A 51879-nucleotide genomic window follows, 5' to 3' on the forward strand; every position below is an offset into this window, starting at 1 on the left:
CCAGCCAGGGGGAGGGCCCATGAGTCAGAGAAAGAAGCACTGTGTCCTATCAGTAGGATTTGGCAACATTTATTCAATCAGTTTCCTAGGTAGCTTAAATGGTAAAGAATCTGCCCGCAGTGCAGGAGACCTGGGTTCGATCGCTGGGTCGGTAAGATCTCCTGGAGAAGAGCATGGCAACCCACTCTAGTATTCTTGCCTGGAGAATTCCATGAATAGAGGAGCCTGGTGGGCTACAGTCCACGGGGTCACAAAGAGTCAGACACTACTGAGTGACTTTCTTTCACTTTCATTCAATCAGCTATTCAGAAAATAATTATCACCTTTACTCTACTAGAGAGGATGACTAATGGAAGAGACATTAGACAACTTAGGCAACAGCAATATAATGTGATATGTGTTCTGAAAGTGTAAGCATGGTCCTTGGAAAACAGGAAAGTCCTTTTGAAGATGAGGCCCTCCAAACACAGTCCTGAAACAAAAGTGGGCATTACGTAGGTGAAGGGGGCAGAGGGGCAGTGGGTGCACATGTTCCAGGCTGGAGCACTGAACTGTGAGAGCACTGAGGAAGTCTGTGCATCTGAACATCAAGAAGGGATTACAGTGAGTATGATGGAGTGGCAAACAAGGACCAGAAAATGAGTATTTTTGCACGCTATGGTGAGGAGATGGGATTTCAGCTGAGGACAAAGAGGGGGCATGGCAATGATGGTAAGTGGAGGAACAAGTAGATGAGGTAATTCTGGGGTATACATTCCACACTCCTCTGTCTCAGCCTTAGCTCCTCTTTGGTGAACATTCTTTTTGCTTGAAGTTAATGATACTGCCTATCATTCACACGCTCTTCTGTTCCTTGATCTGCCAAATTATGCTTCTCAGTAGATAAGAGTTTCCATTCATCTAGAATACTAACCAGCCTGTGGGTGATTTATCTTATCAAGTAAACCAAAATGACTAATGACAATGCCACCTCTCCTTTTAGAAAAAAATTTAATAGTATTCAGTTTATCTCATAACTCTCTGGCATTAATCATCAGGAAAAAGCATTCTCCCATCACATCTCTGTGTTGTATTTCCCTTGCCTGACTGCATCATTCATCTTAGCAGACTACAGAAGAACATGGGAAAGACCAGAAACACATCCCTGGACACTGTGGTGACAGATTTCATTCTCCTGGGCTTATCTCACCCCCCGAGGCTGAGGACTCTCCTCTTCTTGCTCTTCTTCATCATTTACATCCTGACTCAGCTGGGCAACCTCCTCATTTTGCTCACTGTGTGGGCTGACCCAAAGCTCCACACTCGCCCCATGTACATTCTCCTGGGCGTGCTCTCATTCCTGGACATGTGGCTCTCCTCCGTCATCGTTCCTCGGATTATTCTAAACTTTACTCCCGCCAGCAAGAGAATCCCGTTTGGCGGCTGTGTGGCTCAACTGTATTTCTTTCATTTCCTGGGCAGCACTCAGTGCTTCCTCTACACCTTGATGGCCTATGACAGGTACCTGGCAATATGCCAGCCCCTGCGCTACCCCACGCTCATGAATGGGAGGTTATGCACCATCCTTGTGGCTGGAGCTTGGATGGCTGGCTCCGTTCATGGGTCCATCCAGGCCACCCTGACATTCCGCCTGCCCTACTGTGGGCCCAACCAGGTGGATTACTTTATCTGTGACATCCCTGCAGTATTGAGACTGGCCTGTGCAGACACGACTGTCAATGAGCTTGTGACTTTTGTGGACATTGGGGTAGTGGCCACCAGTTGCTTCATGCTAATTCTGCTCTCCTATGCCAACATAGTCCACGCCATCCTGCAGATTCACACTGCTGATGGGCGGCGCCGAGCCTTCTCCACCTGTGGCTCCCACCTAACCGTGGTCACAGTCTACTATGTCCCCTGTATTTTCATCTACCTTCGGGCTGGCTCCAAGAGTCCCCTGGATGGGGCAGTGGCTGTGTTTTACACTGTTGTCACTCCATTATTGAACCCCCTCATCTACACACTGAGGAACCAGGAAGTGAAGTCGGCTCTGAAGAGACTAGCCTCAGGTAGAGGGGCTGGGAGTGAAAATAAGTAACTAGAGGCTCAGGGGCTACCTACATCACCATTAATACCTTTCTTTTCAGAAGTTGCTGCGTATTGCAGATGTTCAAAAGCTGATCATGATCTAAACTGTACTGAATTTAGTTCTCTTTAGAAGAAACTTCTGAATTCTTTGGATTCATAATCTTTTCATTTCATTAAACTCGGCCAAATTGGCTTTACATTATTTGTTTGGAAATAAATGGATACACTCCTTCTACCACCTTTTGATTACCTTGTGAGATAAGAAAATGTCTTTCAAAGGTTAAATAGGATGTCAACTTCTTTGAGGTAAATTATGCCAGAAAATGTGAAAGGAAAAAAATAAGACATAATGCTACCATAGCCCCTTTTTCATCCTCTTTGCCCCTAAACCTAGACTTCTGTAAATTCTGTATTTCTTTGCTTATTCATGGCATTAGCATTCCCAAGCACTTCAACCCAGAAATACTGGATCATCTGTATTTCCTTCCTGTCCCTTACTCTCCCCATGTGCTAAGACATCAAATTCTGTCCATCTTTAGGAAGTCTCTCTTAATACCTAACTAGTCACATGTATATATGTATAACTTCTTTAAAGTGTAGGCATATATAGGATGAATTTCAACATTGTTTACATTAGGGATTGCAATGGGAAAGTGGAGTAAGGGGATTTTATTTCTTGTACATCTCTGTGCTACTCAACGTTAAAATGAACAAGTTTTGTTATTATATTTAAAAGAAACTAAAAGCAGATGAGACTTGAAAGAAGAGAGACACAAGAAGAAGAAAGAGATGGAAAAAAGAGGAAGGAAGAAAAGAACAAAAGAAAAAAGAGTAAAAAAGGAAAGCCTCAAACATATCTTAAACTATATATTAAGACATTCCAGAAAAGAGTTTCCTATGATCTCTGATATATATGTTTTAATACCCACCAGTCTCTGATTAATACAATTTACCATCAAAGGCAGCTACAATAAAAAAAGACAGACAATGACAAGTGTTGTCTATCTGTGAAGAAATTTGGCAATATAAAATGGCAGAGCCATTCAAAAAACAACTTGGCAATTGTTCAAAATGTTAAACATAGAATTTCCGTATTCTACTCCTAGGTATATTCCAAAAGAAATGAAACCATATGCTTACAAACACAAAAGAAAAACTTGCACATGAGTGTTCATAGCAGCACTAAAACAGCCTAAATATGTAACCAAATAAAATGTCCCTCAACTAATAAAAAGATAAACAAAATGTGGTATAGCTATAAAATGGAATAGCAATCAGCCAGAAAAAGGAATGGAGTTCCGATACATGCAACTACATGGATGAAACTTGGAAATGCTATGCCAAGTCAAAGTGACCAGACACAAAAGGTCACATATTACATGATTTCACTTATATGAAATGTTCAGAATAGGCAAATCCATAGAAACAGAAAGCAGATTAGTGTTCACCAGGAGTGGGGTGGAGGAGGGTTTTGGGACAAATAAAGTTATTCAAGAGTTAGACAGGAGTGATCAATCCACGACTTTGTAAATATACCAAGAACAACCGAACTGTACAGATTGAAAGGGTGAACTCTACAACATTTGTATTAACTTCAATAAAGCTATTCTTTTTTAACTTGTTTAAATCAATGTTGATACATACTGGAGAATTCACTATAGTTAAAATCAATACATTTTGGAAAAAAAAAAAAAACTATTTATTGAGCTTTGCTGTGGACACAGTCCTGTTTTGCAACCTGTTGTCTGACTGGGATTTTGAATCTTTATTGTTCATTTTTGTCATGCAAAGTCAGCATCATCTCCCCTCATGGAAGGCCTGTGGAATCAAGAATGTTGAAGCTACTCTGGGCCCATGGGAAAGTCAGGCTTTCCTTGGCTTTCATGAGTATGTATTAATTCCTCACTTACAGCTGAATCCACCCTCTTGTATACCAGCAGACTTGTCCAACAGTCAATGGATAACAAATGTGTTGGAAGCCATGTAACGAAGATTAGTTCAACCATTGAAAATTAAGTGCATTTTCAATGCATTTTTCGAGTAGAAAGTGGGTAAACGTGTGGTCCAACAACACTTCAAAAAAAAAAAGATCACAGAAATTAGAGATTATGTCTTTCATCCAACAGATAGTGTTGTTCTCCATAGTTCACTTTCTAGATAATGTAGAAATGATTTCTGCTTGCTGTCACAGCAAAAAAAAAAATAATGAGGATCAGGGGACTGCAGTTCTCTTGAGGGAAATGTTTTGGTTAGAATTCCCAAGAGGTAAATAATTTTCTACAAATCTCTTGACAGTGTTTTGTTAAAAAAAAAAAAAAAATACCTCAGTCAAAGGAGATCCAGCTAATAATTTAACCAACATAAAATCCAAGACATTTAAGTAGAGAAGTCACAATCTACAAAGAGCCTCCAAGAGCAGGAGGTCTCACAGATAATTAATAGAGTCAGGGTGTCAATTCCATTCCAAAGCAAAGATCCAGGGAGCCATCACCACAAGCCCAGAAGATGCTCTGGAGGAGGCTGTCCTCACCTGCAGGGCCGTTCTACCCAAGAAAGGCCAGCCTCCACCAAGATTTTGGTGCTGTGTTCATGTGAGTTCAAACCGGAAAGCCTTTCTAAAGTCAGGTCAGTTCACAATAGGAGCAAAGACATAGTTTAGAAATCACAAAAGTTTCAGGAACTTTGTCAAAAATCATATTTAGGTTGTCTCTTTTCCTTATCTTTTTTCCTTACTTCAACCTCTGCTCACAGAGTTCATACGATAAATGTATCAAGTCTGAACTAAATGAGCCTCTCTCCAGATTTGGGAACTTTCTTCTTTGAACATTTTAGCACTTATCTTTTATTTTCTCTATTTAGGGGAGAAAGGAAAGCAGCATAAATGATGCAACAGACTCAGTATTACAGAGCAAACACAGAACAAGTTCCCTAACCCTTCTTCCCCCAGGGATGAGTACACTGGGTGAACGTAATTGAAGTTTGGAAGGCCTTCCATTTCAAGTACCTTTCCTTTAAAAAAAAAGAAAAACTTTTTCTTTTGTATTGTGGTACAGCCAATTAACAATGTTGTGATAGTTTCAGGTGAACAGTAAAGGGATTCAGCCATACATATACATGTATCCATCCTTCCCCAAACTCCCCTCCCATTTAGACTGCTATATAATATTGAGCAGAGTTCCATATACTATACAGTAGGTCCATGTTTGTTATCCATTTTAAATATAGGAATGTGTACATGTCCATCCCAAACTCCCTAACTATCCCTTCTTCCATCATTCCCACCAGCAACCGTAAGTTCATTCTCTAAGTCTGTCTCTTTCTGTTTTGTAAGTTCATTTCTATCATTTCTTTTTAGATTCCACATATAAGAGATGTCGTATGATATTTCTCCTTAAAGCAACTTTTCTTAAGCAAGATTTTTTTAATGCGCGGAACAAAGACACTGACAGGATAATCGGAGCGATAAAATATGGATTCTGCCTCCCGACTGAATCCAAACACTGTTCACTGTCCTTGCTTTACCTCTCTGCTCATGCTGCCTCACAGCCTGAAAGGGCTGTGATCTGAGTCTTGTCCAAAAGATTAGCAAGATTAAAAGACCCAGTGACGGGTCCTTCCACATCCTTCAGTCCTAGTGATTTATATCATCTCTTGACAGGAAGAGTCCCAACCCAAAAAGTCCCACACAAAACCCCAGTTCGTTGTAGACATGCCAGAAAGAGGCCAATCCTTTGAGATAATCTGATTTCTTTCAAAGTGAAAGAGACATTGCTAGCAAAGGGCTCAAAGTGATTGAGCCTCTGGGCGAAGGGGAGCCAAGACAACAGTTTATCCTATGACTTCCTACCTGACCTAGTAAGAAGGTCTCATTTCTCCCTGACTTTGCTTTTTCATTGCCACCTTCTTACATTCCATGCCCAGTAGCCTCTCCCTTGAATGCCACGCCAAAAATACTTTCTATATAAAATGTAGATGTGTTCTGTTTACCTCCTAGACTCTGGTCATCAGACAAAAGTATTCTCCCATCACATCTCTGTGTTGTATTTCCCTTGCCTGACTGCATCATTCATCTTAGCAGACTACAGAAGAACATGGGAAAGACCAGAAACACATCCCTGGACACTGTGGTGACAGATTTCATTCTCCTGGGCTTATCTCACCCCCCGAGGCTGAGGACTCTCCTCTTCTTGCTCTTCTTCATCATTTACATCCTGACTCAGCTGGGCAACCTCCTCATTTTGCTCACTGTGTGGGCTGACCCAAAGCTCCACACTCGCCCCATGTACATTCTCCTGGGCGTGCTCTCATTCCTGGACATGTGGCTCTCCTCCGTCATCGTTCCTCGGATTATTCTAAACTTTACTCCCGCCAGCAAGAGAATCCCGTTTGGCGGCTGTGTGGCTCAACTGTATTTCTTTCATTTCCTGGGCAGCACTCAGTGCTTCCTCTACACCTTGATGGCCTATGACAGGTACCTGGCAATATGCCAGCCCCTGCGCTACCCCACGCTCATGAATGGGAGGTTATGCACCATCCTTGTGGCTGGAGCTTGGATGGCTGGCTCCGTTCATGGGTCCATCCAGGCCACCCTGACATTCCGCCTGCCCTACTGTGGGCCCAACCAGGTGGATTATTTTTTCTGTGACATCCCTGCAGTATTGAGACTGGCCTGTGCAGACACGACTGTCAATGAGCTTGTGACTTTTGTGGACATTGGGGTAGTGGCCACCAGTTGCTTCATGCTAATTCTGCTCTCCTATGCCAACATAGTCCACGCCATCCTGCAGATTCACACTGCTGATGGGCGGCGCCGAGCCTTCTCCACCTGTGGCTCCCACCTAACCGTGGTCACAGTCTACTATGTCCCCTGTATTTTCATCTACCTTCGGGCTGGCTCCAAGAGTCCCCTGGATGGGGCAGTGGCTGTGTTTTACACTGTTGTCACTCCATTATTGAACCCCCTCATCTACACACTGAGGAACCAGGAAGTGAAGTCGGCTCTGAAGAGACTAGCCTCAGGTAGAGGGGCTGGGAGTGAAAATAAGTAACTAGAGGCTCAGGGACTACCTACATCATCATTGCTACAGCTCTTTTCAGCAACTGCTGCATGTGGCAGATGTTCAAAAGTAGTTTTGGTTTAAGCTGAATAGAGTGTAATTCTATTAGGAAGAAGCTTCTAATGCTATGCTGTGTACATGCTCAGTTGTGTCTGACTCTTTGTGACTCAACGTACTGTAGCCTATCAGGCTCCTCCATCATGGGATTCTCCCCACAAGAATACTGGAATGAGTTGCCATTTCCTCCTTCAGGGGATCTTCTCAGTCCAGGCATGGAACCCACATCTCCTGCATTGGCAGGTGGATTCTTTACCACTGAGGCACCTGGGAAGCCCTGCTAGTGCTGTATTTAATCTCATTAAATTATTCATCACTTTTTTGCACTTTTCTGGGGAAAAGCATAGTCTACAAACAAAGGTTGAATACGAGGAATAAATGCTCTATGTAGAAAGGGGGATTACACAAGCCAAATTTGAGAAAATCCAGCATAATGCTGCCCATCTACTCTTCATCCCCTTTCTTCACTCCTGGTTTCCCAAGCCTCTGGGCATTGAGGATTGTTTTGCTCATCTCAAGGCAAATCCATCCATCCAAGCACTTGGTGCGATCTCTGCACAGACTGTCTCCTTCCTTCCAGCCCCTCTTCACCATACGGCAATTCACCTAATTCTGTTTGCTCTGCTTCAGGAATATCTCTCTGCCTTCCTAAGTGGTCTCTCTCCTTGTCATCCTCATCTTCATCCACACCACTAGAATAAGTTCTACTTTCTGAAACGTAGAACTAAATACGTCATTTCTTTCCTTGTAAACATTCACTAGCTCTCTAACATATATAGATAAAGCCAGACCTCAGCTTGGAATTTAGTCCCCTGCAATCTGATCCCAATATACCTCATCTCCCAAGGTCCCTCCACCTCCCCTTTCTCTCCTACTCCCATTAATTTCCCTGCTGCTAAGTCGCTTCAGTCGTGTCCGACTCTGTGCGACCCCATAGACGGCAGCCCACCAGGCTCCCCCGTCCCTGGGATTCTCCAGGCAAGAACACTGGAGTGGGTTGCCATTCCCTTCTCCAATGCATGAAAGTGAAAAGTAAAAGTGAAGTCGCTCAGTCGTGTCCGACCCTCAGCGACCCTATGGACTGCAGCCTTCCAGGCTCCTCCGTCCATGGGATTCTCCAGGCAGGAGTACTGGAATGGGGTGCCATTGCCTTCTCCTTAATTTCCCTGCTATTCCTTAAACATTCCCTATCCAGTTAGCCCTCCACATCCAAAGTTGATTGAATCTGAAAATGTGAAACCTGTGGCTATGGATGCCATCATATTCAGAGTACTACACCATCTTATATAGGGACTTGAGCATCAGGGGATTTGGTATAGGGGGACTCCTGGAACCAACCCCCTGCAGGTACCGGGGATGACTGTACTTTCCTGTTTCTGAGCTTTTACTTATTCCTGTGTGAGAAATACCTTTCTTCCCTCGCCACATTGATAAACTGATGTCTTATGCTTCCTACAAGGCATAGGAGGATGGGGAGGGTCTTTATTTCTACAGGAAGCTTTCTCTGATTTTCCCAGTGAAAACTTATATTCTCCTTGTATACAAGGACTTGTATTCCCATAGTCCTTTGTATTTTATAATAGCACTTATCAGGCTCCTCTGTCCATGGCATTTTCCAGGCAAGAATACTGGAGTGGGTAGCCATTCCCTTCTCCAGGAAATCTTCCCAACCCAGGAATTGAATCCGGGTCTCCTGCACTGCAGGCAGATTCTTTGAGCCAGCAGGGAAGCCTGAAACAATAATCACAGGCTGGCACGTGTTGTATTCAAATCGGAGTCTTTGGAGAAGAGAAAGGGCATTTCACTGGTGTTTGTGCCACAGCCCCCTTTTCCCTAATATCTACTAACTGGCACTGTGGTAGAGATAGCTACCTGCCCACCAGAATCCAGTCTCTCCTTCTTCCCTAGCCAGATAACTGTAGATGGAGCAGGGCTTCCAGGTATGGTCATATTTCAGAGTTCTCCCAAACTGAGTAAGAGAAGAGTTTATGTGTATGTGTAATCCTTCCAGGTCTGGCCCTCAAACCTGGCACAGGAACTTTCCCATGATTTTTCCTACTCTGAGCTGAAACTGGCATACAACAGGGACCCAGCTTCATCAGCAGAACCTTGTAACCAAGTGGAAATGAATCACCTGCCAACTTGGAGCGTTCACTTAAGAATTTTAAGTGAAAGGAAAATAGACCTCTAACTTCTTTAATCCACTGATTTCTTACTGAGTTACTTTGTTAGCAGTTTCATCTTATCCTAAGTAATACTTTATTCAATCAATAATTTTTAACTAAAAATTAAAACAGCACTGGGAAAGTCTTTTGAACTTCATTTAAATTATCCAAAGCGCCCAGAAAACTTTTTGGCCAATTACTATAATGCCCAATAGCCATAGATCTGGAGTCCACCTGTTCCATCATTCAGTGGGCCAGTCAGTTAATCAAGCAATGTCCTTCTGACCAGGTCAGGGTGATATAAATGACCTTGATTTATCCTTTATGATCTGTCCTGCTCTTATCTGGAGGAATAAGAAATACAGGGCAGTATATGAGCAGGTGTCAATAACTCCTTCCAGAAAATGAAGGACCAGATAAATATGTTCTTCCATTTGCTGACAGTTTTTTCACCCATTTAGATGTGTGAGGTCATAGTAAGCCAATTTGAGGGGAGATTTTTTATTTTGCTTCAGTGAGGTACATATTGTATAACCATTACCATCTTAATAATTTTTAAGTGTATGGTTCAGTGGCATGAAATACATTCACATCACTATGCAACCATCATGACCACCCATGTCCATAACTCTTTTCACTCTATAAAATGGAAACTCAACACCCATCAAACAATAACTCCTTTTCTCCCCTTCCACAAGCCCCTGGCGATCATCTTTACACATTCTGTCTCTATGATTTTGACTTTCCTAAATACCTCATACAGTGTTTGTCTTTTTGTGATTGGCTTATTTCATTTATTATAATGTCTTCCAGGCTCATCCATGCTGTGGCATATTGTGGAACTTTCTTCAATTTTAAGGCAAAATAATATTCTGTTGTGTGTATAGGCCATATTTGTATTCCCGTTGATGGACTCTGAAATTGTTTCCACACTGTAGCTATTGTGTATAATGCTACTCTGAATATGGGTCCTCAAATATCTCTTTGAGACTCTGCTTTCAGTTCTTTGGGGTATACGCCAGGAGTCAAATTGATGGATCATATGGTTATTGTATTTTTAATTTCTTGAGGAACCACCATGCTTTTTTCCACAAGGGTTGTACTATTTTTCATTTCCGCCTAACACTGCACAAGAGTTCCTATTTCTCCACATCCATACCAGCACCTGTTGTTTTCTGTTTTTCTGATAGTAGCCATCCTCATGAATGTGAAGTGATATCTCACTATAGTTTGGGTTTGCATTTCTCTAATTATTAGTGATGCTTAGCATATTTTCATGTGCTTTTTGGCCATTCGTATATCCTCTTTAGAGAATATTCTGTGTATCTCTGTTAGATTTAGTTGGTTTAGTGTGCTGAGTCCTCCATTTCATTATCTCCTCTCTGGCTGTTCTATACAAGTGGATTAAACTGCCAAGTCAAAGTCAGAAATTGACAGAATAGATTAAACACATTATCAAACGATATGCTATGGGCAAGAGACTCACTTGAGAGACAAAGACACAAACAAGTTGAAGGTGAAAGGGTGGCAAAAGATGCCAGAGACAAGGAAGACATCACATAGTAATAAAAGTTTCAGTACAGCAAGAACATATAACAGTTATAAACATTTACATGCCTGATAACAGATCATCAGAATATATGAAGCAAACCTAACAAAGCTGAAGGGAGAGATACTCTGTTCTACAATGATAGGTGGAGTCTCCAAGACCCCACTCATGATAATGGATAGAATAGCCAGTTAATAAAATAAATAAGTCATGGGGATGAAAAGCACAGAATAGGGAATATAACCAATAAATATTGTAATAATTTTAAAAGATGACAGATAGAAAATAGACAACATGGTAATTGCCTCCTGATTTATATAAATATTGAACAACTTTGAAACAAATGTAACATTATATGTCAATTATACATAAGTTTTCTAAAAAATCACTGCCCAGAGAGTATGACAAAGTATTAGAGATAACAACTAGATTGGATGACTTCTCATGTTCCTCTAACCCTGAGATTCTGTGCTTCTTCTATGTGGTTTTATCTGAGCACCTTAGTGTTTATGAAGTATGAGTTCACAAAATGTGAATGTACCACTATGAAAACATTTTTGACCTGTAACAACTACATTAGTTTTTCCTTCCTTTTTTTCAAATTTGTTTTTGGAAAAGAAAAGAAATCACAGATGTTAAGTTATCAACAAGCCCTGTTAAGCCCCATTGCCTTTGTTCCACCTGATGTTACAAAGCTGGAAAAAACTTTTAAAAACAAAAACAGGAAAAAGCTAGAAACTAAGGGAGTTCCCCAGGAAACAAACCATGGATACTGATTTTGTCTTATCACAGGGGTGCTATTACAATATTCCCTAAGCCAGAGGTCTCACACACATTAATTAACCCTGGGGAAAATAAAAGAAGTAACAGACACAATAGACCAACTTCAGCAATTACCTTCAGCGGGAGCAACAACTCTTCCCCAAGTTTATATGGAGACTGGAAGAGGATGTCTACATATTACCAGGCAAATAATAAATCAAGTTCAATAGTTTGATCCTTCATTTTGATCCAGCCAGAACTAACTAATTGGGTCTTCCACCATAAGCTCTTCACAATAACTCCTGCTGAACCTTGGATCCAAAGCCATTGAAATCTCTCTCGGAACAGATTTATATCTCTTCTTCCGGGTTGAAAAATAATTTTCTGTAGATGCTGACACCTCCAGGTAAAGGTGATTCTCTCTCCACCAAATAGCACCTGCCCTAGTCCTATCCAATTTCCCAGAGTTAAATGTCACCTACAAGACTTGATCACTGAAGTGCTAAAAAAAAAGAGGAAGCTATTTCCAAATACAAATGACTGCAAAGTAAGTTTCAGATATAGATAAATCCTTGGTCCAAACACTGTGTAAGGGGTTTCTCCATCTATGTCACTTTACTTCTTATTGTCTTTCCTTGCTTCATTAGTCAGTATTCTTCTCTTTCATCTCTCTTTTCTCTTTTAGAAATTTTCTTTACTGCCTGTTAAGTCTAACTGTGGGCTTCCTAGGTGACTCAGTGGTACAGAATCCGCCTGCCAATGCAGAAGACACAGATTTGATCCCTGAGTCAGGAATATCCCCTGGAGAAGGGAATGGCAACCTATTCCAGTATTCTTGCCTGGAAAATCCCATGGACAGAGGAGCCTGGCAGGCTTCAACCCATGGTGTCCAAAGAGTCAAACATGACTTAGTGACTAAACATGCGCGCGCGCACACACACACACACACACAAGTCTAACTATACAGTTACCACATAAGCCTTTTTATATCAGGATAAGTCTCCCCAAGCCTCTATTAGCTATGTCTTTCTCCAAAGCTACCCTTCAGAAGCTCATTCACTGCCTACACTCAATACCAACCAGAGAAGGTAAGAGTATCTTGGAGTTCTCTGGTGGTTCCATCTTTGCTCCTTGCTCTTTAGTCCTTGTCAAGTACCTTCTCCCACCCGTAAGATAGATACTTTACCTAAAATTTGAAGACTGAAAAATGGATGTTGAATAAAACTATAATCTGATTTCTGTGATAGTGACTATTTTAAACAGACATTTTAAATTCATTGCTCATACAAGTGTTATATTTTAGTTTCATTTCTCAGACGATAACTCAAATTTTCTCATCTCATTGTATATATGTATATATTCATTCCAATGTTATTCCTCTTTATATTATTTTCAGTTTTATATGTCTTATTGTAAAATTCAGAAAATGACAATAGATTATATGTTTTCCAAGTATTTGGAATGATTTTCATAGACTAAAAAATTTCCTTGAGTTGATTTTCAAAAAATGATGGGTTTTTGAATGGTCATTTCTTTGTGGCCATTTGAGACATGGTGACTGGACTTAAATATGTAATTTGGGACCATAATTAAGAAAAATTCATTTATTGAAATGGGGTCAAGCTTGTGCCTTTGCCTAATTTAAAAAGAAGTCTACCCTCTGGGCAAATCAGCCACTAACAATTTTTTTAAATGATCAATATTACAGATTTATAGTCAGTTTGTGGTCCCTAATGATTCCTATAATTTTTTCAAACATGTTTGTACTAGATGACATCTGCATTTCAACCAGGCCACAATTCAAAAATACATTGCATCAATATCTTCACAGTCTAGGTCTCTATGAAATGAAAATATTGCCAACCCCCGCAGGGAATGGTCTACTTTTTAAAGAATTGCTCAGTGTAATAGAATGCCAGACAATGAAAGAAGATGGACAAGAAGATGGATTCACGGATTCGGGTTAACAAAATTTGACTTGTTTAGTTTTAGAACTTGCACTTAATTCTACTACATCTAGTTTTAGAAACAGAGCAGTAACACCAGGTTAGAATCTTTGACAGAATGAACCTTCAAACTCTTAAAACTGTTATTTAGATCACAGACAAGTCTCTGGCTTCAGGACACTGAGGGTTGATGTTACAAATGAATTTTTTAAACTCTTAATGATTTAGCAATCTTAAATAACATGATTTACTAAAATATTTTGGCTTATTTGTGGGAAGGAATGTAAAGTAAAATGTAGAAATAAGTACTAGACTGAAAAGTATAAAATTTTCTTGGAGTACTTAGCACTATCCAACTATGGGGATCCTTTGTCATTTAACGCCTCAAAGGATCATGAGGACATCACAGAGATATAAAATACCATCACTATTCTGAGTTCATATCACCCTAATCCTCTGAGGTTTCATCAGTGCCATGTTTTTTCTGTTTGCACTGTATTCATCTCTCTGTCTCTTTCTCTATCTCTGTCTCTCTGGCTCTCTCCCCTTTCTCTCTCTCTCCCCTTTCCCTCTCTTTCTCCTACCCTTCCCCACCTTTTTCTCTCTCCCATCCTTCATCTCTCTCTTTCTCTCCAATTCTTCAAGTCTGAAAGACTTTAAGGCATCTTGGACCCCCATCTGGGATATTAATGAATCAGAATAAGTAGAGGGGTATTCACCCAATGGACACCAAGTTCATGCTTTGAGACCTATGATAACTGGCAGTGGCACAGGGAAGAAGGTCATGACATACCAGAGGCAAAAAGAAGCTTTTCTATTAATCTTTGTGACTAAATGCAAAAGAAAAAGTGTTAAAGAATCAAAGAGCAAAGCTTAGTTGCAACTGGAATGAAATCACATTTATTACAAACAAGGCTACATCCCTTCCCCTCATCCCTCCCATTGAAATGGCCCTAAAATCTAAGAGTAAGATTAGGAAATATGATTCTTTCTAGTTCAGTTAAACAAGAATCATCACAGTATATGTGGACTGGAATTCCCTATCTACAGGAAATCCCCAAAGAAATAACAGTTCCTAGAGAATAATTCAGAGAACAGATAATGGTCCCTAATGCAAACAGGAAAATGATATAGAAAACAAATGAGGAAAAAATGACTAGGGAACTCTAAGTTAGGAAAATGTGTTGAAAAGAAGGGAGCCATTGGAAATAATAAAGGCAATCTAAAAGAGATACAGACTCAGGAAGAGAATAATTAGAGTAAAACTTTCTTGATATATCTTCACTCTGCCCAGAAAAAAAAACTTCACTCTGCCCAGAAAAAAAAACTGTTGTGTCTGAAGAAAAGATTAAAGCATTCCCTTAAGTAAAGGGACTATGTAATTTACTAGGTGTAATTCAGTGAGACCTATTGCAGGATAAGTGTGCTCCATCAAATTCTTGCTCTGATTCAAAACTTAGAAATATACTGTACATTTGATTCCTAACTTGGTTTCCAGAGGCCTTGGTATTAGTAAGTAGTTACTCTGATTGGTAAGTAAACCATTTCAGTCATGGGAGTGAGATCTCCTGTTATAAACTAACAAACTTATTCTTTGATTTACAAGTCATTCTCTCAAGCATTTAAATAGCATCAACTGATTTCCCAATGCCGGATTCCTCTCAAAAGACCTGACCAAATCAGGTTTCTAAATCTGGAGAGTTTAACATCAAAATGTTGATGTCATATGCCAGGAAACTATAATATCCTATGACAACCAGACCAGAGCAGCTGCCCAAGCTTATTCAAACCAAGACTACTGTTGGGCACAGTCGTGAATTTTTCAAGGATGTCACTAGTAACTTAAACTTTCTGCACTTTCTGAAGTTGGGAATTGGGAAGAGGGGGCATACTTGTAACCTTGGCATCTAGAAGAGTTCTGTGGTTGACTTTTTGAAGTTCAACCTCACTGCTTTCCTGCAACTAAAATATTTAAAAAGTCACAACTACTATTCCAGTCACTTGGGAAAAATGGAGTAGAAGGATTTCCTGCTTCTTTTCTTAAATTCTATAAAGGAAAGTTAAATAATGAGGGTCAACCTTTGATAGAGCATAGATATGACAGGTTTAAGGTCAAACATTTCATTGAAAAGATTTTTGAGTGTAACTACCCATTATTTATCATTGTCAGAATTGGATCTTGAGTTTCACTCCCCATCTTAGTAGCTTCAGTAGAGAAATGAAAACAAAGAGGAGCAATCAAACATGCTCAAAACCAAGAGGCAAACTGATGACCCAGATGCATTATAATACTGTATTCACTTTCAGGGTTTTCTTTCAGCAGCAGGACTATCTGTCCATGATGTCTTATTCAAGGGTTGCCACTTCTCAGCTCTTTGTATTCACAGGAACTGGAGCACAGGTGTGAAGGTCAGGGGACTGTTAATCAGAGAACTCCTGACAATCCCTGTTAATCAAACTCCCTTTCTATTGCTCCAGATCAAAATCAACCAACTCATTTCCATTTCTTTCTTTTTTTTTTTTGGTTACCCTATGAGGCACGCAGGATCCTAATTCCTCGATCAGGGATTGAACCCGTGCCCCCTGCATTGGGAGTGCAATATTAACCACTGGACTGTCAGAAAAGTCCCTCACTTCAATTTGTTTGACACCTAACCTCAACCCATGAGTTTAGATTACAAGAGAATCATACAACTATGGAGAGGTTTTCTTTTAATTTTTAAAAATTTTTTAATTAGAGGGCATCACCGACTCAATGGACATGGGTTTGAGTGGACTCTGGGAGTTGATGATGGACAGGGAGGCCTGGTGTGCTGTGGTTCATGGGGTCTCAAAGAATCGGACAAGACTGAGTAACCGAACTGAACTGAACCGAGAGGATAATTGCTTTACAATGTTGTGTTGGTTTCCGCCATACAACAGCAGGAATCAGTCTTAAATATACATATGTCCCCTCCCTCTTGAAACTCCTTCCCACCCCCTACCCCATCCCACCCCTCTAGGCTGAGCTCCCTGTGTTATACAGCAACTTCCCACTGGCTGTCTATTTCACATATGGTAATGTATAAGTTTCAGTGCTCCTCTCTCAATTAGTCCCACCCTTTCCTTCCCCTGCTGTGTCCACAAATCTGTCCTCAAATTCTGTGTCTCTATTCCTGCCCTGCAAACTAAAACTTATTAATCCAACCCTTTTCTTCAGGTGGGGAAATGCCAATCAAGGGGTTGGACTGAAAACTTGAAATAACTCTTCCACAATGAGGATCATTTTCTCTGTTCTAGCCGTTATGCTCTCAGCCTGCTCCTCTCATTCTTGCTTGTCATCCTCACTTCTTCTTTAATCTGATATCTCACTACAGCCATGCCTCTTTGTTTCCTGCTCTCTTCTCTTCCTTTACCGCATGCCAAAGCAAAATTATAATATACAAGGAGACTGAAATACATAGGGCCAAGAACCAACCACACCTTTTCTTATATGCTTACAGCCTCATAAGCATTCTTTTCCTTTAATTGAAAACAACTTAGAGAGTAGACTTGTGTAATATCCAGCACTGTTACACTCAACTAGCCATTTAATCAATCTATTCTATTGTCTCTCCTACAAAGGGAAGAGACATTTCCTATTTGCATACTCCCCAGTCTATGTAAGTTTATGTCCTGGAAGAGATAAGAATGAATCCATGGCTTCTGGAAGTTTCTCAACTGGCAGACCATCTAACAAAACAAATATCCTTTCCCACATGCGTTGTTTTCAGTTAACCCTTAATCTTTGACCTAAGTGTTCCAGATGCAAGCACCTACAAGCAAACTCTTTCTGTAAAGATCCAGAGAGTAAATACTTTAGGCTTTGCAGTCCAAACACATCTACTCAACTCTGTCATCATAGCACCTAAGCAGCTACAGACAATAACGTAAGTAAATGAGCATGGCTGTGCTCCAAAGAAACTATTTACAAAACAGGCCAACCAGTGCCATAGAACTTCTCCCTATTTGTCATCTCTCCACGTGAGAGAAACTTCCCTGCCACTGTGCTGCATTTCTATCATTTCTTTCTCTTATTCCTCCTCACTTCTCTCTTACTTCCATGATAACTCCTGTTTTGTCCATTCTAACTCCTGTTTTGTCCATTCTAACTCCTGTTTTGTCCGTTCTCTAGGCAAGATCTCTGCAGAGGATGGAAAGAATCAATAGCACATTGTTGACTGAGTTCATTCTGACAGGAATTCCCTACCCACCTCAGCTAAGGACGTTTCTCTTTGGGTTCTTCCTGCTGATCTACATCCTGACTCAGCTGGGAAACCTGCTCATTCTAATCACTGTCTATGTAGACCCACAGCTCCATGCCCATCCCATGTACATCTTCCTTGGTGTTCTCTCCATCATTGACATGGGCATCTCCTCTATCATTGTCCCTCGCCTCATGATGAACTTCACTTTAGGCCTCAAACCTATCCCATTTGGTGGCTGCGTCACCCAACTCTATTTCTATCACTTTCTGGGCTCCACCCAGTGCTTCCTCTATACCTTGATGGCCTATGATCGGTATCTGGCAATATGCCGGCCCCTGCACTACCCCACGCTCATGAATGCTAAGCTTAGTACCTTGCTTTTGGCTGGAGCTTGGGCGGCAGGATCCATGCATGGGGCTCTCCAGGCCATCCTAACCTTCCGTCTGCCCTACTGTGGGCCCAACCAGGTAGATTACTTCTTCTGTGACATCCCTGCAGTTCTGAGACTGGCCTGTGCTGATACATCAGTCAATGAGCTTGTGACCTTTGTGGACATTGGGGTGGTAGTTGCCAGCTGCTTCTTGCTGATCCTCCTCTCCTACATACAGATCATTCAGGCCATCCTGAGAATCCGAACAGCTGATGGGCGGCGCCGCGCCTTTTCAACCTGTGGAGCCCATGTAACCATGGTAACTGTGTACTATGTGCCGTGTGCCTTCATCTACCTGAGGCCTGAAACCAACAGCCCCCTGGATGGGGCAGCTGCCCTCTTCCCCACAGCCATCACTCCTTTCCTCAACCCCCTCATCTACACTCTGCGGAACCAAGAGGTGAAGCTGGCCGTGAAGAGAATGATAGGCGGCCAAGGGGCTAAGAGTGAGGTTTGAAAGGATCGTTCCCCCACTGGAGGACCCTTCACATTTACAATTTATTCTAATGTTTAGATTTCAGTGAGTTTTTTTTTCCTTTTTCTCTTGTATGTAGCCATATAACACCAGTACAACAGGATTAAGTACAGTTAAAAGTAAAATACTTTGTAGCAGTTCCTCAGTGTCTTTCTTTCAGATAAACAACCTTCAGCTGCTCCAAGAGTGGGGAGTGAGGCTAAGGCTATTAGAAGGTAGCCTGGCACATTCAGACATCCAGAGGATTGGCATACCGAAAGCATCCAATGGGCCTTTTGACCCATAAGCACATTGCTTACCCCCTCACAAGATGAATCATAGTTCTTTTGTTAGGAGAATGTTCTTCAGTTCTGTTCCACCTGTATATATATCTTAGGAGCTAGTGCTAGGGAAAAAACTATAGGGATTTTGTGGTGGTCCGGTAGTTAAACAGGGGCTGTGGGTTTGATCCCTGGTCAGGGAACTAAGATCCCACACATGGCCACCAAAAAATAAAAAGAAGCTATAGATTCCGAGCCTTGTGCATCTTTACAGGCCTGACTTTGAGGACATCCTGACGCCCCTATGGGATGTGAAGAGGAACTAAACTATTTAGCCCTCCTTGCCTGCTGAAGAAATAAACCTTCTCTTAAACTGGTACTTTCACAATCCAAATCAAAGTAAAAATCAAAAAAAGAATACAATTAAGTCTGTCTAAATGACTCAATAATTCAGTTCAGTTCAGTCGCTCAGTCGTGTCCGACTCTTTGCGACCCCATGAATCGTAGCACACCAGGCCTCCCTGTCTATCACCAACTCCCAGAGTTCACCCAAAATCATGTGCATCGAATCAGTGATGTCATCCAGCCATCTCATCCTCTGTCATCCCCTTCTCCTCCTGCTCCCAATCCCTCCCAGCATCAGAGTCTTTTCCAATGAGTTAACTACTCGCATGAGGTGGACAAAGTATTGGAGTTTCAGCTTCAGCATTGTTCCTTCCAAAGAAATCCCAGGGCTGATCTCCTTCAGAATGGACTGGTTGGATCTCCTTGCAGTCCAAGGGACTCTCAAGAGTCTTCTCCAACACCACAGTTCAAAAGCATCAATTCTTCGGTGCTCAGCCTTCTTCACAGTCCAACTCTCACATCCATACATGACCACAGGAAAAACCATAGCCTTGACTAGACAACCTTTGTTGGCAAAGTAACGTCTCTGCTTTTGAATATGCTATCTAGGTTGGTCATAACTTTCCTTCCAAGGAGTAAGCGTCTTTTAATTTTATGGCTGCAGTCACCATCTGCAGTGATTTTGGAGCCCCCAAAAATAAAGTCTGACACTGTTTCCACTGTTTCCCCATCTATTTCCCATGAAGTGATGGGACCAAATGCCATGATCTTCGTTTTCTGAGTGTTGAGCTTTAAGCCAACTTTTTCACTCTCCACTTTCACTTTCATCAAGAGGCTTTTGAGTTCCTCTTCACTTTCTGCCATAAAGGTGGTGTCATCTTCATATCTGAGGTTATTGATATTTCTCCTGGCAATCTTGATTCCAGCTTGTGCTTCTCCCAGCCCAACGTTTCTCATGATGTACTCTGCATAGAAGTTAAGTAAGCAGGATGACTATATACAGCCTTGACGTACTCCTTTTCCTATTTGGAACCAGTCTGTTGTTCCATGTCCAGTTCTAACTGTTGCGTCCTGACCTGCATACAGATTTCTCAGGAGGCAGATCAGGTGGTCTGGTATTCCCATCTCTTTCAGAATTTTCCACAGTTTATTGTGATCCACACAGTCAAAGGCTTTGGCATAATCAATAAAGCAAAAGTAGATGTTTTTCTGGAACTCTCTTGCTTTTTCCATGATCTAGCAGATGTTGGCAATTTGATCTCTGGTTCCTCTGCCTTTTCTAAAACCAGCTTGAACATCTTGAAGTTCATGGTTCACATATTGCTGAAGCCTGGCTTGGAGAATTTTGAGCATTACTTTACTAGCATGTGAGATGAGTGCAATTGCGTGGTAGTTTGAGCATTCTTTGGCATTGCCTTTCTTTGGGATTGGAATGAAAACTGACCTTTTCCAGTCCTGTGGCCACTGCTGAGTTTTCCAAATTTGCTTATTACTCCACACCAAAAAATAAAGCTCAATATGAAATTTCCTTTTAAAAGAAAATAGGACAATTAATTAGGGCAGCAGGATAATTTATCCAAATCAGTATTTCATATCAAAATTAGATTCATGCAGTTGACAAGATTTCATGGAGCTGGCTAGAGCCTAAGCAGTGTGGGCAAACTGTGCACAGTATCTCTGGTTTCAATCACGTAGCATCTCCTTAACTTGTTATGCAATATGCCTTATTGTGCAGCTTTTTGTATTGAATGATTTCTTTATCCATGTGATGAAATCATGCTATCTATCAATATAAAGCAAACTCTCTTGGTCATAGCACAGAGTCAACAGTTTGGCTACGTTAATGTTTATCTCCGAAGGACTCACAAATTCATCTACATCATATAGGAGACAGAACACTAACTGTTATCTCTTAGATGAAGCTGATCCACACAATTTCCTAATATTCTGTTCTGAAAACAAATTCCTTTGAGGTCAATTCCCTCAAATTAGAATATTATTTGTGAAATATCTTAATCCTTCAAAATAATTAACAAATAAAGTGGTTGAATTGTGCATCACAAAAATAAGCTTAAATCTATAGCTCAGGAACTAAAAAAATTTCCCAAGGCTATTATACCCCTTGTTCCTGTTTTCCCAGGTGCTTACCACAATTGCTATCATAGCTGTTGTCTTAACAATTAACAAAATAACATTAAAGTGATCTGTAAATGTATAACAAAAATACTGATCAACATGAACTAATACTGAAGCAAACATTTGTTTAAAAAGTAGATTGGACACTGTTATGAATTTGTTAAAATAACACTTATTAAGTGGACCACAAGGTGCCAGATAAAAAACCATGGTTCAACAACAGACACACAGGGCTTGAAATAGAGAAGTTTATTATTACTCACAGGTCCTGGAGAAAGTACCCAGCAAGACTCAAGGGGCCATATGGGGAGGGCAAGGCAAAATGCAGATAGAGAACAACATGACCTAGGGCATATGCCTTTATTCAGATTGGTGTGTAGAGTGTTTGAGGTTCCAGGCTAAGGCCAGGCTAATAAATTCAAACCAACAGGGCAGAGTTTTGGGAAGGCACATATGGTTCTCTTTCATTTAAAGGGCGTGTAAGGGGAAAGTGCTAGAGGCAAGACCGATCATTAGGGTGTTGGGGGAATCATACCAGGAACTTCAATTTGCTTGTGACTCTGAGGGCTCCTATCTAGAATATGTAGTCATGGGAGGGGCCAAGAGTCAGTTTAAGGTTACTGTAGGCTACTTGGCCATTGTACATTGGAGTGTACAATGGGGCTTTGTAAAACAGTTTGGCAGTTACTAAAAACATTAAAACTAGAATTACCATATGATCCAGTGGTCCCATTTCTGGGTATATACCTAAACGAGTTGAAAGTAGGACCTCAAAGATATTTGTACACCCACGTTCATAACAATATTATTCACAATCACCAAACTGTGAAAACAACCCTTGTGTCCCTGAACAGATTTTGTTTGGATAAGCAAAATGTGATATATACACACAGTGGAATATTATTCAGCCTTTAAAAGAAAAAGGAAATTATGAAACCTGTTACAACATGGATGAATCTTTAAGGCATTATGCTAAGTAAAATAAGCCTGTGACAAGACTCTTATATGAGTCTATATAAATTCCTCTTATATGAGATCCCTAAAGTAGTGAAATTCATGTAGACAGAAGTAGAATGGTGGTTGCCAGGGCCTGAAGGTAGAGGGAATGGAGAGCTAACGGAATTTCAGTTTTGCAAGATGCAAGGAATTCTAGAGACTGGTTGTACAAGGTAAATATACTTAACACTACTGAACTAAACACTTAAAAATGGAAGCTGGTAAATTTTATATGTATTTTACAATTAAAAATAAAATGTAAAATCTTTTAAGGAGAGGGCAGGAGGAGACGGGAGGAGGAATATGGATGAGAAAGGCCATGTGTCCATTGAAGCTAGCTGAAGGTAGGAATTCATTCTATTTACTCATGTGTGTTTCAGTTCAGTCACTCAGTCATATCAGACTCTGAGACTCCATGGACTGCAGCACGCCAGGCTTCCCTGTCCATCACCAACTCCCGGAGCCTGCTCAAACTCAAGTCCATCAAGTCAGTGATGCCATCCAACAATCTCTTCCTCTGTCGTCCCCTTCTCCTCCCACCTTCAATCTTTCCCAGTATCAGGGTCTTTTCCAATGAGTCAGTTCTTTGCATCAGGTGGCCAAAGTATTGGAGTGTCAGCTTCAGCATCAGTCCTTCCAATGAATATTCAGGACTGATTTCCTTCAGGATTGACTGTTTGATCTCCTTGCATTCCAAGGGACTCTCAAGAGTCTTCTCCAACACCACTGTTCAAAAGCATCAGTTCTTCAGCTCTCAGCTTTATTTACAGTCCAACTCTCACATCCATACATGACTACTGAAAAAATCATAACTTTGACTAGACAGACCTTTGTTGGCAAAATAATGTCTCTGCTTTTTAATATGCCATCTAGGTTGGTCATGTGTGTTTGGAAATCCTCATAATAAAAGCTTTTTAAGCCATAGCCCTGAAAATCTCAGGAAGAAGGTTTCCAAACTGAGGGGAAAGCTAGTACAAGCCTCCAGGATAGAAAAGAGTTTGGCATGTTTGAAAGGAAAGCAAATGTTGTTGAACTGTAGTTTCTGTGGGGACAGAGTACATGATTACACAAGCGTCAGCTCATGTAAAGCCTTGGAAACTATGTAGGAAGTCTGGATTTAATTCAATTTTAGCAGCTTAAAACAAAGCCCATTTATTAGCTCATGGTTTTATAGGTCACAAATCCAAGCATAGAAGGACTTGGTTCTCTACTTAGGATGTCACAGGGCTAAAATCAAGGAGTTCCTGAGTGGAGTTCCTGGTTGTCATCCTAGCTCACATGGTTATAGCAGAACTCAGTTCATGGCAATTATAAGACTTGGGTCCCTGTCTCCTTGTTACCTGTCAGCTAAAGGACATTTTCAGCCTCTAGGGCATTCTCAGCCCCCAGCCTGAATCCCTTGCCACATGGCCCTCTCCATCTTCAAGGCCAGCAATGGAGACTCACCCTCACTTGGAATCCCTCTCATGCTTTGAGTCTCTCTCTCTCTCCATGAAGAATGCAGTCCTGATTGCCTGAAGGCTTACCTGATTAAGTCAGGTCCGAAGGGTATAATCTTCCTATTTTAAGATCAACTCATTTGGAGCCTTAATTGCATCTGCAAACTCCCTTCACATCAACATCTAGAAGAAATTTTGATTGTGTTTGATTGAATAACTGGGAGAGAGTATACATACCAGAGGGCAAAAATCTTGGAGGTCATCTTAGCCAGGTACTTAAAAGCTTCTCAACTTTCTCAATTTTCATACTGGATAAAATGGGTGATTTGCTAGAAATCAGCTGCAAGAGGCATAGTTACCCGCCTCCAGCTGTGGCATCTCTGGGGATACTGCAGCACTGGAAGGGCACTGTCCCCAGCCAGTGAAAGTGCAGTGAGGCCACCTAGAGTCAAGCTGCTTCTGCCCAACTCTACTTTAAGCAGCCTCTGCCCCACAGCTCTCACTGGGCTGCCTAAGACTTTCTCAGAACTGCATGGCAGTCTGACACTCTTCCTACCCAGCCTTGCTTCCTTATCCCTCTAGGTCTGCTATTCTGACTCACAACAGTCATCTTCCTAGAGAACCTGAATTAAAATACCTGACAATATAGAAAGATGGAAATAAATAATACCAAGTGGAAACCTCAATGTCATCTTCCCTCTCTTGAATGGTAAAGGTATATTTTCTCACTGGGACGTATATACTAGCTTATTTCTTTCTTGAAAGGAGATCCCAGTGACACCTCCATGACTGCCACACCCAGGATGTGTCCAATTCTGCAATTTTGGAATGTGTTGTGGAGCAATTTACCATCCATTGTTGACATAAACTATGGCTGCAACTATAACTCTTCTGTTGTCCACCTTGGTAAGTAGGCAGAGATCTGTATCTGTTTTGTTCACCACTGAATTTTTAATGGGAAGAAGAATGCTTAGAACATAGCAGATGCTCAATAAGTTTTTCTAATTAGTGAATAAATATAATTAGATCTCTTGCCCCTTCACTTTATAAAAGAATACTTATTACCTCTCCCATCCTTCCCTCCATCTCTCTATCTTCACCTCCAGACTTCTGGCATCTGTGTTTTTTAATTGTCAAAGTTGATAATATTTTTATTCCATTCCATAACCACCAGTAGACCTTCATTACTCTGTTTATGATAATTCCAAATATATAAAACCACTAAAAACAATTTACCTAAAGAGTATTACATTCAGTTCTGTTCAGTCGCTCAGTTATTTCTGACTCTTTGCGACCCCATGGACTTCAGCATGCCAGGCCTCCCTGTCCATCACCAACTCCCAGAGTTTACTCAAACTCACATCCATCGAGTCGGTGATGCCATCCAACCATCTCATCCTCTGTCGTCCCCTTCTCCTCCCGCCTTCAATCTTTCCCAGCATCAGGGTCTTTTCAAATGAGTCAGTTCTTCGCATCAGATGGCCAAAGTATTGGAGTTTCAGCTTCAGCATCAGTCCTTCCAATGAATATTCAGGACTGATTTCCTTTAGGATGGACTGGTTGGATCTCCTTGCTGACCAAGGGACTCTCAAGAGTCTTTTCCAACACCACTGTTCAAAAACATCAAGTCTTTGGTGCTCAGCTTTCTTTATAGTCCAAATCTCACATCCACATATGACTACTGGAAAAACCATAGCTTTGACTAGACAGACCTTTGTTGGCAATGTAATGTCTTTGCTTTTCAATATGCTGTCTAGGTTGGGCATAGCTTTTCTTCCACGGAGTAAGTGTCTTTTAATTTCATGGCTGCAGTCACCATCTGCAGTGATTTTGGAGCCCCAAAAAATAAAGTCTGTCACTATTTCCATTGTTTCCCCATCTATTTGCCATGAAGTGATGGGACCAGATGGCCTGCTGCAGGGTTGGGGGTATTGAGTGTAGCAGTGTGTGCTGGGACCTTTTGAAGGAGGTAGCATTATCTTCATTACCTCCACCATAGTTTGGCCCCAGATTAATAACAAGGAGGGAACACAGCCCCACCCATCAACAGAAAGTTGGATTGAAAATTTACTGAGCATGGCCTCACCCATCAGAATAAGACCCAGTTCCCCCCTCAATCTCTCCCATCAGGAAGCTTCCATAAGCCTCTTATCCTTCTCCATCAGAGGGCAGACAGACTGAAAACCACAGTCCCAAAAAACTAACCAATCTGATCACATGGACCACAGCCTTGTCTAACTCAATGCAACTATGAGCCACGCAGTGTAGGGCCACCCAAACCGGACAGGTCATGGTGGAGAGTTCTGACAAAATGCAGTCCACTGAGAAGGGAATGGCAAACCGCTTCAGTATTCTTGCCTTGAGGATCCCATGAACAGTATGAAAAGGGTATTACATTATGACTGTGTAAATATTGCTCATACGGCCAGTTAAGAATGCTGTGACTACACATCACAATTGGTTATCTTTCTTATTCTCTTGCTCATGCCTCTCTCCTTGAGTTTTTACAAATTTTCAGTCATTATATCGTCTAAAGGATTCTCTTTTTGTCCCCAGAGGACCTCTGCCCTCCATTTTGGCCTCACAGTTTAAAGGACCTTAGTACCCCAACCAGGAATTGAACCCATGCCCCCTAAAATGGACAGTTCTAACCACTGGGAAATGAGGCAATACCCTCTAGTGACTTTTATATTTTATATACATTATTATATACATTTTTCTACAATTTGCTATCTCCCCTCAACATTATAGGCTTCCCTGGTGGCTCAGACGGTAAAAAATCTGCCTGTAGTACAGGACCTCCAAGTTCAATCCCTGGGTTGGGAAGTCTCCTGGAGAAGGAAATGGCAACCCATTCCAGTATTCTTGCCAGAGAATTCCATGGACAGAGGAGCCTGGTGGGCTACAGTCCATGAGGTCTTGAAGAGTCAGACACGACCGAACAACTAACACTTCACTTCTTTGAGCAATCAACTGTTGAATGACAGCTCTCTTTCCTTTCCTCCACATTATAAAATATAATGTTCATTCCTTCAGGTCAGTACATATGGTTCTAACTCATTCTTACTGAATAGCTATACAATATTACTCAGGATGATTTTCATAACTTATTTAATCGTTCATCTTTGTGAATATTATAGAGTGTTTTGAGTTTTTGTCACTATGAACAAAGCTGAAATAAATATCTAAATGCATCTAAAAATACCTTTACATATTATTACTTTTAGTACTGACAGGTTTTATTTATTTTTGGCTAGACTGGGTCTTCCTCACTGCACAGGGTTTTCTTTAATAGCAGGGGTTACTCTCTAGTTGTGAGATGAATGCAATTGTGCAGTAGTTTGAGCATTCTTTGACATTGCCTTTCTTTGGGATTGGAATGAAAACTGACCTTTTCCAGTCCTGTGGCCACTGCTGAGTTTTCCAGATTTGCTGGCATATTAAGTGCAGCACTTTCACATCATCATCTTTTAGGATTTGAAAGAGCTCAACCGGAATTCCATCACTTCCACTAGCTTTGTTCATTGTGATGCTTCTTAAGGACCACTTGACTTCGCATTCCAGGATGTCTGGCTCTAGGTGAGTGATCATATCATGGTTATCTGGATCGTGAATATCTTTTTTGTATAGTTCTTCTGTGTATTCTTGCCACCTCTTCTTAAGATCTTCTGCTTCTGTTAAGTCCATAACATTTCTGTCCTTTATTGAGCCCATCTTTGCATGAAATGTTCCCTTAGTACCTCTGATTTTCTTGAAGAGATCTCTAGTCTTTCCCATTCTATCATTTTCCTCTATTTCTTTGCATTGATCACTGAGGAAGGCTTTCTTAGATCCTTGCTATTCTTTGGAACTCTGCATTCAAATGGGTATATCTTTCCTTTTCTCCTTCGCCTTTTGCTTTTCTTCTTTTCTCAGCTATTTGTAAGGCCTCGTCACACAACCATTTTACCTTTTTGCATTTCTTTTCCTTAGGGATGGTCTTGATCCCTGCCTCCTGTACAATGTCACAAACCTTCATCCATAGTTCTTCAGGCACTCTGTCTATCAGATCTAATCCCTTCAATCTATTTGTCACTTCCACTGTATAATGCAACCCGCTCCAGTACTCTTGCCTGGAAAATCCTATGGACAGAGGAGCCTGGTAGGCTACAGTCCGTGGGGTCACAAAGAATCGGACATGACTGAGTGACTTGACTTTCACGTTCACTTGAATGATCTAGTGGTTTTCCCTACTTTCTTCAATTTAAGTTAGAATTTGGCAATAAGGAGTTCATCATCTGAGCCACAGTCAGCTCTTGGTCTTGTTTTTGCTGACTGTATAGAACTTTTCTATCGTTGGCTGCAAAGAATATAATCAATCTGATTTCAGTATTGACCATCTAGTGATGTTCATGTGTAGAGTCTTCTCTTGTGTTGTTGGAAGAGGGTGTTTGCTATGACCAGTGCATTCTCTTGACCAAACTGTTAGCCTTTGACTAGCTTCATTTTGTACTCCAAGGCCAAATTTGCCTGTTACTCCAGGTAGCTCTTGACTTCCTACCTTTGCATTCTAGTCCCCTATAATGAAGAGGACTTCTTTTTTGGGTGTTAGTTCTAGAAGGTTTTGTAGGTCTTCATAGAACTTTTCATGTTCAGCTTCTTCAGATTACTGGTTGGAGCATAGACTTGGATCACTGTGATACTGAATGGTTTGCCTTGGAAACAAACAAAGATCCTTCTGTCATTTTTGAGATTACATCCAAGTACTGCATTTTGGACTCTTTTGTTGACTCTGATGTCTACTCCATTTCTTCTAAGGTATTCTTGCCCACAGTAGTAGATATAATGGTCATCTGAGTTAAATTCACTCTAGCAAAGTAATGCTCAAAATTCTCCAAGCCATCCTTCAACAATACATGAATCATGAAATTCCAGATGTTCAAGCTGGATTTAGAAAAGACAGAGGAACCAGAGACCAAATTACCAACATCCGCTGGATCATCAAAAAAGCAAGAGAGTTCCAGAAAAACATCTACTTTTGCTTTATTGACTACGCCAAAGCCTTTAACTGTGTGGATCACAACAAACTGTGGAAAATTTTTAAACAGATGGGAATATCAGATCACCTTACCTGCCTCCTGAGAAATCTGTATGCAGGTCAAGAAGCAACAGTTAGAACCGGACATGGAACAACAGACTGGTTCGAAATCAAGAAAGGAGTCCATTAAGGGTATATACAGTCACCCTGCTTTTTTAACTTTTATGCAGAGTACATCATGCAAAATGCTGGGCTGGATGAAGCACAAGCTGAAGGTAACACTGCCAGGAGAAATATCGATAACATCAGATAGGCAGATGACACTACACTTATGGCAGAAAGTGAAGAAGAACTAAAGAGTCTTTTGATGAAAGTGAAAGAGGAGAGTGAAAAAGTTGGCTTAAGCTCAACATTCAGAAAACTAAGATCATGGCATCCAGTCCCATCACTGCATGGCAAACAGACAGGAAAACAATGGAAACAGTGAGAGACTATTTTTTGGGAGGCTCCAAAATCACTGCAGATGGTGACTGCAGCCATGAAATTAAAAGATGCTTGCTCCTTGGAAGAAAAGCTATGACCAACCTAGACAGCATATTAAAAAGCAGAGACATTACTTTGCTAACAAAGGTCCATCCAGTCAAAGCTATGGTTTTTCCAGTAGTCATGTATAGATTTGAAAGTTGGATTATAAAGAAAGCTGAGCACTGAAGAATTGATGTTTTTGAACTGTGGTGTTGGAGAAGATTCTTGAGAGTCCCTTGGACTGCAAGGAGATCCAACCAGTCCATCCTAAAGGAAATCAGTCCTGAATAATCACTAGAAGGACTGATGCTGCAGGTGAAACTCTAATCCTTTGGCCACCTGATGCGAAGAACTGACTCATTGGAAAAGACCCTGATGCTGGGAGGGATTGGGGGCAGGTGAAGAAGGGGATGACAGAGGATGAGATGGTTGGATGGCATCACTGATTCGATGGACATGAGTTTGAGTAAGCTCCGGGAGTTGGTGATGGACAGGGAAGCCAGGCATGTTGCAGTCCATGGGGTTGCAAAGAGTCAGACACGACTGAGCGACTGAACTGAACTGACTCTCTAGTTGTAGTGTGTGGATTCTCATTGCATGCAAGCATGGGTTCTAGGATACACAGGCTTCAGTAGCTGCGGCACATGGGCTCATTATTTGCGGTTCCCAGGCTCTAGAGTGAGGGCTCAATAATTTGTGGTACACAGGCTTAGTTGCTCTGTGGTATGTGGGATCTTTCCGTACCAGGTATCCAACTCATGTCTCCTGCATTGGCAGGTGGATTATTAGCCACTGTGCCACCAGGGAAATTCAAGGATAGATTTTAAAGTTTTTTTTTTATATATCAAAGGGGATATATAGTTTTTATTTATTTATAAATATCTTTATTAAATGGTCTTTAAGTCCATTAGAGAAGAGCTATAATTAATATGTCCAGTCCCTAAAGGGACATTCTTATTAAAGTAAGTGCACAGAACACTCAAATAAGCATCCTTGATATGTATGAGGTTTTGTGAGTTTTTTGTTAAAGTGTTATTTGACACATAACATTTGTAAATTTAAGGTATACAATATGTTGATTTGATACATTTATATATTATAATATGATTGTCATGGTATTGATAATCTGCACCTCTTTCATGTCACATAATTATCCTTTCTTTTTAGTGGTTGAAATAATTAAGATATAGTCTCTTAGCAAGTTTGATGATTATAAAATATTGTTACATAGTTTTAATACTAATAGATAACTATTATGTTACATCCCCAAAAGTTTGTACCAAATCATGTTCCTAATTCATTGTGTTGAATATAATCATATATTATAATAGATAAGCCAGTTATACATAATATAATGTGTATATGTGTAAATGCATGCCCATTTTCACACTTTCACCTACCCACTGCTGGTGTTTAACACTTCTGGGATTTGTTTCTGCACAGGAGGGTTTCCCTCCAAACCCCTCTCTATCACCCACCCCCTTGGATGAGAGGGGACTGGAAACTCAAACACACAGAACCATTCATAGTCAGTGCCCTTGAGAGTTTTATTAAAGCAGCAGGTTTAGGGGCAAATGGGCTCAGCAGATCCCTGGGGCATAACTGCCCACAACTCGCTCTGACTTTCTCTTCCACCCTAGGGATTGAGGAACCAAGCCCCAGGAAAGAATTTAGCATCAGCTTTCTCTCCCTCTGCAGCCAGGACAAAGCAATTAAACAGGACAAGAACCAAAAGTCCCAAAGGGTGCTGATGACAAGTCCACCTGCCCTCTGCCTCCACCATCACTCTAACACAAATCCACAGGACTGACAGTGAAATAGCAGGCGTTGGGGCTAGGACTCAGGGAACAGTGGGGGCCCAGACTCTGCAGGAATCCACACCAGCTGGGGTTGAGCAGGACATCACAGAGGGGATGAGATGGGGTGAAGCAGAGCAGCAGACAGCCTTGATGAGAGACTACAGAGGCTATTCATCCAAATGAATTGGACGTTTGCCCGCACAGACTATTCTCACATCCATCTGGAAGGTGACACCTTTATAGTAACAGTGCGGGGGCACAGCCTCTGGGTAGAGATTACACTGAGTGACTTTGAAAATGATGAGGTGGCAGTTGTAAACCTCAGACATCTTCCTACACGTCACAGCTGGACCCTCACAAAGGCCACGAGTGCCGGGTGGCACACTGTGGACAAAGGTCTTGTTCTTCTTACAGCTCTGATCGGTGGCCAGCCCTCGAGCCTTCATCATCAAGTCACAGTAGTATTTGTGGTTGGCAGAGATCTTTGTTCTCGGCCTGTCAGTTTGGTGATGGAGGAGGTCTTGGGCCTCAGAGAAGGAAGGCTGGTCCATTAGGAGGAACAAGAGGAGAGTCCATGTCAGAAGCATGCTTTCTGTTAGAAAAATGGAGAAAGGAAGCAAAAAGGAGAATTCTTTCTCTTAGCTCAGAACACCAGATCTTTACGTGCTTGAAGTCCACCCCCCACCTCCCAGGATTACAAGTGCTCTCTACTTGTCTCCAATAACACTGCTTTCTTGAACTCCTTCCAGAAAACTTCTGTAGTCTTTCTTCCTTCCAACATCCATCTTCCCTTTCTTCTTTCCAAGTCCTCCTTCCTTCATTTCCTCTCATCCCACAGCCACAGCCCAGTATAGTCTCAATCATCTTCCTTAAGACTACACTCATTAAAGAAATTGGGCTAGAGGGATCCATCACTCAGAGAGGTGGGCACCTTACACCCCTTAATGGTCTTACATAAGAGAGCAAAACTGAAGCTCAGGTGATCCTTGATCTTAACATAAGCAGTACCACTAACTTACGAAGTTCTTTACAATGATGCTCTTCAAATTTTTATGTGCGTCGATTCTCGGCCTTTTGGCTAAGATCAAGTGTAAATTTTTTATGTGCAATTATCTGGGGACCTTGTTATATAGGTTCTGACTCAGTAGATTTGGGATGGAACCTGAGATTTTCATTTCTAACTAGCTGCCAGATGATTTTTATCCGTGGGTCATCCTTTAAATAACAAGGCTTTAGAATTTAGAGTTTACAAAGAACTCTCATATATATTAGTCATCACCCTCTCTGCAAGGTAAGATAGGTATTATAGTGACCCATTTTTATTAAATGACTTTCAGAACAGTTGAGTGAATTGCCCAAAGTCATACAACATCATGAAGCTGAACACGAATCTTAGAACTTCTAGGGCCAAGGAAAATTCTCTGTTCTGTTCTAATTTAGATCAATCCAGTAGACCACTGCATTACCTACAAATACAAAGTACTTCCACTGAAAACCTACTTCATACCTACATAAGAGAAAAGCTTCAACAACTTTGCTTGCTGAACAACCTTGAACAACAACATTGAACTTTGGTTGCTTCAACAACCTTGCTCTCATGCTCATTCTATCTACTTATAAGAACCTCACTTGGCCCCTTACACATTCCTATTTTCCCACTCCTCTCTCTAGGACCAAAGAAGGGTCACCACAACTACCTCAACCTCTTCAGTGAGACGCCTCACATACCCAGTCTCAAGCCTGTGTGCGCTCCTTTACTTGGTCCCGGTTGATGCTCCTAGAGAGTTAGGTACTGGAGGTTCCTTGGCTGGAAAGGTTTCTGAGCCTCTCTCCTCTTGGCTTCTGTTATTAGAGCACACAGCTGTAGGGGCTGGAGGCTGCAGGGGGTGAGGTTGAGTAACCCGGGTACTGACCCATCACTTTCTGACGCTGCAAGATGCTGAAACTTTCTGGCCTGATACCCAAATCATACCTCATTCTACGCTCCATTTAATGAGTCCAAACACTGGGAGCAGAGTTTCTCTGGGATTAGATGACCTCACACAGCCTGAAGTATGAAGAGAAGCAAAGGCAAGGAGCCTGGCCTCTTGCCTTCGTCTCCACTCTCTGGTCCTATCTTTGCCACAAGTTATACAGCAAATGGGTCCCTGTTCCCTCTGTGGAGAACTAGGCAGCTCTAAAGGCAAGAAACTACAACAATAGCAGAAGCTCCTCAGCCAATTTGGGCCCAGCACAGGCAACAAGCCAGCCTCCATCACCTCTCTCCCCCAAACCCTAAACCCCCTAAGTAGGCTCTCAGACTAGAGAATCTAGCAATCAAAGGTTTTAGGGATAATAATATTTACAGTTTTCCAGCTCTTTCCCAGCTGGAACCATGGAGGCTGCAGAAGAGAAGAAAAAGAAGGTTCCTGCTGTGCCAGAAACCCTTAAGACAAAGTGGAAGAATTTCGCAGAGCTTAAGATCAAGCGACAGAGAAAGAAGTTTGCCCAAAAGATGCTTCGAAAGGCAAGGAGGAAGCTTATCTATGAAAAAGCTAAGCATTACCACAAATACAGGCAGATGTACAGAACTGAAATTCGAATGGCTAGGACGGCACGAAAAGCCAGCAACTTCTACGTACCCGCAGAACCCAATTGAGGTTTGTCATCAGGATCAGAGGTATCAACAGTGTGAGCCCAAAGGTTCGAAAGGTGCTGCAGCTCCCTCGCCTCCGGCAGATCTTCAACGGCACCTTTGTGAAGCTCAACAAGGCATCAATGAACATGCTGAGAATTATGGAGCCAAACATTGCATAGGGGTACCCAAATCTGAAGTCTGTAAATGAATTGATCTACAAGCATGGTTATGGCAAAATCAACAAAAAGCGAATTGCCCTGACAGACAACGCATTGATTGCTCGATCTCTTGGGAAATATGGAATCATCTGCATGGAGGATCTGATTCATGAGATCTATACCGTTGGAAAACGTTTCAAAGAAGCAAACAACTTCCCGTGGCCCTTTAAATTGTCTTCTCCATGAGGTGGAATGAAGAAAAAGACCACCCATTTTGTAGAAGGTGGAGATACTGGCAACAGGGAAGACCAGATCAACAGGCTTATTAGAAGGATGAACTAAGGTATCTACCAGGATTATTTTTGTAATCTGGTTAATAAACAATTGAAACAAAATAATAATAATAATATTTACAGTTTTCCAGAGAGGAAAAGGCAGTAAGAAAAGAAGTAAGGAGGAGCTGACAAACTATTGAAGAGAATGGCAGGGCCTAAGGTCTGATGGAAGAAACAGGAAGCTGGCAAGTGCTCTCTTTAGCGCCCTCTTAGCTACTGTGGCTTAAGATCCAGACATCCAAAGACCTCTCCTCTCTCCACCCACAGCTAGAGCTCTGTTCTCCAAATATTTGCCCCAGAACCACACTAATCAGCTCTCCAGTGCCTTGGCAGCCTGATCTTTGCCTGACCTCTGCAGCCTTTGTCACCCTCCTGGGTAGCTCACTGTATTTGTTTCTCTGCCTGTTGATTCTTCCAGCCTGACCACTCAGTCCTTCTAGGCCTCCCTCTGTGCTCCAGAACTTTTCGTGTGATTTAGGCCTCACCTGACCTTCCACATGCTAATGCACAGGAACCATTATTCCCAGACCACAGGATATACAACACTGAAGTAAAGAGATATTTACCTAGCAGTGAAAAAGTATGTGGGTAGTAGAGTAGAATGAAGATTTGAAATATGTAGAATTGTATCATATAATTAGTATGCCTATTCTAGGTATGTCATATAAGTGGAATCCTACAATACTTGTTCTAAGTGCTTTCCATTTTAAAGAATGTCTTTAGGACACAGATGGCTGTGTTCTAGCATGTATCAGAATATTATGCCTTTTTTAAGACTGAATAATATTCCATTGTATTGCTATACCACATTTTCTTTATCCATTCATCATTTGATGATTACTTGGGTTGTTTGTAAATTTTGGCTATCATGAATAATGCAGCTATGAACACTCATGTACAAGTTTCTGTGAAAACATGGCTTTTAATCTGAGACTTGAAGAAAGTGAAAGAATTAGGCAAGAAGAGCACGGTTAATGAGAGTGATGGTCAGGAATATAAGAAAAGTAGGACAAATAGCGTGAGGCCAGATCATTTAGATCTTTGTAAGGACTATGGATTTCATTCTAATCATAATGCCAAAGCCTGAATCAGAGCTTTACACCAACATGATCCAACTTGTGTTTTAATACTGTCATTGCTGCTGCTACATAGTGAATGGATTGTAGAGGGCAAAACACAGTAACCAGTTAAGGGGTGATCAGTCAGTTCAGTCGCTCAGTCATGTCCAACTCTTTGCGACCCCATGGACTGCAGCACGCCAGGCCTCCCTGTCCACCACCAACTCCCGGAACTTATTCAAACTCATGTCCATTGAGTCGGTGATGCCATCCAATCATCTCATCCTCTGTCGTCCCCTTCTCCTCCTGCCTTCAATCTCTGGCAGCATCAGGGTCTTTTCCAATTAGTCAGTTCTTGGCATCAGGTGGCCAAAGTATTGGAGTTTCAGCTTCAACATCAGTACTTTCAGTGAATATTTGGGACTGATTTTCTTTAGGATGGACTGGTTGGATCTCCTTGCAGTCCAAGGGACTCTCAAGAGTCTTCTCCAACACCACTGTTCAAAAGTATCAATTCTTCGATGCTCAGCTTTCTTTATACTCCAACTCTCACATCCATACATAACCACTGGAAAACCATAGCTTTGACTAGACAGACCTTTGTTGGCAAAGTAATGTCTCTGCTTTTTAATATGCTATCTAGGTTGGTCATAGCTTTTCTTCCAAGGAGCAAGCATCTTTTAATTTCATGGCTGCAGTCACCATCTGCAGTGATTTTGGAGCCCAAAAAAATAGTCTGTCACTGTTTCCTTTGTTTCCTCATCTATTTGCCATGAAGTGATAGGACCGAATGCCATGATCTTAGTTTTCTGAATGTTGAGTTTTAAGCCAACTTTTTTCACTCTCCTCTTTCATCAAGAGGCTCCTTCGTTCTTTGCTTTCAGCCATAAGTGTGGTATCATCTGCATATCTGAGGTTCTTGATATTTCTCCTGGCAATCTTGATTCAAGCTTGTGCTTCATCCAGTCTGGCATTTCTCATGATGTACTCTGCATATAAATTAAATAAGCAGGGTGACAATATACAGCCTTGATGTACTCCTTTCCCGATTTGGAACCAGTCTGTTGTTCCATGTCCAGTTCTAACTGTTGCTTCTTGACCTGCATAAGGGGTAATAATAACCTGGATTAAGTTCAAAGCAGTGAATTTTGAAGATGTATTTGTCTCCTTCACTAGGTTTAAGTTTTGAAGAAAAAGAAGCAACAATAAATTTAATAACCTTATTGACTTGAACAACTTTGGGATGAGTTTCACTAAACAATGTTTTCTTCAAGCATTTTCAGTGTTAAAGTTGTGCTTACAACCTGCAGTTTTGTGGAACTGCCATCTTCTTACCTATTCATAAATTTGGAATACAGTTAAACTTTCATGCAAGTTCTTTTTTTTCTTCTTAGTGGAGGAGAGATTTTATTTTACTTATTTAGTTTTAGCTGCACTGGGTCTTTGTAGCTATGCCTGGTTTTTCTCTACTCATGGCGAGTTGGGGCTACTCTCTAGTTGCAGGGCACAGGCTTCTCAATGCATGGCCTCTCTTGTTGCAGAGCATAGGCTATAGGTGCATGGGCTTCAGTAGTTGTGGCTCATGGACTTAGTTGCTCCGCAGCATGTTGAATCTTCCTGGACCAGGGACTGAACCCATGTCCCCTGCATTGGCAGGCAGATTCTTTATCCACTGTACCTCCAGGGAAGTCCATGCAAGTTCTTTGTTATCAGTTAGCTCACAAATGATCTCTACCAGGAAGGACACTCATATTTAATTCATTTTGATTTAATGCATCTTATTTCCCTCTCATAAGGAAGATTCCCCTGGAGAAGGAAATGGCAACCCACTCCAGTATTTTTTTTTTAATTCTTGAAAGTATTTTACTTCAGGTTGAAAATGAACAGCTTCCACATTGTTCATTGGAAGACACACAATATTCACGAATACAATGCTGGTCATTTGAGGAAATGTACACACCTCAGTTTCTCCTTCATGCTTTTCTTTTAGAAGGATACTGTTTACCAAAAAGAAATGTCAGCAGTACAGGAAAAACTATTTTCCCAATAAATTTACAAAAACCTAAGATTCCCAATGGAATCAAGATTATCTCCCTGCTACCACCACCTTAATATAATCACATGCTTATTGAAACACTAATATCTAACCCTAAAGAGTACACTTACTTTCAACAATGACTACTCCGTGCTCTTGCCTCGGAAATCCCATGGTCAGAAGAGCCTGACAGGCCACAGTCCATCCAGTTACAAAAGGATAGGACACAACTTATCAACAAAACAACAACAATGCTTATCTAATAAGAACACATATGGGCTTTGGTGGTGGCTCAGTAGTAAAGGATCTGCCTGCCAGTAAGAGGAGATATGTGTTCAGTCCCTGGTCCGGGAAGATCCTACATGCTGTGGAGCAGTGAAGCCCACGCACCACAACTATTGAGCCTATGCTCCGTAACAAGAGAAGTCACCCCATTGAGAAGCCTGCACACCGCAATTAGAGAGTAGCCCCAGCTAACTGCAACTAGAGAAAAGTTCATTCAGCAATGAAGACCTAGCACAGCCAAAAATGAATAAATAAACAAAATTATTTTTAAAAAAAACAAAATATTCATTAAAAAAAGAATACATACAACAGTCATAGTAGAAATTAATCCCTTTTAGATTAAAGGTGCCAAGTTCTTTCTCTTTTAAAAACAGACCTTATTAAGAAGACATACAGTAAATTCTCTGGTGGTTCAGTGGTTAGGACTCCACACTTTCACTGCCAGGGGCACAGGTTCATCCTTCATCAAGGAACTAAGATCCAGCAAGCTGTGCAGCAAGGGGGAAAAAAGACATACAGATGGCCAATAGGCACATGAAAAGATGCTCAACATTGCTAATTATTAGGGGAATGCAAATCAAAGCTACAATGAGGTGTCACCTCACACCAGTCAGAATGGCCATCATTAAAAAGTCTATAAATAATAAATGCTGGAGAGGGTGTGGAGAAAAGGGAACCTTCCTATAATGTTGGTAGAAATGTAAATTGGTACACTTACTACAGAAAACAGTATGGAGTTTCCCTAAAAAACTAAAAAATAGAGTTGTCATATGATCTAACAATCCTATTCTTGGGCATAAAGCTGAAAAAACTCTAATTCTAAAAGATCCATGCACCTCAAGTGTTTATAGCAGCACTGTTTACAATAACCAAGACATGGAAGCAACCTAAATATCCATCAACAGATGACTAGATAAAGAAGATATGGTATATACACACAATGGAATACTACTCAGCCATAAAAAAGAATGAAATAATACCATTTCCAGCAACATGGATGGACCTGGAAATTATACTAAATGAAATGTCAGAGACAAGTATCATATGATATTGCTTATATGTGGAATCTTTTTTAAAATGATACAAATCAACTTACTTACAGAAAAAGAAACAAACTCACAGACTTAGAAATCAAACTTCTGGTTATCAAAGGGGAAAGGTGCCAGGGAGGGATAAATTGGGAGTTTGGTATTGACATATACACATTACTACATTTAAAACAGATAACAACAAGGACCTACTATACAGCACAGGGAGCTCTGCTCAATATTCTGTAATAACCTAAATGAGAAAATAATTTTAAAAAGAATGTTGCTGCTAAGGCTCCCAGGTGGCGCTAGTGGTAAAAAAACCCACGTGCCAACACGGGAGACAGAAGAGACACATGTTTGATCCTTGGGTTGGGAAGATCCCCTGGAGGAGGCATGGCAGTCCACTCCAGTATTCTTGCCTGGGAAATCCCATGGACAGAGGAGCCTGGCGGGCTACAGTCCATAGGGTTGGAGAGAGTCAGACACGACTTAGTGACTAAACCACCACTATGTATAACTGAATCACTTTGCTTTATACCTGAAATTAACACAACCATATATATGAATCAACTAAAGTCCAGTATAAAATAAAAATTTCAAAAAAAGCAATTGACCTTTTCCCTCACTGCACCCCTGAAAGTGAGATGGATCACCAGCAACTCTATGGAAACCACCTTTAGAAATTCACCCATGGTTCTCACTTTTGCCAAGTGTGCTCAGACTGGGATAGCCTGACCCAAAAATATGGCCTCAGTATATGCAGCCAGGGTTTATAACAATAGAAGAAGGAAAGAGGATTCATCAAGTTAGACTACATGATTTTCCTTAAATAGATTATCCAAAACATCAACCCACTGGAAGAAACATTAGTTCCTTGTACATAAAATTTAAAAATAAAATTTTAAACTACAATTATAAGTGTTTTAATATAAATGGAATACTTAATTGGTTATAGAAATCTTTTTTTTTTAATTTACTATTATCCTGTCAATGGATCTGTCTTCCAAATATGTGACTTCTTTTCCCTCAGTTATATAGAAGTATTTATGCTGGAAAAAAACATTGTTGAGCTTCTTCTTACTCTAGCACTCTACGAAATGTTGTGAACCAGGCAGAATAAATACAATATGGTCTCTATCCCTAAGGAACTCCCAGAGCAGCCAAAGAAACAAGTACCGGCTCCACCTTTGACAAAAGGAAAACTGGTAAGTGATATAATCAAGGTATAAACAATGTGCTGTGCTATTATGGAGAAAGGAAAGGTCACAGGTGACTCACATACAAGCAGGAACTTTAATGAGAACCTACAGTATTCTCAGGCTATGCCCAGAGCTGTGGCGTTATAGAAGGTGCATCAAAGCCCCGACTTCCTCTCTGATGTCGACTGACTATTAGGTTGGAGTGACAAAGCTAATATACATTATAAAAAGCAGCAAACAATGTTCCATGTTAGACTGTGGGATACTAAAAGTATTGCAGCCTTCCAGAAGAGATAAAGACCCATAGAAGCTGGAGGAGTCAGGGAGGGCAGGAGGCCTCTGGGACAAGAGGAAGTACAGTGGTAGAAGTGACTCTGGGGCCAGAAGTTAGCCTGACCAAACCACAAAAGCGGGAGGAAGAGGCAGGACAGTAAGGATGAGTCCTCAGGCACTAGGGGAACTATACTGCATGTAGTAGCAAATCTCAGAGACAATGAAAGATTTGGGACAGACAAGGGACCTGATGTGTGTGATATTTAACAAACAATTTGTAGGGTGGAGTAAAACAGGAAGGTGGTGGAGATGGGGTAGCTGGGAAGTAAGAAAATAGGGGTGCGAAAATTAGAGGTGATTCTTGACAGGGAAGTGTTGATGATCTAAACTAGGAAGCGCCTGTGGACACAGAGACTATTTCATCAGTATTTTATGAGACACGACTATGAGAAGTATTAATAAAAGGATAGATCTGTTGTTGTTGTTGTTGTTTTGGTTTTTTCCAGGTTTCTAATTTTGTTTGCGTTTTTAAGGAAGAAGGAAAGTGGAAGAAAATTCTGATTAATTAATTGAACCAAGTGCCTTCAACAAAGGTTAAGTTGGGAGGCAAAACTGCTTTAAGGGAGAAGCAGTGGTTTAGATATGGTTTATTTGTGGTTTAGATATGCTGATGTGACTTCCCAGGTGACTCAGTGGAAAATAATCCACCTGCAGTGAAGGAGACACAGGTTTCATCCCTTGGTCAGGAAGGTCCCCTGGAGAAGGAAATGGTAACCCACTCCAGTGGAGAATCCCATGGACAGAGGAGCCTAGTGGGCTACAGTTCATGGGGTCTCAAAGAGGTCCAACACGACTTAGCAACTAAACAAAACAAAACCAAAAAGATATGCTGTTATAGTGGCAGGGAATATCGGGTCAGTCTCCTACTCCAATCTCTCACCCCTTCTGATCCTAGGGACTCGTTGTCAAAAGACTTTTGTCAAGCCTAGCACCTATTATGACTGAGAATCAGATACTAAAAGGGCCGAAAAGGACCTTTCTTGGCAGTCCAGTGGTTAAGATTTTGCCTTCCAATGCAGGGTGTGCAGGTTCAAACCCTGGTCAGGGAGCTGGGATCCCACGTGCTCACAGCCAAAACACCAAAACATAGAAAAGAAGCAATATTGTAACAAACTCAAGAAAGACCGTGTGTTTTTTTTTAAGTGCCAATAAAAACGGTTGCTTGCCACCCAGTTCTACAAGGACTGAGTCAGCCACTGCAGTAGCTGACCTTCAACACAGCCCAAAAGGAGTTCAGGATGGAGCTCAGGAAGGAGGCGCTCTATCCTCTGGGAAAACTGGCAGAATATCCTTCAGATTATTAGATATTTTCAAGAGAAAATTTTATGAACCCAAGTGCTTATATCTTTCCATACTTGGAAAGCACTGAAATCATGAACTAAGATATCTGTGCCCTCTACCAAGATGTGCGCCTGATTGCACGTACCCACCCCATTCTCCAAAATCACAGACACACTGACCCTCCTTACCTCTTTGCAGCAGTTCCTCAGAGCTGCCTGAGAGGCTGTCTCCTAGGCTACAGTCCTCAGTAAGTCCCTAAATAAAACTGAAACCCAGGAATTCCCTGGTAGTCCAGTGGTTAGAACTCCTTACTTCCACTGCAGGGGGCCCAAGTTTGACCCCTGGTTTTGTTGTTTGTTGTTCAGTCGCTAAGTCATGTCTGACTCTTTGCAACCCCATGGACTGCAGCAAGCCAGGCTTCCCTGTCCTTCACCATCTCCTGGAGTTTGCTCAAACTTATGTCCATTGAGTCGGTGATGCCATCCAACCATCTCATCCTCTGTTTCCTCCTTCTCCTCTTGCCCTCAATCTTTCCCAGCATCAGGGAATGCAAGCCAAACCAAAAAAAAAAAAAAAGGGCCAGGAAAAAAAGAATAAAGTGTTTCTACAATATCACCAGGCCCTCCCAAAAGAGTAAGAAAGACTCATATAATCCTCAACGCAAGGCAAAGACCAGAGCTTTGCTAAAAAGAAAGTAGAGTATCTTTAGTATAGATTCAGACTGTGTTGACTTAACTAATTAATAATGGTAATAATGAAAGACCCAGAGAGATGGGCTGACTTAACAAGTCAAGCTGTATAGGAATCAGCAAGCTCACAGCTCTCACTGGTAGGAAGATTGGATTTAAAGAACTCAGGATTGGACTTGAAGAATCCAGAAACTGAAGACTTCACTGGCAGGTCAGGAGTGAAGGGAGAACCCTTGGGGACACCCCTGTAAGGATTCTAGTCTTGAGATACCTTCCCTTGCATAGTGAAAAGGAAAATCCAGGCTAGCTAGAACTTCAGTTTTTATCTCTCTTACGTTGTAATGCCCTTCTGAAATTGCCCTAACTTTCCAGTTAAGAACATCACAGGTCCTCTGCTGTATTTGTCCTGGGAAGTCTTAGGGAATCAAGAAACAAGAGGAAGGAGATGGATCTGCCCATCCCTATTCCCTCCTAGCTCCTGGAGAGAAAGAGAGAGAGAGACAACCTTGGGTGGGTGCTAGGGGACAGGGGGCACAGACTATCTCTAGTGGCAGCAGAAAGAATCACACCCCAAGGAGCAGCCAGAGAGGATATATCAAAGACAGTGGAAGAAGCACCTTTCGGCTTCCTTTTGTAAACTAGCAAAGGCTGCCTGCCCCCTAGAAGGGAAAGGAAAGGAAGAGGAAAGCACCATCCAGCTTTGGGAAGATGCTGAATTTGTGGTGACAAAACATTCAGATAGGAAATATCTACTGTGGAGTTGTGAGATGTGAGACTAGACCTCATGTACCCATATTTGGATCAAATACCAAAAAAAAAAAAAACTGACTCATCAACATAAAGATGATCAGTATTTTTTAAATATATGTGAGTGAAGTGAGTGAAGTCGCTCAGTCGTGTCCGACTCTTTGCGACCCCGTGGACTGCAGCCCACCAGGCTCCTCTGTCCGTGCGATTTTCCAGGCAAGAATACTGGAGTGGGTTGCCATTTCCTTCTCCAGGGGATCTTCCCAACCCAGGGATCAAACCAAAGTCTCCCGCATTGCAGGCAGACGCTTTAACCTCTGAGCAAATACAAAATGCTAAACACTTCTAGGAGTAGCCTCTGCATGTTACATCTTTTCGTCCTCTTTTGCAACTAAGCCTGCTTGGCAGGCTCTCACTCATTTCTCGCTCTTCTTGGCGGTAATTTCATACTGCTACCACCAGGTGGAGGTGTCCCACTGCTCTTCACTTACTATCAAAGACAAGACATTTCGGGGTGGGGACAGGGGTCAGGTTCTTTGGTTCCATTAGTTATACAAATAAGCACTTGCCTTCACGCCCAAGAGCGAAAAGAATTTGGAGAGAGAGCGTAAAAGGTCAGGCAGTGGCTGCCTCTTCCTCTCTTTTTGTTTTCTTAGTCGTTCGGTTTCCATGGGGATCTGTGTTTAAGCAGCAACTCTGAATCCATTTACTGCCCCTCAAGGCTTGGGGCTGAGCCCAGAGACTGGCTGTGAAGAATAGCAGGCGCTGGAATGGGTGGAAAGGAGATTTATTTGCTAACTTTGGACAGCAAAAGATGAGGACAGGTATAGAAGAAGGAGTGATGGGGTGAACCTTGGAATGGGGTGCACAGAGGAATGTAAAAGGCAAATTATGTTTCAGTTCAAATAAAATTTGGGGACATTAACATCTTTTCCAAAACTCTTCAATTGTCTTATTACCATAGACTATTTCGGCCCCTTAAAATACCAAGTCCTCTCCTACCCCTATCCAAAAATATCAGCAGACCTGTGTCAGAACCTGCCTGAGGTGCTTATGTGTCTTATTCCAAAAGCACTCTGTAGCAAGAGAAGAGCACTACAAGGAAACACCATCCACTGTATGCCCCAGGTATGTGTAGTGCCTGGCACATGGAAAGCGCTCAGTAAAATATTTGCTGAATGGATAAATAAATAAGTGAACAATAAGAATAGGGCCTCTTTGGGAATTCCCTGGTGGTCCCAGTGGTTAGGACTCCATGCTCTAATTATCAAGGGCCTGGGTTCCATCTCTGGTCGGGGAACTAAAATCCAAGCCACAGGACAGCCAAAAAAATTTTAAAAAAATTTGTTTTAATGTGATAGCTTTACTTTTAATTGATTTTACTTACCTCTAGCTTCAGGGCAAACTAAAGACGAAGAAAAAATGTCTTTTTGTCAAAATCATGAGGATGTGAATGTGTTCATTCAAAGATCAGTTGTAGGGTGGGGGGTGCTATTTTCTGCTTAATCAGAAAAAAGGAAAGTGTCTTACTAATAGCCCCTGTTTCTAGGAGTATTTGCATTTCCGTCAGTTTGGGCTATTATTCAGAATCCATTCACAGATAGCAGTTGATCTACATATGAACAGCTCTCTACTTGGTTTTCTCTGCTAATCAAGTTTTCTTTCCTAATGGCTTACCTTCCAGCCCCACCTTTCCATCTCGCTTTCTCTCTCACTACCCTGTTTAATTACCACTCTCTATAATTATCTAATTTATTTACACATTTTTATGGCTTGTCACCTCCCACAGGTGACAAGCTCCTTGCTGCTTTCCGCACAGAGCCTTCGAGTCTAAATTTTAGAGTCTAAGTGCTCAAGTCATAACTTTTTAAAAAAAAATTCCATTTTAGGTGAATTCTTCACCATTCTTTAATCTATCAACCCTCCTACCCTTCAATTGGAAGTGACCTTTCCTTCCTCTGAATGAGCACACATTTGATCTGCATTTCCTAGCACACTCACCACTTACTGTCTATACAGGCCAGCATAATCATAATTGTCATCAAATGTAGTGATCTTGAAAGATTGGCCAGGCACTGGGCCAAATTCCTTGTTTTGTTAAACTTCTACCACAATCCTTTGAAACAGATGATATTAACCTCATTTTTATTTTATTTTGGTGCTGTTATATGGCTTGCAGAATCTTAGTTTCCCCACCAGGGACTGAACCTGGCCTCTGGGCAGTGAAAGCGCTGAGTCCTAACCACTGGTGATTAGTCACTTAGTCGCTCAGTCATGTCCGACTCTTTGTGACCCCATGGACTGCAGGCTCCTCTGTCCACGGGGATTCTCCAGGCAGGAATACTGGAGTCTTGCCATGCTCTCCTCCAGGGGGTCTTTGCAACCCAGAGATCAAACCCAGGTCTGTACATTCCAGGCAGATTAACCACTGGACTACCAAGGAATTCCCTTAACCTCATTTTTGTGTGAGGAAACTGAGGCTCAGAGAAGTTAAGTAAAATGCCCCAAATCATGCAGCTGATAAATGGTAAAGGCAATTTAAACCCAAAAAATCACTCTGGAATCCATACAGTCTTTGGAATACAGACTGTGTTATAAGTAAATGTGTTAGAGTTTCAGCTCCATAATTCACAGCTGCGTGACCCTAGCAATTTACTAATCTCTCTAAACCTCAATTTCCTGGTTGGTAAAATGGGGATAATAATATCTACCTCACAAGATCACTGCAGGACAAAGCATCACATGACCTTGTCACAAAAAAGTGGCCCATAAAGAATAGCTGCTCATAATGCTCATAAACTAAGCATTACCTGTTCACCTGTTTTGTCTCCCATACCAAGTTAACAATTCTTTCAGAAAGATGTTTTTATTCTCTTAGCATTTTGTGACATCTAGCACAGTGTTTTATATATAGTAACTAAACACCATGAATATCTGTTTAATATTGGGATGGGAGAGCGAGGGAGAGAGAAAGGAATGGATGAATGGATGAATTAATGGATAATTTATTGCTGGTGACAATCTAAGTCAAATCTCCTTTCTTCTTCCCCTAGAACTTTACACATCCTCTATGAAATTTCCTCACACTGTATTATATATATGTACATGTATACTGTATTATATATATATATATATATATATATATATTTTTTTTTTTTTTTTTAATACCACACTTATAGATGATAGTTTCCTGATCAGGGATTGAACCCAGGCCACAGCAGTGAAAGTGCCAAGTCCTACACACTGGACCACCAGGGAATTGTCTGTTTTTAATTTTCTTGTTTAACATCTCCCCTCTTCTATGTTGAGAAGTATATATTTTTTTAACTCTACTTGCTCCCTAAATGCAGGTCTGATGAGTGAAATATTAAATGAACTTGATAAATGTTTGCTGAGACTATAACTAGGTAGGAGGACTCACTTGGTCCTTATGTCCCAAAAGAAAGAAAGGATTTCTGTGGCTTGGGTGGTCAACAAAAGAGTCCGAAATGCAGTACTTCGATGCAATCTCAAAAACGACAGAATGATCTCTGTTCGTTTCCAAGGTAAACCATTCAATATCACAGTAATCCAAGTCTATGCCCCAACCAGTAACGCTCAAGAAGCTGAACGGTTCTATGAAGACCTACAAGGCCTTTTAGAACTAACACCCAAAAAAGATGTCCTTTTCATTATAGGGGACTGGAATGCAAAAGTAGGAAGTCAAGAAACACCTGGAGTAACAGGCTAATTTGGCCTTGGAATACAGAATGAAGCAGGGCAAAGACTAATAGAGTTTTGCCAAGAAAATGCACTGGTCATAGCAAACACCCTCTTCCAACAACACAAGAGAAGACTCTACACATGGACATCACCAGATAGTCAACACCGAAATCAGATTGATTATATTCTTTGCAGCCAAAGGTGGATAAGGTCAACAAAAACAAGACCAGGAGCTGACTGTGGCTCAGATCGTGAACTCCTTATTGCCAAATTCAGACTTAAATTGAAGAAAGTAGGGAAAATCACTAGACCATTCAGGTATGACCTAAATCAAATCCCTTATGATTATACAGTGGAAGTGAGAAATAGATTTAAGGGCCTAGATCTGATAGATAGAGTGCCTGATGAACTATGGAATGAGGTTCGTGACATTGTACAGGAGACAGGGATAAAGACCAACCCCATGGAAAAGAAATGCAGAAAAGCAAAATGGCTGTCTGGGGAGGCCTTACAAATAGCTGTGAAAAGAAGAGAAGCAAAAAGCAAAGGAGAAAAGGAAAGATATAAACATCTGAATGCAGAGCTTCAAAGAATAGCAAGAAGAGATAAAAAAGCCTTCTTCAGTGATCAATGCAAAGAAATAGAGGAAAGCAACAGAATTGGAAAGGCTAGAGATCTCTTCAAGAAAATTAGAGATACCAAGGGGACATTTCATGCAAAGATGGGCTCGATAAAGGACAGAAATGGTATGGACCTAACAGAAGCAGAAGATATTAAGAAGAGATGGCAAGAATACACAGAAGAACTGTACAAAAAAGATCTTCACAACCCAGATAATCATGATGGTGTGATCACTCACCTAGAGCCAGATATCCTGGAATGTGAAGGCAAGTGGGCCTTAGAAAGCATCATTATGAACAAAGCTAGTGGAGGTGATGGAATTCCAGTTGACCTAATTCAAATCCTGAAAGATGATGCTGTGAAAGTGCTGCACTCAATATGCCCACAAATTTGGAAAACTCAGCAGTGGCCACAGGACTGGAAAAGGTCAGTTTTCATTCCAATCCCAAAGAAAGGCAATGCCAAAGAATGCTCAAACTACCGTTCAATTGCACTCATCTCACATGTTAGTAAAGTAATGCTCAAAATTCTCCAAGCCAGGCTTCAGCAATACATGAACAGTGAACTTCCTGATGTTCAAGCTGGTTTTAGAAAAGGCAGAGGAACCAGAGATCAAATTGCCAACATCCGCTGGATCATGGAAAAAGCAAGAGAGTTCCAGAAAAGCATCTATTTCTGCTTTATTGACTATACCAAAGCCTTTGACTGTGTGGATCACAATAAACTGTGGAAAATTCTGAAAGAGATGGGAATCCCAGACCACCTGATCTGCCTCTTGAGAAACCTATATGCAGGTCAGGAAGCAACAGTTAGAACTGGACATGGAACAACAGACTGGTTCCAAATAGGAAAAGGAGTTCATCAAGGCTGTATATTATCACCCTGCTTATTTAACTTATATGCAGAGTACATCATGAGAAATGCTGGGCTGGAAGAAGCACAAGCTGGAATCAAGATTGCTGGGAGAAATATCAATAACCTCAGATAAGCAGATGACACCACCCTTATGGCAGAAAGTGAAGAGGAACTCAAAAGCCTCTTGAGGAAAGTGAAAGCGGAGAGTGAAAAAGTTGGCTTAAAGCTCAACATTCAGAAAAAGAAGATCATGGCATCCGGACCCATCACTTCATGGGAAATAGATGGGGAAACAGTGGAAACAGTGTCAGACTTTATTTTTCTGGGCTCCAAAATCACTGCAGATGGTGACTGCAGCCATGAAATTAAAAGCTGCTTACTCCTTGGAAGGAAAGTTATGACCAACCTAGATAGCATATTCAAAAGCAGAGACATTACTTTGCTAACAAAGGTCCATCTAGTCAAGGCAATGGTTTTTCCTGTGGTCATGTATGGATGTGAGAGTTGGACTGTGAAGAAAGCTGAGCGCCGAAGAATTGATGCTTTTGAACTGAGGTGTTGAAGAAGACTCTTGAGAGTCCCTTGGACTGCAAGGAGATCCAACCAGTCCATTCTAAAGGAGATCAGTCCTGGGTGTTCTTTGGAAGGAATAATTCTGGGGCTGAAACTCCAGTACTTTGGCCACCTCATGCAAAGAGTTGACTCATTGGAAAAGACCCTGATGCTGGGAGGGATTGGGGGCAGGAGGAGAAGGGGACGACAGAGGATGAGATGGCTGGATGGCATCACTGACTCGATGGATGTGAGTTTGAGTGAAGTCCGGGAGTTGGTGATACACTGGGAGGCCTGGAGTGCTGCAAATCATGGGGTCGCAAAGAGTCGGACACGACTGAGTGACTGAACTGAACTGAACTGAACTGAATGTGATTTTATTGAGTTTATTTTCTAAGGTTATTTTCCAGTATCTTGTGGGGGGAGGGAATATTCCTTCTTCGATTTCAAGAAAAAAGTTAATAGTTGGGATTTCAAGCTGCGTGAATAAAGATGGACAGCTTAGAAATGGTGTGCATGGAAGGATGAGGAGGTTTGTGGTATAAGGATGGGAGTAGGTGATGGAAAGTACAACTCCCCTTGAATAACAAGCTTGTTTCTCCCAATCCTCCTTTTCTACTCTCTTTTCTCTCAGACTTTCATCTTTTGGAAACATACCCATATCCTGGTGACATTTATCCTTTGACCAAAGGATGGAACCAGAGGTCACTGAACCAGATGGTGCAAAGAAAGATCTAAACCTCATGGAGTAGAATTGGGTAGTTAAGTTTATCCTCCCTCATCTCCAATTCCTGCTCCAAACCCCACTGATCCCCTTTCCTCATCTTTGTATATGCATTTTAAAAGACATATACCTTTATACCTCTCTCTGTGTATATATCAGTTCAGTTCAGTCACTCAGTCGTGTCTGACTCTTTGCAACCCCATGGACTACAGCACACCAGGCTTCCCTGCCATCACCAACTCCCAGAGTTTACTCAGACTCATGTCCACCGACTTGATGATGCCATCCAACCATCTCATCCTCTGTCATCCCCTTCTCCTCCTGCATTTAATGTTTCCCACCATCAGGGTCTTTTCCAATGAGTCAGTTCTTGGCATCAGGTGGCCAAAGTATTGGAGCTTCAGCTTTAGCATCAGTCCTTCCAATGAATATTCAGGGCTGATTTCCTTTAGAATGGACTGGTTGGATCTCCTTGCAGTCCAAAGAACTCTCAAGAGTCTTCTCCAACACCATAGGTCAAAAGCATCAATTCTTCTGTGCTCAGCTTTCTTTATAGTCCAACTCTCATATCCATCAGATTAAATCATATCAGATCAGTCGCTCAGTTGTGTCCAACTCTTTGCGACCCCATGAATCACAGCATGCCAGGCCTCCCTGTCCATCACCAACTCCCGGAGTTCACTCAGACTCACGTCCATCGAATCAGTGATGCCATCCAGCCATCTCATCCTCTGTCATCCCCTTCTCCTCTTGCCCCCAATCCCTCCCAGCATCAGCGTCTTTTCCAATGAGTCAACTCTTCGCATGAGGTGGCCAAAGTACTGGAGTTTCAGCTTTAGCATCATTCCTTCCAAAAGAAATCCCAGGGCTGATCTCCTTCAGAACGGACTGGTTGGATCTCCTTGCAGTCCAAGGGACTCTCAAGAGTCTTCTCCAACACCACACTTCAAAAGCATCAATTCTTTGGCGCTCAGCCTTCTTCACAGTCCAACTCTCACATCCATACATGACCACAGGAAAAACCATAGCCTTGACTACACGAACCTTTGTTGGCAAAGTAATGGCTCTGCTTTTGAATATGCTATCTAGGTTGGTCATAACTTTCCTTCCAAGGAGTAAGCAGCTTTTAATTTCATGGCTGCAGTCACCATCTGCAGTGATTTTGGAGCCCAGAAAAATAAAGTCTGACACTGTTTCCACTGCTTTCCCATCTATTTCCCATGAAGTGATGGGACCAGATGCCATGATCTTCTTTTTCTGAATGTTGAGCTTTAAGCCAACTTTTTCACTCTCCGCTTTCACTTTCATCAAGAGGCTTTTGAGTTCCTCTTCACTTTCTGCCATAAGGGTGGTGTCATCTGCTTATCTGAGGTTATTGATATTTCTCCCAGCAATCTTGATTCCAGCTTGTGCTTCCTCTAGCCCAGCGTTTCTCATGATGTACTCTGCATATAAGTTAAATAAACAGGGTGACAATATACAGCCTTGATGAACTCCTTTTCCTATTTGGAACCAGTCTGTTGTTCCATGTCCAGTTCTAACTGTTGCTTCCTGACCTGCATATAGGTTTCTCAAGAGGCAGATCAGGTGGTCTGGGATTCCCATCTCTTTCAGAATTTTCCACAGTTTATTGTGATCCACACAGTCAAAGGCTTTGGTATAGTCAATAAAGCAGAAATAGATGCTTTTCTGGAACTCTCTTGCTTTTTCCATGATCCAGCGGATGTTGGCAATTTGATCTCTGGTTCCTCTGCCTTTTCTATGACTACTATATATACCATAGCTTTGACTAGATGGACCTTTGTTGGCAAAGGAGTACGTACTGCTTTTTAACATGCTGTAGGTTGGTCACGGCTTTTCTTCCAAGGAGCAAGTGTCTTTTAAATTCATGGCTGCAGTCACCATCTACAGTAATTTTGGAGTCCAAAAAAATTAAGTCTGTCACTGTTTCCATTGTTTCCCCATCTATTTCCCATGAAATGATGGGACCAGATGCCATGATCTTCATTTTCTGAATGTTGTGTCTTAAGTCAACTTTTTCACTCTCCTCTTTCACTCTCATCAAGAGGCTCTTCAGTTCCTCTTTGCTTTCTGCCATAAGGGTGGTGTTATCTGCATATCTACCAGTATTGATATTTCTCCCGGAAATCTTGATTCTAGCTTGTGCTTCATTCAGCCAGGCATTTTGCATGATGTACTCTGCATATAAATTAAATAAGCAGGGTGACCATATATATCCTTGACATACTCCTTTCACAATTTGGAACCAGTCCATTGTTCCATGTCTGGTTCTAACTGTTGCTTCTTGACCAGCATACAGATTTCTCAGGAGGCGGGTAAGGTGGTTTGTTATTCCCATCTCTTTAAGAATTTTCCACAGTTTGTTGTGATCCACACAGTCAAAGG

The 51879-nt window shown here is 41.4% G+C and overlaps 4 protein-coding genes and 1 pseudogene across 4 annotated transcripts; 4 read left to right on the top strand and 1 right to left on the bottom strand.

The window, feature by feature from the left end:
- The first annotated feature begins 1120 nt into the window (after positions 1 to 1120).
- Positions 1121 to 2077, top strand: LOC129620481 (olfactory receptor 10G2). Its single transcript, XM_055536292.1, has one exon. It carries the CDS (start codon positions 1121 to 1123, stop codon positions 2075 to 2077), a length of 957 nt encoding a protein of 318 aa, XP_055392267.1.
- Positions 2078 to 6158: 4081 nt separating this feature from the next.
- Positions 6159 to 7115, top strand: LOC129620482 (olfactory receptor 10G2-like). The gene has a single exon (XM_055536294.1). The coding sequence runs from the start codon at positions 6159 to 6161 to the stop codon at positions 7113 to 7115; it is 957 nt and encodes a 318-aa protein (XP_055392269.1).
- Positions 7116 to 17774: 10659 nt separating this feature from the next.
- On the top strand, positions 17775 to 18716 carry LOC129620483 (olfactory receptor 10G3). The gene has a single exon (XM_055536295.1). It carries the CDS (start codon positions 17775 to 17777, stop codon positions 18714 to 18716), a length of 942 nt encoding a protein of 313 aa, XP_055392270.1.
- A 12702-nt stretch (positions 18717 to 31418) lies between these two features.
- On the bottom strand, positions 31419 to 31802 carry LOC129622053 (ribonuclease homolog). The gene has a single exon (XM_055538974.1). It carries the CDS (start codon positions 31800 to 31802, stop codon positions 31419 to 31421), a length of 384 nt encoding a protein of 127 aa, XP_055394949.1.
- Positions 31803 to 33625: 1823 nt separating this feature from the next.
- Positions 33626 to 34433, top strand: LOC129620484 (60S ribosomal protein L7-like; annotated as a pseudogene).
- Positions 34434 to 51879: the final 17446 nt, after the last annotated feature.

The sequence above is a fragment of the Bubalus kerabau genome, chromosome 10 (assembly GCF_029407905.1).
Source record: "Bubalus kerabau isolate K-KA32 ecotype Philippines breed swamp buffalo chromosome 10, PCC_UOA_SB_1v2, whole genome shotgun sequence".
NCBI lineage: Eukaryota > Metazoa > Chordata > Mammalia > Artiodactyla > Bovidae > Bubalus > Bubalus kerabau.

Bases quoted from the DNA above. Each gene is read 5' to 3' on its own strand.
- LOC129620481 (XM_055536292.1), top strand. From the start codon at position 1,121: ATGGGAAAGACCAGAAACACATCCCTGGACACTGTGGTGACAGATTTC.
- LOC129620482 (XM_055536294.1), top strand. From the start codon at position 6,159: ATGGGAAAGACCAGAAACACATCCCTGGACACTGTGGTGACAGATTTC.
- LOC129620483 (XM_055536295.1), top strand. From the start codon at position 17,775: ATGGAAAGAATCAATAGCACATTGTTGACTGAGTTCATTCTGACAGGA.
- LOC129622053 (XM_055538974.1), bottom strand. From the start codon at position 31,802: ATGGACCAGCCTTCCTTCTCTGAGGCCCAAGACCTCCTCCATCACCAA.